Raw genomic sequence first — 72,089 nt, forward strand, 5'->3', positions numbered from 1 at the left:
AAACCCAATAAAAGAAAACAAGTCCAACAGTAAGGATTCACTTAGGCTGCATTAATAGCACAAACAATATGACTTAAACTCAGCAGAAGTTTATTTCTCTCTTGTGTAAGAGAAGCTTAGAAGTGAGAAGCCCAGGGCTGAGATAGGGACCTTCTCTGTGGCTCTCATTTTCATGGGCCAAGATGGCTGCTAGGATTAGGGCCATGATGTCCACAATGAAGACAGCTGGATGGAGAAAGCAGACAAAAAGCATGGATATCTTTCCCATTAAGAAGACTTTATTTGTATTTATATCCATTATACTATTAGGAGCCTGGAAAATGGAGTCTTTTGGTTATGCAAGAATATGTCCAGCTAAAAGCCAATATTCTGTTTCTAAGGAGGAAGAGCAGTCTACAAATATGCTAATCTACAAGGTAATTTAGGCCATCATCCCTTTTCTGGCTCACCTCCCAATAGGAAGGCCTTCAATGGCCTTTCTAACTCTAACTCTGTGGATCTCAGAAGCAACATAAATCATTATTTTTCCTTCTTCTTGTTCAACAGCTCATCCAGGGCCATTGCAGGACCATCTTCCTCTAAGAATGATCTTGGGAAGGAAATCACAATTCTCCTCCTTGTACTTCCTATTCTATAAGGTATCCCCAATTTTTAGTTTAACAGCGCATTTGTTTGGAGGCAGGCCTCATCTCTCCCATTTCTTTCCCATTTTTTGCTTCTTGTGTCTAGATGACCACCATTAGAATTGAGCTCGGCAAGATTTTAGTCTGAGTTAGATGTTAACACGCCAGTACCTTCGTCTTAAGCCATTATCACCGAATAAGTTGGAGCAGCAGCGTTGTTGAGTAGAGATCCTTGAGAAAGTGCCTTAATTATGTTCAGTTAAAATATCAATTGATGGAGCATCTTGCCTTTCCTTACCTTTCATATAAGGGAGTTGGGAGTTCAATTAAATAATCTATCAAGTCACTGTCAGTTCTGAGATCTACAATTCCTTAGCCCGGATGGGATGGGACCTGGGGGAGCCAGCAATTAGGATGCGGAGGCCAGAAATAGAGTAGGACTGAAAGGGAGGTTGGAAGATGCCAGATCTCTTAACAATTTTTGTCAGTGTTTAGCTTTTCCCAATCTAAACTTGAATCGATCACACTTAAGGGGAGGAAGAGGGAGCAGATATCTCTTCCTCTGAGAAGTGGCAAGTGCTTGGAGGGACAGTGTGTGTGAGCATCTCATTGGATGAATGGGATGAGGAACACACCTCAGAGCTGCCTTCTGGGTTCTTCCTCTACCTCTCTGCCTGCTTCCTCTGAATCTCCATCCTGACACTTCTTGTTCCATTCCCTATATTTCAGTATTCCCCAGGGTTCTAAAATCTCACTCAGTATACTCTCCCATCTTATCTATCTTATCCACACAAATCTGTACCTCTTTCTGTTGAGCTCCAGACCCACAAAGAAGACTTCATAAGCCTCTTCAAAGAATATTTCTACAAACAAATGCACCCTCTTCCCCACAAAATGTGCTCATTCTTCAATATCCCCAGTTTCAGATAGCTACACCACTGCCCTAGCTAACTGCTTGGTTCAGAACTGGGAGAGTCATTTAGAGTCTGCCCTTTCCTCCCCACCCCTCCTCCCTTGGCCACCAATTAGCAAAACCTCTCACTTCTGTCACCGTCTTCTCACCACCAAGGGCTCATCGCTTTTATCCACATCAATACCATAATTTCTGGTATTCTCTAATCCCTTTGCTATAAAAGAAACATCTTTTAAATTATAAGCCTATTAATAATAGTGACAGCAATAGCAAAAATAATCACAACCACTTATTTATTTCCATTGGGTGCAAGGGCTTTATACCTATTATCTTCAATTCTCATAACAACCCTTATTGTTTTATCCATTTAACAGATGTGAAAACTAAGGCTAATCAACAGCTCCAATGTCACCATGCTAGTAAGTAGTGGAGGAAGGATTTGAATTCCATTCTCTCCAGCTTCAGATTCTGTTCTGGTTTAAAATCCTTCTTGTCCTACCACTTGCCCCTCTCCTATTGCCTTCAAGGTGGAATTTCAATATTCTCAGCCTGGTGTACATAGGCTGTGATGATCCAGCTAACTACTATTTCCCAGCTTCATCTTCTGCCATGTCCATTCATTAAGAACTGCTTTCAACTTCAAGATAATTCCTTGCCCTTTTGTGTCTCTTGTTTTTATAAATGCTGTTCTTTACCTGCAAAGGTCTTCCTCCATGGATCACACTACTTTGGATCCAAATATTCTATTCAAATATTCCAGTGTCACCTCTCCTTCAAAGCCTGTCTGTACTTCTGAGTCTGTTACTTCCACTTCCACCTGAGCTAGCCATGATCATAGCCTTTATTATTCTAACTTTTCATTGTATCCCCTTTCCTTCTTAAAGCAGAAATTCCTTTTTCTTTTTCCTCTATTTCTCTTGTGCCTAGCACAAATGTACTGAGAACATTTTGTGCTCAATAATTGATGATGGAGATCATGATGATTTTCATGATGATGGTGGTGAAGAAAAGCTGATGGTAATATAGCCAAAAGGGAGGAGTTTTCCCCAGGACTCAATCTGGTCTTTCTTTAAGCTCTTCTTAAATCATCCTATCCAAGTCCATGGATTTTCATACTTACTTTTATATTGATGACTCCAAAATTTTTGTCTCTAGGCTGAACTTCTCCCTTGAGCTCCAGATGAATATATCCAACTGTTTCCTTAATGCCTTCAAGTGTAAATCTAATAGGCATCTGGGCCTTAACATAGCCAGAACAGAACTCTGGAGTATTTTCTTCCCAAACTGTTACTCTTCCAGTCCTTTCCATCGCATTTAATAGTCCCATCTTTGACTCATTTGCTTTGATCAACAACTGAAACCATAACCACTATGTCTCTCATGTCCTACATCCAATTCATTAGCTAATCCTCTTGGCTTTAGTGTCTCCCAAAATAATAATAAACCATGCTGTATCCTACCATTTCTCTCCTTGATCACTGCTACTATTCAGGTGTAAGTCAAAGTCATCTTTCAATAACAGGGTCCCAACTGGTCTCCCTGTTTCCATTCTTGTCCCTCTACCATTCATTCTCCACACAGCAGCCAGAGTGAACTTTTGTAACAGAAACATATCATGTCATTACCCTTGTTTAAAGCCCCCCAAAGGCATCCCATCACATTTGAAACTAAAATATGCTATGTCCCCTGCTGGGATCTATGGGATCCTGCTGCCTACTTCCCTGACCTGATCTCCTCCACCGTCTTCTTCCATCAGGATCTGGCCACACTGACTTTCTTTCTGTCCCTTGAACCAGATGAACCTGTTTCTGCCTTGGCCAAGTGCACTTGCTATGTCTTGGCCTAGATTACACCTGTCCCCAGATCTTTGCATAACCAGCTCTTCCTCCTTATTCTCTGCTTAGATATCCCCTCCTTGGAGTGGTCTCCTCTGAGCACCCACCTAAAATAGTCCCAACTCCACCACTACTCCTTTCCCCATTACCTTTCTTCATATGTTGCTTAGCACTGAGCACTATCTGATATGAATTCTATTCACTAATTTACTTACTTATTTACTTTTACATTTTTATTGTCTCTTCCCCCAACTAGAACGTAAGTTCCATGAGAAAAGGGACTCTCTCCCTCTCTTTCCTTCTCTCTCTCTCTCTATCTATATATCTATTTATATTTATAAAGAGATTTAGATTTAAATTTTAGATATGTACATGCATGCATGTAAAGTCTCCCTGAACCTCTTTATGATATTAGACCAACAACCCCCATAGACTGGAGTACAAGAAGTAAAGTCTTCTTCATTCTTTACTTGCCTTAAAAACACCTCTTCACAAACTATTATATATAGAATGGATAAACAACAACTCCCTGTTGTATAGTACAGTGAATTATAGTCAATATCCTGTAATAAACCATAATGGAAAAGAATATGAAAAAGAAATATATATATCTGAATCACTTTGCTGTGCAGCAGAAACTAACAAAACATTGTAAATAAACTATACTTCAACAAAATAAATTTTTAATAAACCTCTTCAGAAAATCTATTGCATTTCAACTATTATTCTCCAAAATAATAAGAGGTCTGAAAAGCTAATATTATGACACATGCAACAAACTGGATGAAAAAAAAAAACATTCTAAGTAAAAAAAAAAAGTCAATCAGAAAAAAGTATGTATTATATGATTTCGTTGACATGAAATTCAAAAATGGACAAAATTGATCCATGGTGATAGAAATTAAAATAGTGGTTACCCTTGAGTGCATTGACTGGGAGAGGACTGAGAAATCCTTTAGGATAGTGGAAATGTTCTGATCTAAACAGTATATACATGTATAAAAATTTTGTCAACCTATATACTTAAGTTTTTTGACATGTTCTCATTGCATATTATCCCTCAAGCAATCAATTAAGACCAGTAGTAGTAGCCATTTAGTCACAAGGAACTCAGAAGCCTGAAGGAATTTGGTTTAAAGTTTTAAGTAAGATTTTTTTTAGGATTCAATGCAGTCTTAACTTTAGGAAAAAAATCTCGTGAACATATAAGGAGATGATGGTTCCAGCACATCAAGCTGTACCTTTCCTGTTAAAAGGAAAAATCTCCTTAAGCCTTTACATTTACTTGCTCCGTTCCCCATAGCTCCCAAGTACAATAGTGAATGTAAGCTACAATAAAAAGGTCATTTTCTTCTTTCAGCAACAGTAACACAAGTGGCTACATTTCCTGATTCTGGATTAAGTTCAAGATTTCAAATACAACTGGACTCGTTTCTGATTAGAAAGTTTGATATTTATCATAGACTTCCCTGTCTTCCATAACCAGTATGAGAGAGATTGCAAAAAGGTAAACTGAAAGGGACCATTCTTTTATTCAACAATTAACCCCATCTGGGTAAATAATACGGCGTGGGGCACTTGAGCCATTGCTGTTAGGCTCTGAGTTCAGAACTCAACACGGCTTCAAAGCGGTGTCGATGAAACGATGACAAGATGCTACAGAAATGGCTTTTTATGTGGAATATAATGCGTGTCTAGTGTTACATAGTACAGTAACGAGGAGAAGAGGGTTGTAAAGACAGAGGATAGAGTGTCTGGAAGTACTTACCTGAGGGAAACACAATCTTGGTTTAGTTCAGGCCCTTAGGCCTAGAAACACAGTATATGGTCTAGAAACTTGAATATTCGAAAACAATTTCATCAAGGGTTGTAAGGTTTCCATCACAGGCAAATAAAAACAAAATTCCCTGGCAGTCACCAAGGCAGCCAAGAGCTGAGATGCTTCTGAAAACCTGAGCTTCATTCCCTCTTTTATCAGATAATTTCATTATACAAAGGGGCATATGTCTCTTAAAAGTATCAAACAGCACATTAGAACCGTGAAAGCCTGTCAGTCAACAAATCCTTTTGATAAAGATCGATCGCTCCCTGAATAAGGGGAAAACATAGTCCGGGTCAATCTGTCAGCAAACGCATTCAAAAATCTATACTCTGAATTGAGACAAGGAACACTAATAAACTGAGATTACTTTCCAAGAAAATATTTGGGTATCCCTACAAGCCCAGGCCTCACACCTGACTGCATTTGGCATCCCTGGGAAGAATAGGCTGAGTGATCCACAGAGGTGTGCAGGCATCTTTGGTTACTTCTGAGGCAGCCCTCGCCCGATTTCCACCCACCTGTATCACTTTTAGTAAATGGCACAGGGGTGGAAATTAGTGGGGGAACCTGCTCGAGATTCCAGCAGCTCCGATTTCTCAAGTGGCTTTTCTATTGTAATATGGGTATTCTGAGGCTCACATGAGAAACCCAGGGTCTGGGATCCACTTCAACAATAAACTGTTAGCACAGACCCTCTGGAACAAAAAGAGCTTGTGCATCTAATCTCTGTCCGTTGCAGACATCTCCGGGGAGACCCATGAGGAAAACAAAACATGAAGAAAATAGATTTGGATCATCTTTATGACCTAAGAAAAACAACTACCCTTGTTGGTTAATTGAGCTCTGCCTCCCAGGAGCACAAGGGGATGGAGTTAACACCTACTGAGTCCCTACTGTGCGTGCTTTGCAGTTTGCTACCATTATCTCTTTTAATCCCAGGACAGCACTGAAAGGCAGATATCATTATGCCCAGGTTACAGAGCTCATAGGAGGCATAGGTGGCCAGTGTTTTACCCAAGGCATTTAACTAATGTCAACAGTGGAATTTGGACCCACTGTGTCCTGTGTATCAGGCCTGTCTACCAGAGTGACTGTCTGCCTCTGGCTTCCCCCTCAAATTGGTCCAGGGCCACCCACCCACCATCTCCACTGCTCCCTTCTCAGTGGTTGGGCCGACTCCTGGGCAGCAGAGGACCCTCTGGGTTTTTTTCCACTTAGTAAAGAGACTAGCTCAAGGTCAGCCATGTAAGGAAGGACTGGATGAAGTGGAGGACAATCTGATCTACACAGTTGGAAAAACCATAGACCAAAGCCCAGATACACAGTTCAGAAACAGATGAGCAGAAACTCCTTTGTCTGGGTATTCATAGGGTCTATAATTTGGGTGGATGATCAGAAGCCAGGGACGAGGAGAAGGGTAGAAGCAGAGACTCTCTGCTAGGGTCAAATAGACCATGCCAGTTTGCTTACCCAATCTCTACTTATCTTTATTGTAAGGAAAAGAGATGATTTAGGTTTTAGAAGGACTGGATTCAAATAAGAGCTTTGCATCAAATGTAACTGTGGGACTTGGGACAAGGTAATTTACCCCACTGAGTACCAGTTTCCTCAACTGTATATTCAGGCTAATGGCACCACCTGATGGAAGAAAAGTGAAGATTAAAAGGAATAATGCACAGGAAACACCTAGCCCAGTGCCTGGAATACAGTGAGCCCTCAGAAATCTTAGGCCTCTCCATTTCTTTTTCTAACCTCTCTAGGAAGGGCCAATTCCACAGTGACATTGGCCCTATGACCTAGTATGAGAAAATAAGTAACGAGTGACTGGGCTGATGAATCCAGACCCAAGATGTGTTGCAGCCCACAATGGAAACATCATTTCTTGGGGGTATATTTGGGGCAACCAAGACTGATCATTTTGCTTCCCTGCCACACTTTGTGCAACAGCAGAGAGAAGTGCTCTGAGATTCATCTTGGGCAGGTGTCTGACATGGTACCTGTCTGGGCCCCAACCTTAAACACGGCATCCACATCCCATCAACTGTTGTCATGCTATCCTGAATGACAGACACTGTCCCCACTCTGTGCCCCACCAGTCTTCATCCTAGTGTTCCAAGCCATCATGCCTTGGTTTCAGCCTGAATTCCCATTTGGCTTTTCAGTGGCATGGCCTGAGCTCATGAGCCTAAGAATAAAGAATGAAGGGGCAGGGTGGGGAGTGTACACATGAAAGTGAAGGAGAAAACCTCATATTTAAATGAGAAATGAGTGCATTTTACCTCTTCTCTTTATTTTCCCTTAATAGTTTTGATGGAAAGTGATTGAACTTGGAGTTCTGGTCTATCCTCCTCCTTATGTGGCCTTGGAAAGTCACACAGATTTCTGTTTCCTATTAGCAAAATATGGACATATCAGATACTATCTCTGAGGTTCCTTCTATTCAAGCATTCCATGAGCCTGTTATTCTGTTTCAGCTTTATCATCCATCCTTTAAGAGGATGAGGGAGGCAAATTTAAAGGTTAGGAGGCTGGGCGGTTAACATTAAGAGGTGGTACTAGACTTGGAGTCCTGGGTTCAAGACCAAGGTCTGTCACTAACTCGACATGCTCTTAAGTGAGATACTTCCCCCTTTTGAGCCTCTCTCTCTCCATCTATAAAAGGAGAATTGTTACTAGAATTGTTAAGGATTCTTCAAACACTAATACTCCACAGTGGATTAATAAACCAGTAAATTCTAGGGCATAACTCATGTTTCAGACCCTGTGCCAGATGTGGAAAAACTTTTGTGGGCAAAGAACTAAAAACTCTAACAGGCATTAGTTTCCTGAAGCTCCCTATATTCCTGGTAGACAACAGAGGGCACTCTTGGCATGTGTGCATCTAAAGGGTCCCCAGAGACCCTGGTGTGAGCTACCATGGCATGTTACTTTTCTGAAGCTAAAGTTTTTATGGTATGTTACTATAGAGGTTCTATCTGTCCCACCGGCCTGCCTCTTGCTTACTGAACCATATTTAATCTACATTTGGCCCTGGGTTCTCCTTATATAAATTTACTAAATTCTGATATTTATCAGGAATTAATCTGGGGTCCAGTTCTTCTATATGTAAATTCTTATGCAAATACTCCATAGATCTGATCTCTCCTCTCCTCCCTCTGCCCTAAGCATATTTTTACCCACTCTCATACTTTTACCAGGTTCCACATTATTTTATCAAATTAAAAAGAGAAATTTTAAATCCACAAAAATGGTATGAAATTCCAAAGTTTGTGTTGTCACAGTTTTTCCCGATGTGTTCTTTTGGGCAATAAAATCGGACAATGTGTGTAAAAGAGTTTCAGGAAGAGACAAGTAAAGCCTTATAGACTCTTCATAAAGTCAAGTGGATTGCTACATAAATACCATATAAATCATAATCATCATGACCATATTTTAAAGGAGAATGTTACTACAGGCACATTCTTCCTTTTCAAAAGTTCAGTTCTTAACTAAGGAGTGTTGTGGAAATTCTCATTGACTGTTAGCTATAGATTTATATATGACACTTTAGAAATTTTGGCAGCAACAATATTCAGAAAAGTACAGTCAGTGACCACATTTGAGGTTGGCAGGACGTATTTCTTAAAACCAGCTTTGTTCTTAAATGGTACTATCTGCTCAGTTACTGTGGCAAGGTCAACTACATCTAGTCTTAAGTCTGCTAGCCTTAGATGGGTCACTGAAGCCTCAGACTCCTCAGGCCAAACACTGTGGGCTCTACCAGATGTTATCTAGGCCTCTTCCTTTGTGGCTGTCTATGGGTGCCATGAACTGGGAGGCTGCTAGGTTTAGGAGAAGGGTGTGTCTTTGAAGTGGGACAGAGCTGAATGTGAATCCCTGCTTTGCCACTAACAAATGGCCTGAAAAAATTTGCTTGCTTTCTCTAAGCTTGGATTTTGCATCTTCAAAATGGGGAATAAAAACACCTATCTTTTGAGTTTTTCCTGATAACGTAATGAGATAGCCCACAAAGGACCAAGCACACTTAGAAGATATTTGGTAAGCATTAGTTCGCTTCCCTTCCCCATCTAGGCTTGGATGTTCTAGAAGGGCTTATGCAGGCTTCACCTGTGTTTAGTCAAGGATGAGAAGAAAAGTATATAGAGATAAGTAAGTGTGAATTTTAATCTGAGTGCCCAAAACAATGTCCTGGGTTTCTTGAGAGCAGAATCACGTGACATTTTAAAGGTTTAGTTCAGAATTTTTAACGTTGGTGAAGCAGCTCGGAGACAGCTGTGGAAGTTAATCGCTCTACAAGCAGCTTTTGGTGTCCTGCTACCATCTCAGCCATGGCAACTCAGAGCTACCAGTCTGATCCATTTTGCTTGATTAATCCCTTTGGACTTGAAGGGGAACAGAGATTCGGGGAGTAAAATCTGAGGGTAGATTCTACCAGAGTTTTAGAGCATCCCAACTTGATAGGCAAATAGCCTTAAAGATCAATTCGCTTGGTCTTTAAAATAATACTGTGGGCATAAATAAGCAGAAGAAAACCTTTTTTGAGTCGAGCAGGTGAAAGTGCCTGACCTTTGGGGCCATTTGCTTTGATCTAGCAAAGAAGTTAAGAATGTATAGTGGAAAATAACCTACTAAGTTTTGAAATATTTGTCTCTGAAGCACCAGGCATGCCCCTTCTAAGTACAGATTATATAATATATACGACCATATACATAATGGTGCCTGCAATTGCCTTCAGAGAGTCTATTTTCTATTGAATCCTGATTTTTCCCTAGAACACAAGCCAATGGTCTCTTACAAGTTAGAATATACTTGACAAACAAAATATAATATTGCATTTTTGACAAATAATTTCAGCTGTGTTTCTGCTAAAGAGTGTTTCACTTTAAGAAAAAAAAAAAAAGTCTTGACAAATTCAACATTACTTTTAACAAAACAGTGGCAGATTCAATCAGGGTTACAATGATGTTAAAATATAGCAGCATTCAAAGGAAGTGTGGCTATAGGCCCCAACCAGGTGCCTTAAAATACCAGACAGAAATTCAGTGATACATTTTTTTTTTCCTGAGGTTGATATGTTCTTTGTATTTTTTTCTCTGTGATTCTAAGAGGAAATGCGTATAATCATTGGCTCTCCATGTAATGATTATCACATTTTTTATTTCAGAGCAAACACCCCTGGAAACACATTCCTTGTAGTAACCTGAAACCCCCCTTTTGGGCAAAATTCTGATTGATTTCAGCAGAACAAAGGGACAATTGCATCTCATTTGAAACCCAGATTAGGTGCTCTTTATTTCATTCTAAATTGGGAGTGATAATGGTTGGGTGGTCATTACTTCAAGCGGGGAAATGAAACAACACCAATATTGAAGACTGCTGGTGTACAGTGGCTATTTTCTGGGATGGAACTTGTTAACTAAGAATTGAAAAGTCATCCTCTGGTAGCCTGCACGGGAGCCTGCAGTCTGCAAACACTTATTCCCATCAACACTGCTCCAAGGAGGTGCCGAAATGCAGGGTCCCTCATTCTGATCTTGTGTCTGTCCTGGTATGAATTAACAGAGGGGAACAGGAAATGGATCGACACTGTTCATAAGTGAGGAGGCCAGGCAGGAGGGGAGGTCCTTCTGCTTTCAATCAAGAGAGAGAGTACAATCTGAGGCGTCATCAGTACATCTCAACCATCGGGAAACCCAGGCTTCTGCAGGGAGCTGGGCTTCCTTATGGATGGAATTACACACTTTGTGAGTAAGAATTATTTCTTGTATAGAATACCTGTTAGCTTACAGCAAAAATGTGGGTGGAAGGAAATACATGGGGCTGGTGAAGTAAGCAAAGCAAACACTTAAGAGTGTGTTTCTCCACTTGACACTGGACCAGACAGAGAAATCATTATCATCATTATTATCTGTGTTCTTATTAATACTATTTAATAGCAATACTTTTCCCCGTTCCCAATCTGGAATAATCAGAGAGAGAAAGATCAAAAATCATTTCCCTTCTTGGAGATCTTTAGAATCCAGGAGCTTAGAAGAAATTTTCTCTGTGCCACTGGATTATTCATGTTGTAGTGAGCACTGCTAGCCTTGCTTTAATATTATTGACACTGGTCCCTGCTTTGTTGATGTCTTGGGTAGCTACTATGAAGAGTTGGGAGCTAATTTGCTTAATTTCAACCTTACTAATCCAATCAACTCCCCTGTTTACTTTGCTTGCTTAGCAAGCCTTTGAAAAATGAGAGTTTTAAGTGACTTCCTACTCCAGGAAAGATTTGTACATGGGCACTTGGTCTTAATCAGAGAGGGGATGGACTTGTCTGGGGTGGATGTGGTCAGAGGTGCTGCCGAGCAGAGGCGGGAGCAGGAAACTGGAAAACTGCCAGCCTCTCTTGATCATCTTCACGGCGTGACTATCAGATTCCATTTGAAATGAGTTCCCCAACACTAAAATGTGCCCATATATAAATGCACACACAAAGGCAGAAAATATGGGATTTGTTGTTGTTATTTGACATGGTATTGGTCACATCTGAATTTTTCACCTCTTGTGCAAATTTGGGAGTTCTCTATATTTTGAAGAGCAGGTTGGAGATGAGATGTGCCTTGAAAACTCATTTTTATTCAGCAGTTTGGTATTTTAGCATCAGAGCCCACCAAGATACTAGCTACCTCTTTGCTATAAATCAGATGTATTAAACTACTATGGACATTTATGAAAAAGATCTAGTTTTTTTTTCTTCCTCTACAAAGCATAACACAGTAAGTTATTTAAAAGCACCATAGAAGTGCCCATCATAGTATAGAGTGGGTCCCTCTTCATCAAGATATTCCCCAGGGCTTAGCATAATATCCTTCTGATGCATAGTGAGAGTTCAGTAAATATTTGTTGAAGGAACCATTTGTGTAGCTTGCTGACAGTACTCTCAACTGGCTCTGAGTAAATGTTTCAAATATTCAGAAAAATATCACCAGAACTGTGCCTATAAAAAGCCAAAACCACGTTAAAGAATTATTCAAATCAATTCTTTGGCAATATCTTAAGCAAAACTGATAAACTATTTGTTCCCCAACCAACCCTCAGCCCCAATTTTCAGTGCCCGCTTTGTGTCCTATAAACACAAGTCTGGGGCAAGAGTCCCCATTATTTCCTTACATTTTGTTTGTTTTCATTATTATTATTATTATTTTTAAAACAGAATGTTTCTCTTGTAGTCCGAGTAAAGGGTGGTCCTTTCCATTTCAAACTAATCATAACAGTATGATTGGAGAAGAATAACCAGGCAAATTCTATTTTACTGGCCAAAAGATCAGTTCAACATAAAGAGGAGTTTTCTTGATTTGGGGACCACAGAGCAGTGGGGGAACTCTTGGATGAAAGTCATAATCCGGAGGAGGAGGATGAAAGGAATTTAAAGGTGAATTTGGGGACTTTGGAAATTTAATACCGTGATTTGGTATCAGATTTAAATTCTTTCCAAAGCCACTGTGAAATCAAGGTGGGGGAGGGGTGACTTACAGAAAGTTGAATGTTATTAAAACTATATATAAAAGTATTTACCAGTCCCTTTTCCTCCCCCAGTCAACACAGTTAAAAAAAAAAAAAAAAAAAAAAAACTCCATATAAGATGCTACATGTATTTTATTGTGCTACATGTTTTAACAAATTAAAGGATTGTTGTGTCCCGTACTGATGATAAAAATATATAAATGCGTAAGTAACAGGGTTAAACAGAGATATCATACTGCAATTTTGTAAATCTTCAGATCCAGTACAATTTGAGAAGATCAAATACCAAAGAGTCTGAGAATTGGCTCAATTCTTCCATGGCACCGAAAAGGTGGATTTAGCAGGAAATAAATTCCTAAATGAGTGGCTAAATGGATGGCTTCAGCATGAGCATTCTTCCATAGCCTGGAGAGTTCTGTGCCCCTGGGAGTTTTGAAGACGTTCTCTCGTACTCCCAATCAGTGAACCCAGAGACGGGGAAAATAAAGGAGTAGGGCTGCCTCGTACAGCAATACCTTCAACAAAGTTGCAGGTAAAGAGTGTTTATTTTTCCAAGAGCTACACAATAAGGTAATATGTACCCCCTACCCAGATTGGCCATGCTAATTTGTTAGTTCACTGGGGCAAAAGTGGTTGGTTTCAATGAGGAGAGATCTCAAGATGAAATAAGTTCTTAAAGGATAATCACCCCAGTTTTCCTGTGGTTCATGCCACCAGGGGTCATCCTTCTTAGCTTCAGGGACTCCAGTGGGAGAGATAGCATAATGTTATTGAGGTTAAAAATGCACAAGCTTCAAAATCAAACTGAAGTTTGAATCCTCTCTCTTACTCTTAGTTTCTCAAAGCCCGCATGCTTTATTTTAAAATACAGATTATAATACTAATCTTACTGGCTAGCTATAAAGCACAAATGAGATAAACGTGGGGAGTTGTTAGTATAGAAGTTGGTATAAGTAAGTACTCAATGCATGGCAGCCCAGTATCATCATTTTATTTTATTTTTATTTTGTATCATCATTTATATTTATATAAAATTTCAGGAACAGTAGATATTTCGACCTTAATAGTTCATTTGATAATACCCCAATCAAGTGGGTATCCAGCTTATGGTAAATTGTCAATAGGAAAGTTAATAATAAAACAAAAATAAAACATTTTAGAAAAAAATGTTTTCTAATTACTTTTTGCTTTTATTTGACATTTGCAATGAATTCTTTCTTTTTGTAAGATTGACTGATTGTTCGAGTGCTTTAATGATTCTGCCTTGACTGATTTATTTAATGAGATATTTGCTACCAGTTCACTGGCTCACCCATATGAAAATATAAAGAAGATCATGATTTTGTACCTAACCAACATTAAAATTGTTATTTTTTTCCCAAGGCAATATACTTTGACCTTGAGATTCAAATTTTCTCTTTTCTTTTTTCAACTTAAGAAATTTCTCTGTTGTGAAATGTTTTACTATGACTTCCCTCCAATTGTTCCAGTTTCTTCTCTGAAAATACCTGTAACTCTGAGCTGAGCTCTGTTTTCTGTCCCCTATATTGAGCATGTTCTTTTGAATTATTTCAATCTTAATTCTTTTCCATTTCAGGTTTCTCTCCAATGGATTAGCAGTTCACCTCCTCCTTTAGAGTAGCTGTCTTTTATTCCTGCTTTACCCCTTCTGTACATGTCTCAAATGTACTTATAAATGTACTTATATTTCTTTCTGAATTTAATTAATTCTAGATTACATCAGAACACAGATTCCAAAGTATTTTCTATTAAAGGGATAAATCTATGCAAAAACAAAAGGACCCCCACGCCCCCCAAAACACCCAAGACAATAAAACCTAACAAGAGTTTAGGATAAATAGATGCCTTTCTTTCATCTTAAGTATCACTAAAACTGAAAATGTCCCCAGGTTAGCAGAGTGTACACTAGGAATGACAACCCAGAACACTCGTACCAACATTCCCCATGACTATGCCCATGCAAGATGTTGCTAAATGGGTCCCAGCACTCTTTATCATGGATCCAGTGTGAAACCTCAGAGGCCTTCATCACAGCTCTCCCACAAGCTACTACCCATCAGTGGAACTGGCACATTAAGAAATCCATTTGCCATTGCAAATCTATTAAAGCATTTTTAGTTCAACAGTACCAAAATGTGTGATACAAAGCATTTTTTTAAACTTCCAGTGAAAATTTTGAGGACCTTTGTTCTTAAGTAACTCTATTTGCCAAAACCTAAGTCTTACATTTAATGTGTGTTGGGGCAGTTTTCCTCCTGCGGGTAGGCAATGATCACAGTGTTCCCCAAATTGCTGTTCCTGATTGGACCCCTGTAACTGAGATCAATTTGTACTTGGCTGCTAATTCCACACTTATAGTGGTTCCCCTAGTTTCATCTTGCATTTTTTTCCCTTAGTGATTATTCTGTGAGATGAGTTACAAGATAATTTGGGCACACGTAATGAGTTTATTGAGCAACTGATATTAAATAAACATGTGGAGAGATAAGAGACACAGAGGCACAGGAAAACCCTGCATTTGTGGATTTGGTATTTAATAACTCAGAGGAACCATATATTGAGTGTTAATTATGTATCAAATACTTCATCTACACCATCTTATTTGATATCTCTGACAACACCATGAGCCAGGTGTAATTATTATTTCCATTTTACAGATGAGGATATTGAAGATAAGAAAGTTTAAGTTAATTGTCCAAGATCACACAGCTGTTAAATTCCAGAGCCTAGATTCAAACTAGATCTGTATGGTTCCGGAATCCACTCTCTTAATTACTATACTTTCCTGCCTAGGACATCAATAAAAATACGTCCTTCAATAAAAACAAGCTGAAGATTTTCTTATAAGGCATCAAGCCAAGGATAATGTCCTTTCATATCATAGGTCAATTTCTTCCACTGTGAAAATGGAGCCTCAGAATGGTGTGCCTGAGAAGACTTTGAATAAACCTGCAGAGAAGGAAGCCCTATCATTCACTGAACAGAAACATAAAAGAGAACAAAGAAAGCCTAGAGCAGGGCGGTTTCATATTTTACACTGAAACAGACTCCAAATATGTGGGTGGTCAAGTAACCTGTGTGGCGCCCGCTCTCAACTCTTTTGCCTGTTCCACTGACCCAGGAGAGAATTTGGGGAATTCCCCCCACTAAATTGTTAGCTGCAGGAAGGTCAAGGCTATGCTTTTTCTAGGTGTCCTCAAGACCTAGCACAGTGACTGGTACCCAGTAGGCATTGAACAAATGTTTGCTGAAAGTAGAAATGCTTAATGCAAGGGATGGAAGAGGGGAGGGGAAAAGGGAGAGAAGGAACAGCAGAGTGGGGAAAGAAAAGCAAGAAACGGAAGGAGGAGAATGAAGGAGGAATAAACAAACAAATTAACATCCTTTAACCTCCTGTCCTAGTTCCATCCCATAGTGGAAATTACTTGCAAATTACCTGCATGGGCCTCTACCTGTCATGCACTGCCAAAGTCCTCAATGTTGCCTACTCTGGGCTTTTCTGCCCCTTTCATTCCACCTACTTGGCAGGAAGACCTAGTGCTCATTGCTGCTTTTCTGGGGAGAGAGCAATCAGGCACACCGGGGCCCGGGGATAAGGCAGATGGTAGGAGGCAGGACCTCCCGATTTTGGGGATTAGTTGGCCTGTCTCACCTCTGATCAAGCTGCTATTAGAACAGCATCTGGAACCCCAGATACTGAGGACCCTAACCAGAGGTCAACCTCTAGTCTTTGGGGTCTTTGGGGTCCAGTGGTCACTATTGGCTACATTGGCCAAAGGCAGTGATCAGCCTCATCCAAGACTGACTATCCAAGAGTCACTGCCTACATGTGGCTTCCTCCCTATAAAACAGGCCATTTCATCTCTGGCCCACATGAGACCATCCTTAACCCTTTATCCACTACGAATTACCTTCACCTTAAAAAGCAGGCACCCTACTTTTCAGACTGATTCCTGTAAGTCATACCTGAAATACAGTTTTGGATTTTCTCATTGGCCTCTGAATTCCCCGAGTTCACTGTTTTTTTCCCATGTTGCTCTTTCTCTGTAACGGCACCACCACCCACCTACCACTAAGCTATCACTCTCGACTTCTCTCCCTTGTATCCCACACCCAAACCATCATCAATCTTTTTACCTCGACATTAGAAATGCTTGCCAAATCAGACCACTTTTCACCACTTTTGGTATTAATATCCTAATCCACATCACTGTTATCATTCACCTGCCCCACTAAATTATACTCCTAATTAGTCCACAGCTTCCCCTCTTGACCCCTTCAGTCCATTCTCTACAGAGCAGGAGGTAGTCTTTTTTAAGACAAAGTCAGATCGATCATAACACTTTTGTGATCACAACAGTCAATTGGTTTCCCCCGTCTCACTCAAAATCCAATCCAAAGTGCTTCACTTTTCCCATAGACCCCCTACCAGCTGGCCCCTGTTTACCTCCCTAACCTCATCCACTTCCACTGTCCTCCTCACTCACTCTGCTCTTCTACAGACTATGACATTCCACACATTGCACGTTGAGACTGAAGACAGACCCCTTGCTGTCTGTGGCCGTTCCAAACACTTCCCACCTCAGGGTCTTTGTGCCTGTTCGTCCCTCTCCTGAAATGTTCCTACCCAGTGCTCTGCATGGCTTAGTCTTTTGCTTAATACAAGTCTCTACTTATTGTCACCAAAGGTGACATACTTTCCCATTTTCTTATCCTGCTAAGCTTTCTTTCACGTTGTATATATTCATCTATTGCACACGCATTATCTTCACTGGGTAGAATGTTCATGAGGGCAGGGATTTGGTGTGGGGCATTAGAGCACCTCTGTGCAATGCCTGAAGAAGAATTCTGGTCTGACAAGGGATTGTTGAGTGATTAAAGGAATAAATATCCAGACAGCTTTGCAGAGAGGTTAGATGGAAGGTTGGAGTGGTTTTAGAGCATCAAGGCCCACATCCAACCTAAAAGGAAGTGAGGCCAGTGGCTCTTCTTACTAAATGTGCATCCCCAGACTGCGGTTCTGCACCAGCCCTGAGCCCCTGCTGGTTAGAGTGAAGACTTCGCTAGGCAAAACTGAGGTTCAGAGAGTAGAAGCACGTGGGCCATTTATACTGCCTCACCCTCACCTCATCGTGGGCCCGTGATTCCTGCCTAAAAATCTAACAGCTCTCAATAATAGTGAACAAATGAGTTCAGTCTTCCAAAGAGTGAGGCAAGTAGGCTCTTTGAAAAGTTAAACTGAGTCACTGAAGCATAATGATGAGCCCAAGGTCATACAGGCAGTTGGACAAGAAATTAGGATTAAAATCTAGACTACTTCCCTTCTTCTTTTGGGTGTTAGTTATCATAAACGTTGTGCTTGGAGATGGTCCAAGTTTCATGAATGTTTCGTTCGAACAGAAATGAAAGAGAGCCCCTAAAAAATAGACTGGTTTGTTAATTTTCCAAAGTTGTGGTCATTGTGTGATATGACAGATGAGTTTAAGCGATCAGAGCATTAGCAAGCCTCCCTTAGGGTTTCTCTGACTGCTTCCCTCTGTTTGCAGACATAATATTCAGTTTCTCCAAAACATCTCTGGTTACCAAAAGTAAATTTTGTGGGAAAATGGTGATGATGGTCAAACAAAGAGTTAACACAACCAAAATAAAAAATCCAGTTTGAAATATTTTTACAACGTTCTTTACACTTGAGCGCGGTGGAGAAAAAACAGCATTTTAAGTGCTGCTCTTTTTCCCATTAGGTTGTCTGCTTTTACAGGTGGCAAGTTTCACCAAGATCTAAAGGCAAAAGGCTCATGCAGAGATGGTCTGGAGCAGAAAGACTTGACCCGCCTGACCCCTTGCCCATGCATACAACATAATCACTCACAAAATAGATACTAAAATAATGTTAGCAGCTGCCTGGCCTAAACTAATAAAAACCGAGCACATTGAGAGAGAAGGCAGAAAGCTTGTCCTTAGCTCACCCCCTTGGGCCTCAGCATTACTGCTTCCCTGGCCTGAGTTAATGGAGCTCAAACCAAATGGCTTTTTGCACCTCCCTTCTTTTCCTTGTGTCATTATGACACTTTTTTTTTTTTTTTTTTTTCCTAACAGGGCCTGACTTAGTGAGTTTAAATGCCCTTCTCTTTCTCACTCACCACATGCAAACTTTAATTAAGGCTGTCTCTACATAATACCAACATAACTTGTTGAGAAGTGAAACAGTCAAATTGCCAAGTTTGGGGACATAAGAGGAGGGAGGGGGAAGGTCAGAGAGGGTCATGAATGACAGCAAAAAATACCCCAAGCGTTTAGACAGGCTCTTTTTTTTTTTTTTTTTTTTATTGAAATATAGTTGATTCTCAATATTGTGTTAGTTTCAAGTATACAGCAAAGTTATACATTTATATATGCATATATGTATATTATTTATTTAAAATTCCTTTCCATTTTAGTTTATAACAAGATATTGAATATAGTTCCCTGTGCTATGCAGTAAATCTTTGTCGTTTATCTATTTTATATATGATAGTGTTCATCTGTTAATCCCACACTCCCATATATCCCTCCCACCCTTTCCCCTTTGGTAACCATAAGTTTGTTTTCTATGCCTGTGAGTCTGTTTCTGTTTTATAAATATGTTCATTTTTACTATTTTTTAAATTTCGCATATAAGTGATATCATATAATATTTGTCTTTCTCTGTCTGACTTACTTCACTTAGAATGATAATCTCTAGGTCCAGCCATGTTGCTGCAAATGGCATTATTTCATTCTTTCTTATGGCTGAGCAATATTCCATTGTATATCTATATCACATCTTTTTTATCCATTCATCTGTTGATGGTCACTTAGGTTGCTTCTATGTCTTGGCTACTGTAAATGGGTAGACAGTCTCCTTTTCATGACACTCTCCCCTTTTGGCTGTAAACTCCCTACCTTTCCGTTTAATTGTAGGGGACAAGCATTTTCTCACTAAGGTAGATCTACCTTCCTCTAAAGCCATTCTCTTTACCTTGATGCCCGTATGCTTCCTACACTTTATCATCTCTGTGTTATGCATGTTAGCAGGGGAACTGTTGATCTCTCATAAAATGTTCTCTTTCATGAAAGAAAAATCTGAAGCTCAAAGGGTTAATACCAAGTCCACAGCTTCAATAAAATATTAATTTTTAAAATTTAAATAAATTACACATTTTGAAAAAATTTTAAAGATTCATTTAAAAAATTCAAGACCAAGCACGGAACTTAACTTACTTTTCTCAGCTTAAGAGTTTCAAAAGAATGAATACTGATTAAGATGCCTTACAGGTGCTAATAATAAATTAGGTTTTATACATGTGGTAAAAGAATTTCCAGACCCTATCTCTCCTTCTCGTAGTTTATGTGGTTTATACAATAACGATTATGGAATCAGTAAGCAGGTGGTAGTTCCTTAGCTTTGCTTTAAGAGATGTTTATTAGCTTTACATGGGAAGTTTCACTATTGTCATCCAATGACTCATTGCTCCCCTTCAGGTTTTAATAAGAAAAGGACCAAACCCAGAGGCTGTAGTCAGAGAGAATACAAAGAGAGCAGAAAGCATCACAGCTTTGAGAAGAGCAAGATAAGCCACTCCCAGTTAATCCGAATGTGGCCCAATCATTCTGCTGAATGTATTGGAGCAAGCAACCCTCCTTAGGAATGTGGTTCACGAATCCTCCTGTTAAAAATCTGAACTTTTGAAATATTTCAAATATGAAGATTGACAATGGACAATAGAACTGACCCTAACTGTTATCACCGAAACTTTTTGAGCTTTGGCTGCAACATGTCCAGTCCCTGGAGTATAATGAATATAATGAGAACAAGAGCTTTTGATTCGTTGTGATGATGATGATAGGTAACATTTATTAAGTGCTTTCGTGCATTTTACATTTATTGTCTAATTAATCCTAATGGTTACATTCTAAATAAAACTATATTGATTAAAATTGAATTAGAAATTCTCAAAAATATTTGCTTTAAAGAGTAATTTGGCTATTTGAACTCTCAGGACTGTTACTTTGAGAAGGATGATTTGACAATATGTGTAAAAATTGCATATATTCTTTTAAACCAAAAATACAAATTCAACTCAAAAATTTTAATTCCAATTCAATTCAAAAATTCCAATACAAGTTTACATGATAATTTGTCCATAGATATTCATTGCTGCATTATTTACAAATGGGAAGACTGGAAATAGCTTATTTATTAAAAAGCATTTTTATAACTAAATTATGAAGCATTCACAGCAGAGAAGTTAGAAGGCTCTGAAGTCAGAAGACCCAGTTTAGATTTTAGTTCTATCTAGCTGTGAGAACTTGATCAAGATCCTTCACTTGAATAAACCTGTTTTTTCACCCATAAAATAGGGAAAATAATGTAACCTACCTATTGGTGGCTATGAGTGAAACTTTAGTAAGATAAACCACATAAATCACTCAGCACAGTGTCAGGGATGCAGTGAGCACTCAAAAAGTGTTATTATTTGTTTTATTATAATTATTATAACCATCTTATGGACAATGATGCAGCTATGAAAAATGATGAACTAACTCAACTTATGTTGGCATAGAAAGATGCCCATCTCCATAAAACACATCACAAACCAATGTTAACCTTCTCACTCAATGCTCTCCATCACCTCCAAACCCACTAGATCACAAAACCATAAGGATATGGACCATGCATGCCTTGTTCTCCACAGAATCCTTGGGACCTAGAAAAATGCCCAGCACCTAGTGGCCAATCCATAGTACTTTATTAAATGAAGAAATGAATTTAAGAGAAAGCAAAACATTAAGTGTTTACATTTTACTGTAAGAATATTCACTACTGGTTTTATAATAACTTTATTATTAAAGTTATAGAAGTTTCTCATAAACATTTTGGAAAACACAGAAAATTAATGAAAAGATAAAAAGTAGAAAATATGTTAAATTTAGAAAAAAATCTTAGTATTTAAAGATAATCTACCTCTAAGTCACAATTCTAATTTAGTCTTCTTTAGACAAAGTTCAAATTGAAATTCAGAGAGGATGAGATTTCTACAGTTAAACTGTAGAAATCTCATAGAGTTAACTAAAATCATGTCAAATGTACCACAGAGAAATATAGAGCATCAAACTCCTTTCAAATTGACATTGTTATTAATTGGCTTGTTACTACCCTAGGCTAAATTGGAAGCTTCCTGAAGGCAGGAACTCTGTTTATTTTGCTTCTTTTGCTCTGTGTTTATGTTTTTTTGTGTGTTGTTGTGTTTTGAACCCAGTACTAATTACAGAGCTTGGTGCATTGTGAACATTCAACTTATTTTTAAATGAATAAATTCTCCTTTGAAATGTGATAAAAAAATTTTTTTAAGGGGGAATAGAAGAGATTGGAGCAAAAGGTAAGAAAAGAGAGAGAAAGAGAATGAGAAAATGGGGGAAATGGGAGGAAGGAAGGAAGGATGGAAGGAAAGTAGGAAACATACATTAGTTAGAGAGAAAAAGAGATGGAATGAGTCAGAAATTGCCCTTTCTGTCCTCATTTTATTTCTCTTCTCTATGATTACAGTAGTCAAACGAGAAGTCAGGCACACCAAATCTTTTTTCAGAGACTGACTTCAGTAGCGTCTATGGTAACACTTTCAGAATTTATTAGCTTCTGGAAAAAAAGGATGAGACTTGAAGAGGGAGCCTATACCAACATTTATTCTGGACCTCAGTTTAATCTGAAGCTACACATCTGGGAAGGTAGAGAAGTCAAAAGGCGCAGTTCAGTTTTTCAGTTGTGGCAAAGGGCAGATGGCTTTACAAATAGCACGAAGACAAAAGACAATAGGTAGTTGAAATTGACACCCTATTTGTTAACAGAAATAAACATTAAATAAAACACAGAGATAAATTATGCCCAGATTGAATAAGCATGAGCCACAGATTATTTGGCATAAACCCAATCATGCGTTCTAAAAAGATTCTTCCCTTTTTTTCTGTTAGGAAGATGGGAGCAGGAAGGTAAAAGAGAAGGGGAAAGGAAAATAATGAATAATATTTCCCTAAGCCTTTTAGTTTTTTGTCCACTTTGATCTCTCCCTGAGATCCTTGGCAAATCCATTTTGGATGGGTGATAGTAAAACTATGAAGTATTTTTGAACTAAACTTCATGATTAAATCCAGCAGGACTAAACAAATACATACTCTCCTGTCAAGTTGTACACTCATCCTAGAGGGAAGGAGAGGACTGAAAGAAGTGTGGTGTCCGTGTTTGTGTGTGTGTGTGGGTGTGGGTGTGGGTGTGAGATGTGAAGTGTAGGTGGGGTTTGGTCAAGGGATTGGGATGAAATAAAGCTATAGATTACAGATAATTGTAGCACTGTTTCCTTTATGATAAAACTCAAACTCCTTCACAGTCTGTCTCCTGCTTGCTAACACAAGCAAGCCTCATCCTCTACTTTCCTTCTCATGCATTTATGCTGTCTTTCTCACTGTTCTCTCAGGAAGACATGCTCATTTCTGCCTTATACCTTTGAACATGCTGTTCCCTCTGTGTCAAAAGCTCTTCCAAACCTTATCTACCTAGCCTATTTCTATGCATGCTCCAAGACTTGGTTTATGAAACACTTATGTAGAACCTTCCCCAAACTTCCCAAACAGAATGAGTTGCAGATTTAATTGATTCCTCTTCTGTGACTGCACAACTCTTTGCTCATGTGTCTACCACAGAATTTTATCATCTGTTCATGTATATTTACATATATTTCTTTCCCTCTAGATCCTGAGATTCTAAAGGTCAGCAGCAATCTTATTCTATCCTCAATACCTAGGAAATGCCTGAAATGGAGAAGACAATAGAGATATGTTAGATACACTACATTAAGAGGCATTCAGATTCTGGTCATTCCAAGGAAGATGGATTCATGCCACCTTAGCTCTTAAGATGAAGAGAATGATCCTGAAAGAAACACTCAGGCATGACTGAAGTTTGGCTGAATGACCACACAAACACTGAGGAAGAAAGTGTAAAATCAAAGAGGTGGTAAGTCTTGGCACTAGCCATATGTGCCCTCTACAGATTACAAATGGGAAAGGGCATTAACAGGATCTGAGTAGTAGCAGAATCCAGTCAATAAGAAGGAAAACAGACCATGGGTTCAAGTCACAGCTTGGCCCCTTGATCTTGAATGAAATAACACATTTGGGTATGATCACACTTGGGTGTAATCTTGCAGAAATAAATAAATCTCTGGGTCCACTTTCTCAACTGTAAAATGTGTCTGTTGTGAGGATGAAATACATTGACAGGTATAAATACTTAAAATAGTTCCTAGCTTGGAGATATACAAATTCATAACTTACAGCACCAGTGAAATTCTAAAATCCAAAGTGACCAGGGTGGGAGGCAGAATTCAGCTGCGGCACAAAGTTCAACAAGCTGGATGTCTTCTGCTTGTTCTCTTTAGATGACATGAACTTAAGCTGTGGGACAACTAAACTTCAAAAGGTAAGGGGTTTTTTTTGGCTTTTAAAAAAAGCTATGCAGAAAATGGAATTTTCTGGAAAAGAACAGTTAACCTACTGGTGCTTTGTGGAAATTTTAATGAGTGCTGTAAGTACATAATAAACTGTGGGCATGTGTATGTGCCTAAGAGGTTTCCATGAGCTACATGATATAGCTGAGGAATACGGTGGTTGGAGACTTCCCAGTCAATGGAAGAATTGCTCTTGTTTCCCCTGAAACATAAACTGAACTCAGGGCAGCCAAGGCTGACATATTGAATGAGGTTCTGCACTACTTCAAAACGGGTTTATGTTTACACTTCATTGTGAGATTTTTTCAATGGTTTAAAATGACTCAGAGGAAGTTATGTAATGTTTATGAAGACATGTGCTAGAAAATAAACCAGGAACCACAATTGTAGTGTTAGAGGTAACTCCTGAATAAGCCTTCTCATTCATCTATTTACAAAGTGTGTCTGAAATAACAACCAGGTAATTAGAGGAGTTCCAGTTCTGGTAATGACAGAGCAGTTTGCATTGAACTGACCTTCACACCAATGACAACTATAAATTCTAGACTTAAAAAAAAGTCTCTTGGAAAGCACTGGAGATAGAACAAAAGCAAGTGGACGCTGAAGGAGATATGATCTTTGAAAGATGGGATGCAAATCAGGTGAGATTCACATTTATCCAACTTTTGCCCTAAGGGCACTCCCTAGTTTGCATGAGAATAAGGGACAGAAAGAATTGACCTTAGTGGATCAGATTTTGGTTGCTAGCACAGCTGGAAATTAAGCGGGGATATATCCTGGAAGGGAGGCAGTTAGGGAGAAAGGAGCACATATCTGCATAAAAATTCCTCTCAAATTCTTGGCTGACACTAAAACTATGAATGTGCTGGGTGTGACTCCAAGCAGAAGTCAGTAGAATGCACAGCTGGAAGCAAAAGAGCTGAGCAGAGATGTCAGTAGGCAAAGTGTTGGGAAGACAGAGTTTGGAGTTCAAGTCTTGCCAAGTTAGAAGGAATTAGTAAACACTTCAGGCTTCCCATTAAAACCCTAGAAGGATCATACCTTAGAACTATGGACCATACCTCAAGACTGAGGGATGTATGTTTGCAACTAAAGGCAGAATCAAAGCAAGCACTTCCTTAATAAAGCACTAAAGCCAAGCCTCTATAGACACAAGATAATCTGTCAGTAGTTTAGTGTTTGCTAAAATTAAATTCAATACTCTTTAAACAGAAATGACAAAATCCAGAATCTCTATGGTGCATCTTCATCAATACAACATATTGTCAAATTTAAAATACGAAATTATTGCTTCCAGTTATAAGATATATAAGTACTAGTGATGTAATGTACAACATGATAAATATAATTAATACTGCTGTATTTTATATACAAAAGTTGTTAAAAAAGTAAACCCTAAAAGTTCTCATCACAAGGAAAAACTTTCTATTTCTTTAATTTTGTATCTATATGAGATGATGGATGTTCACTAAACTTGTGATAATCATTTCATCGTGTATGTAAATCAAATCATTATGCTGTACACTTTAAACTTATAAAATGCTGTGAATCAATTATATATCAGTAAAACAAAGGAAAATATCAGAAATTATTAGACAGGCAAAGCTGATGGGAAAAATGACCTACAATTCAAAAGAAAATATTTTCTACAGAAGGAGACCTATAGATGAGACAGATGCTGAAATTAACAGATAAAAACTTTAAAATATTTATGATAAATATGTTAAGGGATTTATAGGAAAAGATGGTTATAATGGATTAAAAGATAGGGAATTTCAGGAGAGATATGAAACTTCTGAAAAAATAATTAGAAATTTTAGAACTGCTAGAACCACATTAATAGTTTTCTCGGGTCAATGAAAAAAAAAAAAAAAAAGAAATTTTAGAACTGACAAATAGAATATCAGAAAATAAAACTTTGTTAATGGGCTTAGTAGCAGATCAGAAACTGCACTAGAAAAGAGCAGTGAACTTGAAGTCAGGTAAATAGATATTTAAACCAAAGCACAGAGAGTAAGAATGATTGAAAAATAAAGGAGAAGAGCATCAATCACTTGTGAGACAAAATCAAACAAACCTTTGTGTAATTAGAATCTCAGAAGGAAGGCAGAGAGAAAATGGGGCAAAGACATATTTGAATTTCCTCAAATTTGATGAAAAACAAAAATCCACTGATCCAGTAAGTTGAGTGAATGCCAAGCAGGGTAAACACAGAGAAAAAACAAAACTAGGCATATCATGATAAAATGGCTAAAAATCCAAGATATAAAAAAAAAATCTTAAAAGCTGCCAAAGGAAAAAAAAATGATAATATAAAGGAACAATTGTAAGAATAATAGCCAAATTCTCATCAGAAGTCACAGAGGCCAGAAGACAAAAGACAATATATGAATAATCATTAGTTATTAGGAAAATTCAAATTAAACCACAATAAGATTTTACTTCACTAGAATTGATAAAAATTTTAAAAGATGAATAATGTCAAATGTTGGTGAGGATGTGAAACACCTGGGATGATCATACACTGCTGATGGAAATGTAAAGTGGTAAAACCATCATGGAAAACTGTTTTATAAACCTCAACACACATCTACCTACTACCCAGAAATTGCACTCTTAGGTAATTCCCCCCCTCACAATCCCAAATGAAAACATATGTCCACAAAAATATTTATAGAAGAGTGTTCTTTTTAGCTTTCATCAAGATTGCTCCAAACTGGAAATAACCCAAATGTTCATAAACAGGAAAATGGATAAACAAATTGGGATAGAATACTACTCAGTAATAAAAGGGGATGAACTGGGAGTAAGGTCAGCATCATGGTAAGGACCATTAGTTGTTCCTTTTTACTCTCCTTTTTGATTTATAACTAATCAGACATTCATAACAAAGAAAAAAAAGCACTTCTGCACAGCATACCAGGATGCCCCAAAGATTCCTTCATCTGTGCACCTGAAAGTGGGTGGATTGGATTGAAGAGGAGGCTGCAGAGAGGAGTGGTGGTGGAGCTGGCAGAGGCAGAGCTGGCAGAGGCAGGTCCAACAGTTGGTCAGCATGACCTTTCTGGCAGAGGAAATGAGGGTGAACGTGGTGGTGAGTGGGGGTCTGTTCAGCCATCCATTCTACAATTGGAGGGATCCATTGCTCTCTCTGAGAAGAGACCACAATGACAAGGCAAGGAAAGAAAAGGGAAATAGGTGGACAAAGAGGACTAAAGGAAAATGTCTCCTGCTGTCTGCCCTGGGTTCCAGAAAAAGGATTACCCACTGGCCTCTGGGACCCCCCCCCCCACTAGGGGATTCCCTCCTGGGCTATGGGCACAACCAAAATCACAAGTGCTAAGTACACACCTCCCTCCACCCTGCCACAACCTATTTTTTTTTCCCCTTTTGTCAGCTTTTTTTTTTTTTAAGTACACATGTTCCCAACCTTATCTGGTAAGCCAGCTCTGGTAAAAAAAAAACAAAAACTAGTGCTATAGCTCCATCTTCTGGAAAATAAAAAAGGGTCCCTAATTACCAACGTATTGAATTGTTAGAATCAAAGTAAACAAAGCTATGCCTAAATGAGAAATATGTTCACTACTTCGAATGCACTTTTCAACAAACACCGTAAAAAATCATAGTAATATGGCATCATGGAAAGAAAATGACAATTTTCCAGCATCTGAATCCAAGAACAAGGAATATTGCCATCTGAGAAAGAATTCAAAATAGCTATTATGAAGAAATTCAAAAGCTACAAGAAAAAAAAAGGCAATGCAATGATCTCAGGAATAAAATTGATAAATGGAAGGAGTGCTTTACCAAAGAGATTGAAATGTTAAAAAAAAAAAAAAAAGAGCCAAACAGGAATTCTGGAGATGAAGAACTCAATAAATGAGATGAAGACTGCATTAGAATACATTGGAAATAGAACAGATAAAATGGAAGAGAGAATTAGTGAGCTGGAAAATAGGAACCTAGAAATGATTTATGTGGATGAGGAGAAAGAACTAAGATTTTTTAAAAATGAAGAAACCCTATGAGAGTTATCAGACTTCATTAGAAAAGCCAACATAAGAATAATGGGTATTCCAGGAGGAGAAGAGTGGGAGAAGGAAGCAGAGAGTTTATGTAAAGAAATATTAGCTGAGAACTTCCCAAACCTAGGAGAGGAACTTGATGTACAAATCTGCAAAGCTAATAGAACACCTTATTATGTCAGTACAAAAAGACCTTCTCCAAGATACATTATATTAAAATTGTCAAAAGTCAATGATAAAGAATTTTAAAAGCAGTCAGGGAAAAAAGACAGTAACCTACAAAGGAAGACTTATTAGATTATTTCTCAGTAGAAACTCTATAGACCAGGAGAGAGTGTAACAACAATTTCAGAATACTGAAAGATAAAAAGTGCGAGCCAAGAATACTCTATGTTGCAAGGTTATCCATCTAATATGAAGGAGAAATAAAATCTTTCCCAGACAAACAAAACCTGAGGGAGTTCTCCACTACTAGACCTGCCTTACAAGAAATTTAAAAGGAGCTCTTCAAGCTGGAACAAAAAGACAAAAGTACAAAAATCTCTGATTAGGCAATAAATATCCAGAATTTGAAAACTGTACTTTTTTAGAATAGCATATTAAACTCTTAATTATAAAATAAATGTTACAGGAAAAGAGTATTAAAAATAACTGTAACTCAACAACTTGGTAACAAAAACATGGCACAAAAAGAGATAATTTTTGATATCAAAAATATAAAAGGAGAAGAGTAAAAAAATGGAATTGTTAGAGGCAAATGAAGATAAATTGCTATCAGCATGAAAGGATTATTTTAACTATGGAATTTTTACTGTAAACCTCATGGCAACCACAAAGCAAAAATCTAGAGACTTTTATATGAGATGTAAAAAAAGGGGGAGACTGGGAAAAATCACCATGGAAAACCACCAACTTACAAAGATAGACAGAAACAGAAGGAAAAAGAAACAATGGAGAAACAAAATAACGAGAAGGCAAAAGATAAAATGGCAGTAGTAAATCCTTACATATCAATAATCACCCTAAATGTAACTGGATTGAACTCACCAATCAAAAAGCACAGAGTGGATAGATGGATTAAAAAAAAAGAAGAAGAAAGAGAAAAAGAAGGACCCAACTATATGCTGCCTACAGGAGACTCATCTCAGCTCTAAAAATGCACATAAGCTTGAAGTGAAAGGATGGAGGATGATATTACAAGCAAATGGAAACCAAAAGAAGGTGGATGTAGCCATATTTATATCAGACAAAACAGACTTCAAGCCAAAAAGAATAACAAGAGACAAAGAAGGTCATTATAATGATAAAGGGATTAGTACATCAAGAAGACATAATGATTGTAAATGATTGCAATATATATATATATATATATATATATATATATATATATATATACACACACACACACACACATAACCAACACCCAAGCACAAATCACGTTAAGTACATAATAAAAGACCTTAAGAGAGAAATAGACAACAATACGATAATTGTAGGGTACTTTAATACCTCACTATCAGCAATAGTTGGATCATCCAACTATTGGATTGCAGTAGTTGCACCACACTTTAGAACAAATGAACTTAGTAGACATATACAGAACACTCCATCCAACAGCAGCCAATTACACGTTCTTTTCATGCGCACATGGAACATTCTCCAAGATACATCATATGATAGGCCAAAAAAAAAAAGCAAATTTAAGAAGAATGAAATCATACCAACTATCTTCTCTTACCACAATGTTATGAATCTAGAAATCAACAAGCAGAAAATGAGAAGATTTACAAATATGTGGAAACTGAACAGCACACTTCTAAACATCTATTGGGTTTAAAGAGAAAATCAAACGAAAAATAAAAATTATCTCAAAACGAATGAAAACAAAAATACAACATACCAAATATTTTGGATGCAACAAAAGCAGTTCTGAGAGGAAAGTTTATAGCAATAAAGGCATATATTAAGAAATTAGAAAGATCTCAAATAAACAACCTAACTTTACATGTCAAAGAACTAGGAAAAGAACAAATTAAGCTCAATGTTAGCAGAAGGAAGGAAATAATAAAGGTCAGAACAGAAATAAATAAGAGACCAGGAAAAAAATGGAAAGGATCAACAAAACTAAGAGGTGGTTCTTATAAATGATAAACAAAATTGACAAACCTATAGCTAGACTAACTAAGAAAAAAAGAGAGAAGACTCAAATGAAATTAGAAATGAAAGAAGAGACATTACAACTGGTACTACAGAAATACATAGTATCATAAGAGACTACTATGAAAATTATATGCCAGAAAATTACATATCCTAGGAGAACTAGATAAATTTCTAGAAACATACAACCTACAAAGATTGACCCAAGGAGAAATAGAAAATCTGAACAGACAAATGCCATGTAAAGAGATTGAATCAGTAATCAAAACACTTCCAACACAGAAAACTCCAGAACCAGATGGCTTTACTGGAGAATTCTACCAAACATTTGAAAATAATTAACACCAATCATTCACAAACTCTTCCAAAATATTGAGGAATAAGAACACTTTCAAAATCATTCTACATAGCAAGTATTACTTTGATACCAAAACCAGATAAGCATGCCACAAGAAAAGAAAATTATAAATTAATATCCCTGATGAATATAGATGAAAAATTCTCAACAAAATATTAGCAAACCAAATTCAAGAACACACTAAAAGAATTATATACCATGACCAAGTGGGATTTATCCCTGGGATGCAAGGGTGCCTCAACAAATGCAAATCAATAAATGTAATATATCACATCAATAAAATGAAAGATTAAAAATTATATGATTAATTTGATGCAGAAAAAGCATTTGGCAAAATACAACATTCTTTCATGATAAAAACCCTTAACAAATTAGGTATAGAAGGAACATACCTTGACATAATAAAGGCCATATGAAACATACCCACAGATAATATTATACTCAGTGCTGAAAAACTGAAAGCGTTTCCTCTAAGAACATGAACAAGACAAGGATGCCCACTCTCACCACTCTTATTCAGTGTAGTACTGGAAGTCTTAGCAAGAGCAATTAGGCAAGACAGGAAAAAACAGTCATCTAAATTGGAAAGGAAGAAGTGGAATTGTCACTATTTGCTGATGATATGATCTTACATAGAGAAAATACCAAAGAGTCAGTCAAAAAACTGTTGGAATTAATCAACAATTTTAGTAATGTGGCAAGATACAAAATCAACATAAGGAAATTAATTGTATTCCTTTGCACTAATGATGAAGCATCTGAAAAATTTTAAAATAATCAAACCTGCCAAAAACTATCTCATTAACAATAGCATCAAAGATAATAAAGTACTTAAGAATAAATTTAACCAAGGAACTAAAAGATTTCTAAAATGAAAACTACAAGACTTTAATGAAAGAAATTGAGGAAGACTCAAATATAAAGACATCCTCTGTTCATGGATTGGAAAAATAAATATTGTTAAAATGGTCATACTACCCAAAGCCATTTATAGATTTAACACAATCCCCATCAAAATATCAAAGGCATTTTTCACAGAAATAGAAGAAACAATCCTAAAATTTGTGTGGAACCACAAAAGCTAAAGCATAGCTAAAGGATAAAGGATAGCTAAAACAATCCTAAGAAAAAAGAACAGAGGTTGAGATATAATACTTCCTGATTTCAAACTATGACTCAAAGCCATAATAAAAAGAACAGTATGGTACTGGCACAATAATAGACACATCAACAAAGGGAACAGAATAGAGACCCTAAAACTAAATGCAGTCAACTAATATTTGACAAGGGAGCCAAGAATACTCAATGGGGAAAGGATAGTGTCTTCAAAAAATGGTGCTGGGAAAACTGCAGAAACAAATGCAAAACAATGAAATTGGACCCCTACCTCACACTACTCACAAAAATTAACTCAAAATGTATCAAAGACTTAAACATAAGACATAATACCGTAAAACTCATAGAAGAAGATGTAGGAAGAAGTTCATTGGTATTGGTCTTGGCAATGACTTTTTGAACATGACTCTAAAAACACAAACAACAAAAGCAAAAATCAACAAATGGGACTACATCAAGCTCAAAAGATTCTGCACAGCAAAAGAAACAATTAACAAAATGAAAACAGTATGGGAGAAAGTTTTTGCAAACCATATACTGAATAAAGCATTGATATATAAAGAACTCCATCAACATAATAACAATAAAACAAACAATCTAATTTTTAAATGGGCAGAATAACTAAAAAGAAATTTTTCCAAAGAGGATATTGAAATGGCCAATAAATACGTGAAAAGATGCTCAACATCACTAATCATCAAGGAAATGCAAATCCAAACCATAATGAGATGTCACTTTACATCTCTTAGAGTGGCTATCACCAAGAAGACAAAAGACAACAGGTGTTGGTGAGCATGTAGTGAAAAATGGAACACTTACACACTGTTGGTAGGAATGTAAATTGGTCCAACCACTATGAAAAACAATATGGAGATTCCACAAAAAATTAAAAATAGATCTGTCATACCTTCCAACAATTCCACTCTGGGTATATACCCAAATTAAATGAAAATAGGATTTAGATGAGATATATGCACTACCATGTTTATTGCAGCAATATTCACAGTAGCCAAGACATGGAAACAATGCAAACTCCCATCAATAAATAAATGGATAAAAAAGAGGTGGTACATATACACAATAGAATATTACTCAGAGACAAGAAAGGAGTATATCCTTCGATTTGTAAGAACATGGATGGACCTTGAGCATATTATTCTTTTCTTATTTTTTTTTGAGAACATAATTCTTTTTTTTTTTTTTTTTGAGCACATTATTCTAAGCAATATGACAGAGAAAGACAAGTGCTGTCTGATATCACTTATATGTGGAATCTAAAAAAGTTAAACCGGGAGGGACTTTCAAGATGACAGAGGAGTAAGACGTGGAGATCAACTTGCTACCCAGAAATACATCAAAAATACATCTACATGTGGAACAACTCCTACAGAACACCTACTGAACGCTGGCAGAAGACCTCAGACCTCCCAAAAGGCAAGAAACTCCCCACATACCTGGGTAGGGCAAAAGAGAAAAGGAAAAACAGAGACCAAAGAATAGGGATGGGACCTGCACCAGTGGGAGGGAGCTGTGAAGTAGGAAAAGTTTCCACACACTAAGAAGCCCCTTCATTGGTGGGGACAGGGGGTGGAGGGGGGGAAGCTTCAGAGCCATGCAGGAGAGCACAGCAACAGGAGTGCAGAGGGCAAAGCGGAGAGATTTCCACACAGAGGATTGGTGCCGACCAGAACTCACCAGCCTGAGAGGCTTCTCTGCTCACACGTCAGGGCGGGTGGGGGCGGGGAGCTGAGGCTCCGGCTTCAGAGGTCAGACCCCAGGGAGAGGACTGAGGTTGGCTGCATGAACACAGACTGAAGGGGGCTAGTGCACCACAGCTAGCTGGGAGGAAGTCTGGGGAAAAGTCTGGATCTGCCTAAATGGCAAGGGACTATTGTTTCAGCGTGTGTGAGGAGAGGGGATTCAGAGCACCACGTAAATGAACTCTAGAGATGGGCACGAGCCACAGCTATCAGCATGGACACCAGAGACGAGCATGAAACACTAAGGCTGCTGCTACAGCCACCAAGAAGCCTATGGGCAAGCACAGGTCACCATCCACATTTGCCCTCCCAGGAGCCTGTGCAGCCTGCCACTGACAGGGTCCCGTGATCCAGGGACAACTTCCCCAGGATAACACACACCACACCTCAGGCTAGTGCAACATCATGCTGACCTCTGCTGTCACAGGCTGACCCCGCATTCAGTTCCCCTCCCTCCCACTGGCCTGAGTGAGCCAGAGCCACCTAATCAGCTTCTCCTTTAACCCCATCCTATCTGGGTGGGGAACAGATGCCCTCAGGTGACCTACACATAGAGGCGGGCCAAATCCAAAGCTGAACTCGAGGAGCTGTGTGAGCAAAGAAGAGAAAGGGAAATTTCTCCCAGCAAACTCAGGAGCAGGGGACTGAATCTCCACAATCAACCTGATGTACCCTGCATCTGTGGAATACCTGAATAGACAACAAATCACCCCAAAATTGAGGTGGTAGACTTTAGGAGAAACTGTAGATTGGGATTTGCTTTCTGCAACTAATTTATTTCTGGTTTTGTGTTTATTTTAGAATAGTATTTAGAGCTTATCATCATTGGTAGATTTGTTTATTGATTTGGTTGCTCTCTTCCTTTCTTCCTTTAATATATATATATTTTTCCTTTTTCTCTTTTTGAGAGTGTGTATGTGTATGCTTCTTTGTGTGATTTTGTCTGTATAGCTGTGCTTTTACCATTTGTCCTAGGGGTCTGTCTGGGTTATTTTGCTTTTGTTTTTCTTTTTTGGCTATAGTTTTTAGCACTTGTTATCACTGGTGGATTTGTTTTTTGGCTTGGTTGCTCTCTTCTTTCATTCTTTTTTTTATTACTTTAAAAAAATTTTTAATAATATTTAAAAATTTTTTTATTTTAATAACTTTATTCTTTCTTTCTTTCTTTCCCTTTCTTTCTTTCTTTCTTTCTTTCCCTTTCTTTCTTTCTTTCTTTCTTTCTTTCCTTCCTACCTTCTTTCTTTCTTTCTTTCTTTCTTTCTTTCTTTCTTTCTTTCTTCCTTTTTCTCCCTTTTCTTCTGAGACGTGTGGCTGACAGGGATTTCATGCTCTGGCTCAGTGTTAGGCCTGAGCCTCTGAGGTGGGAGACCTAGTTCAGGACATTGGTCCACCAGAGAACCTCCCAGCCCCACATAATAACAAATGGCGGAAGCTCTCGCTGAGATCTCTGTCTCAACATAAACACCCAGCTCCACTCAACGACCAACAAGCTACAGTGCTGGACACCCTATACCAAAAACTAGCAAGTCAGGAACACAAACATACCCATTAGCAGAGAGGCAGCTTAAAATCATAACAAGTTCACAGACACCTCAAAACACACCACCAGACACGGTCCTGCCCACCAGAAAGACAAGATCCAGCATCATCCACCAGAACATAGGCACCAGTCCCCTTGATGAAGAAGCCTACACAACATACTGAACCAACCTTAACCACTGGGGGAGACACCAAAAACAATGGGAACTACAGCCTGTGAAAAGGAGACCCCAAACACTGTAAGTTAAGCAAAATGAGAAGACAGAGAAACACACAGCAGATGAAGGAGCAAGATAAAAACCCACCAGACCAAACAAATGAAGAAGAAATAGGCAGTCTACCTGAAAAAGAATTCAGAGTAATGAGAGTAAAGATGATCTAAATTTTGGAAATAGAATGGAGAAAATACAAGAAACGTTTAACAAGGACCTAGGAGAACTAAAGCACAAACAAACAATGATGAACAAAACAATTAATGAAATTAAAAATTCTTTAGAAGGAATCAGTAGCAGAATAACTGAGGCAGAAGAACAGACAAGTGACCTGGAAGATAAAATAGTGGAAATAACTACCACAGAGCAGCATAAAGAAAAAAGAATGAAAGGAATTGAGGACAGTCTCAGAGACTTATGGGACAACTTTAAACACACCAACATTCTAATTATAGGGGTCCCGGAAGAAGAAGAGGAAAAAAAAGGGCCTGAGAAAATATTTGAAAAGATTATAGATGAAAACTTCCCTAACATGGGAAAGGAAATAGTCAATCAAGTCCAGGAAGAGCAGAGAGTCCCATACAGGATAAATCCAAGGAGAAACACACCAAGACACATATTAATCAAACTATCAAAAATTAAATACAAAGAAAAAACATTGAAAGCAGCAAGGGAAAAACAATAAATAACACACAAGGGAATCCCGATAAGGTTAACAGCTGATCTTTCAGCAGAAACTCTGTAACACAGAAGGGAGTGGCAAAACATATTTAAAGTGATGAAAGAGAAAAACCTATAACCAAGATTAAACTACCCAGCAAAGATCACATTCAGATTCGATGGACAAAAGTTAAGAGAATGCAGCACCACCAAACGAGCTTTACAGAAAATGCTAAAGGAACTTCTCTAGGAAGGAAACACAAGAGAAGGAAAAGACGTACAATAACAAACCCAAAACAATTAAGAAAATGGTAATAGGAACATACATATCGATAATTACCTTAAATGTAAATGGATAAAATGCTCAAACCAAAAGACATAGACTGGCTCAATGGACACAAAAACAAGACCCATATATATGCTGTCTACAAGAGACCCACTTCAGACCTAGGGACACATACAGACTGAAAGTGAGGGGATGGAAAAAGATATTCCATGCAAGTGGAAATCCAAAGAAAGCTGGGGTAGCAATTCTCATATCAGACAATATAGGCTTTAAAATAAAGACTATTACAAGAGACAAAGAAAGACACTACATAATGATCAAGGGATCAATCCAAGAAGATATTATAATTGTAAATATTTACGCACCCAACATAGGAGCACCTCAATACATAAGGCAAATGCTAACAGCCATAAAAGGGGAAATTGACAGTAACACAATCATAGTAGGGGATTTTAACACCCCACTTTCACCAATGGACAGATCATCCAAAATGAAAATAAATAAGGAAACACAAGCTTTAAATGATACATTAAACAAGATGGACTTAATTGATATTTATAGGACATTCCATCCAAAAACAACAGAATACACTTTCTTCTCAAGTGCTCATGGAACATTCTCCAGGATAGATCATATCTTGGGTCACAAATCAAACCTTGGTAAATTTAAGAAAATTGAAATTGTATCAAGTATCTTTTCTGACCCCAACGCTATGAGACTAGATATCAATTACAGGAAAATATCTGTAAAAAATACAAACACATGGAGGCTAAACAATACGCTACTAAATAACCAAGAGATCACTGAAAAAGTCAAAGAGGAAATCAAAAAAGGTCTAGAAACAAATGACAAGGAAAACACGAGGACCTAAAATCTGTGGGATGCGGCAAAAATAGTTCTGAGAGGGAAGTTTACAGCAGTACAATCTTACCTCAAGAAACAAGAAACATCTCAAATAAACAACCTAAACTTACATTTAAAGCAATTAGAGAAAGAAGAACAAAAAACCCCAAAGTTAGCAGAAGGATAGAAATCATAAAGGTAAGATCAGAAATAAATGAAAAAGAAATGAAGGAACTGAAAGCAAAGATCAATAAAACGAAAATCTTCTTCTTTTAGAAGATAAACAAAATTGATAAACCATTAGCCAGACTCATCAAGACAAAAAGGGAGAAGACTCAAATCAACAGAATTAGAAATGAAAAAGGAGAAGTAACAACTGACACAGCAGAAATACAAAGGATCGTGAGAGATTACTACAAGCAACTATATACCAATAAAATGGACAACCGGGAAGAAATGGACAAATTCTTAGAAAAGCACAACCTTCCGAGACTGAACCAGGAAGAAATAGAAAATGTAAACAGACCAATCACAAGCACTGAAATTGAGACTGTAATTAAAAAACTTCCAACAAACAAAAGCCTAGGACTAGATGGCTTCACAGGTGAATTCTATCAAACATTTAGAGAAGAGCTACACCTATCCTTTTCAAACTCTTCCAAAATATAGCAGAGGGAGGAACACTCCCAAACTCATTCTACGAGGCCACCATCACCCTGACACCAAAACCAGACAAAGATGTAACAAAGAAAGAAAACTACAGGCCAATATCACTGATGAACATAGATGCAAAAATCCTCAACAAAATACTAGCAAACAGAATCCAAGAGCACATTCAAAGGATCATACACCATGATCAAGTGGGGTTTATCCCAGGAATGCAAGGATTCTTCAATATATGCAAATCAATCAATGTGATACACCATATTAACAAATTGAAGGAGAAAACCATATGATCATCTCAATAGATGCAGAAAAAGCTTTCAACAAAATTAAACACCTATTTATGATAAAAACTCTCCAGAAAGTAGGCATAGACAGAACTTACCTCAACATAATAAAGGCCATATATGACAAACGCACAGACAATATCGTTCTCAATGGTGAAAAACTGAAAACATTTCCTCTAAGATCAGGAACAAGACAAGGTTGTCCACTCTCACCACTATTATTCAACATAGTTATGGAAGTGTTAGCCACAGCAATCAGAGAAGAAAAAGAAATAAAAGGAATCCAAACTGGAAAAGAAAAAGTAAAATTGTCACTGTTTGCAGATGACACGATACTATACATACAGAATCCTAAAGACACTACCATAAAACTACTAGAGCTAATCAATGAATTTGTAAAGTAGAAGGATACAAAATTAATGCACAGAAATCTCTTGCATTCCTAAACACTAATGATGAAAAATCTGAAAGAGAAATTAAGGAAACACTCCCATGTACCACAGCAACAAAAAGAATAAAATACCTAGGAATAAACCTACCTAAGGAGACAAAAGACCTGTAGGTAGAAAAGTGTAAGACACTGATGAAAGCAATTAAGGATGACACAAACAGATGGAGAGATATACCATGTTCTTGAATTGGAAGAATCAACATTGTGAAAATGACTCTACTGCCCAAAGCAATCTACAGATTCAGTGCACTCCCTATCAAACTACCAATGGCATTTTTCACAGAACTAGAACAAAAATTTTCACAATTTGTATGGAAACACAAAAGACCCTGATTAGCCAAAGCAATCTTGAGAAAGAAAAACAGAGCTGAAGAAATCAGGCTTCTGGACTTCAGACTATACTACAGTGCTCCAGTAATCAAGACAGTATGGTACTGGCACAAAAACAGAAATATAGATCAATGGAACAGGATAGAAAGCCCAGAGATAAGCCCACACACATATGGTCACCTCATTTTTGATAAAACAGACAAGAATATACAATGGAAAAAAGACAGCATCTTCAATAAGTGGTGCTGGGAAAGCTGGACAGCTACATGTAAAAGAATGAAATTAGAACACTCCCTAACACCATACACAAAAATAAACTCAAAATGGATTAAACACCTAAATGTAAGGCCAGACACTATAAAACTCTTAGAGGAAAACATAGGAAGAACACTCTATGACATAAATCACAGCAAGGTCCTTTTTGACCCACCTCCTAGAGAAATGGAAACAAAAACAAAAATAAACAAATGAGACTTAATGAAATTTAAAACCTTTTGCACAGCAAAGGAAACCATAAACAAGATGAAAAAACAACCCTCAGAATGGGAAAAAATATTTGCAAATGAAGCAACTGACAAAGGATTAATCTCCAAAATATGTAAGCAGCCCATGCAGCTCAATATCAAAAAAACAAACAATCCAATTCAAAAATGGGCAGAAGACCTAAAAAGACATTTCTCCATAGAAAATACACAGATTGGCAACAAACACATGAAAGTATGCTCAACATCACTGATCATTAGAGAAATGCAAATCAAAACTACAAATGAGGTATCATCTCACACCAGTCAGAATGGCCATCATCAAAAAATCTACAAACAATAAATGCTGGAGAAGGTGTGGAGAAAAGGGAACCCTCTTGCACTGTTGGTGGGAATTTAAATTGATATAGCCGCCATGGAGAACAGTATGGAGGTTCCTTAAACAACTAAAAATATAATTACCATATGACCCAGAAATCCCACTACTGGGCAAATACCCTGAGAAAACCATAACTCATAAAGCGTCATGTACCTCAATGTTCATTGCAGCTCTATTTACAGTAGCCAGGACATGGAAGCAACCTAAGTGTCCATCAACAGATGAATGGATAAAGAAGATGTGGCACATATATACAATGGAATATTACTCAGCCATAAAAAGAAACGAAATTGAGTTATTTGTAGTGAGGTGGATGGACCTAGAGTCTGTCCTACAGAGTGAAGTAAGTCAGAAAGAGAAAAACAAATACCATATGCTAACACATATATTTGGAATCTAAAAAAAAACCCAATAGTTCTGAAGAACCTAGGGGCAGGACTGGAATAAAGACGCAGAAGTAAAGAATGGACTTGAGGACATGGGGAGGGGTAGGGTAAGCTGGGACAAAGTGAGAGAGTGGCATGGACATATATACACTACCAAATGTAAAATAGCTAGCTAGTGGGAAGCAGCTGCATAGCACAGGGAGATCAGCTCGGTGCTTTGTGACCACCTAGGGGGTGGGATAGCGAGGGTGGGAGGGAGACGCAAGAGGGAGGAGAAATGGGGATATATGTATATGTATAGCTGATTCTCTTTGTTATATAGCATAAACTAACACGCCATTGTAAAGTAATTATACTCCAATAAACATGTTAAAATAAATAAATAATTAATTAATTTAAAAAAAATTCAAACCAACTAAATACAGAGTAAAATGGTGCTTTCCATAGGATGGTGTGGGATGGGATTAGAGTGATAATGTTTAGGGTATAAACTTGCAATGAGCAGAAAATAACTCATAGAGATCTAATGCACAGTATATTAAATATTGATAATAATATTATACCATAATTATATAATGTGATAATTATCGCTACATCGGCAATCATATTACAATATATAAATGTATCAAAGTAACATACTATACACCTTAAACTTACACAATGTTATGTCTAATATTTACTAAAGAAAAATAAATAAATAAGTACAAATGGATAAACAACTGACACACTAAACAATATGGATGAATCTCAAAAACATCATGTTGAGTAAAAGAAGTGAGATACAAAAGAATATTATATCTACCTCCAGTTATATAAAGAGCAAGAAGAGGCATAGCTGAGCTATGGTAATAGAAATTAGAATAATGGTGGCTTAGGCAGGTGAGGGGATAGGGGTGGGCAGGGAGAATTGACTGGAAAGATGCACAAGGGAGCTTTCTGGAAAAATTGGAATGTTCTATATCTTTACTGGAGCGATTACATGGGTGTATATAATTGTCAGAACTCATCAAATTGTGTACTTACAATCTGTCCATTTTATTGTATGTAAGCAAAAACAAAAATATCCATAAGGGAGAAAACAAAAATATGAAAAATAATAACCAGGTAATTAATTAAAGGCAAAACATTTTTATTGGTTGAGTTTGAAAAGGATTTTTACATAGGAAAATGAAATTTTATCAATTCTCTACCATCTCTTCCAGAAAATAGAAGCAGAAGGAACACTTTCTAATTTATTTTATGAGGCCAGCATTACCCTAATACAAAAACCATAGAAAATCATTGCTAAGAAGGAAAACTACAGACCAATATTTCTCATGAACATAGGTAAAAAAATCCCCAACAAAATTTTATTAGCAAATTGAATCCAATAATGTATAAAAAGACTTGTATACCATGACCAACTGAGATTTATTCCAGGTATTCAAGGTTGATTCAATATTTGAAACTTAATTAATGTTTCATCACATCAATAGACTAAAGATAAAAAATCATGTGATCTTATCAAAAGATGCAGAAAAAGCATGTGGTAAAACCTGACAGCCATTCATGATAAAAACTCTCAGCAAACTGGGAATAGAAGGACACTTCCTCAACTTGATAAAGAACACCTGCAAAAATTCTACAGCTAACTTCATACTTAATAGTGAAAAACTAGATGTTTTCCCCCTAAACTGGGGAAAAGGAAAAGGATATCCCCCTCTTACCAATTGTAACAAATGTACCACAATAATGTAATATGTTAATAATAGGAGAAGGGAGGGAGGCTTATATGGGAACTTTGTACTTTCTATACAATCTTTCTGTAAATCCAAAACTGCTCTAAAAAGTGCAGTTTATTTTTCTAAATGGAGAGGATTGTCTCTTGAATAAATCATGTTTGGGAGATCTGGCTCAAACAAAATTAAACCAGTTTCTTTACTGAAGGATGTTTCAGACCATTTAATATGCTGACATGCCCTGGGTTCTCTATGCAAGAGACAGTCTATACATCTTTTCACAAACTTACTTGACTAAAAAACTTTTCTTTTTAGAGTATGTCAAAGGACTACTGTTTTTCAGAACACATATTGGAAAGCATTGTACCTAGCAGTGAATTAATAACTTAAAAAAATTTTTCTGTATATGCCAGAGTATAAAATGATACTACACATAAGGTAATCTCTCATTTTCCCAATGACATCTGAAAAATAATTATTTGACCAACTCTAAAGTATCAATTTTTAGAAAATGAAATTTTAAATTTATGATTTTTAATGTCTTAATTTACATATATATGTGAAAATTGAGAAGTGCATTGCTTTATTCCACTCTCATATTTAATAAAACAGTTTAATTCAAAGTTTTCATGGGCATCTTCAACATTCACCTTTCTGACAGTGGGATTTCAATATGCAAAGTGACAGAGCCTATATCAATCTAAATCCCTGAATGATGCTATGGAGAAGAACCCCCATCAACACACAAACGCCTATCATGGTTCTTATGGATACGAGTCTCATCCCTTGTTACAACATCATCTCAAAGTCCAGATTCCCATAACCTAAACCAGGTCCAGAGGCAGTTGCATCTCTGTGGGTATACTTCCTTAAATACAGCTCCTCAAACAGTTTCTCTCAATTTGAATAACTGTAAACTAAAAAGAAAGGCTTTATCCTTACATACAGGATAACTGCTATAGACACATCTGGTCAAAAACTGAGAATAAAGGAAGCACACAGGGTCCACCAATCCACTAAATTCTGAAATACAGCTTGGCAAATCTTGGAATTTTGTCCTACTTCTGTCTAGGAATGATTCTTCATGAATCCTGGCTCTATCTTTTGAGCTTTTGGTTCCATCTTTTGAATCATTTTTCCATGAAAGGAAGTCTATGTTTCCAGTTGAACAACAGTTTCAACTTGTTTGCTGCCTGTAGAAATCTGGTGGTCCAAATACTTCTTTTTATTTTGCACTATTTCCATCCCTTTCAATGTAAGCTTGTGGTGTTTTCGTCAATGCACCTTTTTAAAAATCTTTGTGGGTCTTCTTTGAATCTTATTTTAGTTCACTCATTAAACAAAAAACACTTCCACAGATATCTTGGAGATAAGCTTTTCTATACTTTGGTGTCTTATGAAATTGCTGATCTTCATAGAACACATCGTTTGACTGAACAGTTCTGTAAAGTACCATCTTAAATCCTTCTGAAGCCTTAACAGTTCTTACAGTTATATCCCAAGCTTTATTATTAAAACATGTTTTCATTTGATATCACTTATATGTGAAATCTAAAATATGACACAAATGAACATATCTACGAATCAGAAACAGACTCACAGACATAGAGAACAGACTTGTGGTTGCCAAGTGGGAGAGAGTGTGGAGGAGGGAAGGTTTGTGAGTTTGGGATTAGTAGATGCAAACTCCTACATATAGGATGGATAAACATTAAGGTCCTACTGTATAGCATAGGAACTATATTCAATATCCTGTGATAAACCATAATGGGAAAGAATATGAGAAAGAATATATTTATGTATAACTGAGTCACTCTGCTGTTCAGCAGAAATTAACAAAACATTGTAAATCAACTATACTTTAATAAAAAAAAAAACAAAAACATGTTTTCCTAGAAGTGTCCTGGATTTTACCTTTTCCTAGAAGCTACTTCTTAATAACATTGTTGTTCATCTGAAAGACTGGAAAATTTCATAACCAGCAAGTCATGGCTTCTTTTTGTTTAACAGTCTTTCCTTTATCTTATCACTCTTCTCTTGCATTTTGCTTTTATCAACAGGAGAAACTAGGTAGCAGCTTTATCATTCTATGTGGAAGTCTCCTTATCCAGATCATCTAGTTCTTCAGTTACACTCTCTTCTTTCATATTACGACTGGGGACAGTGTGGCTAAACTCTTTCTGCCAGCACACAAGAATCCCCATTTTTTTAAAATAGTTTTTAAATGTTTCCAATAACATTTACCTTGCATTCCTTTAAACTTTAACCAGCAGCCTCCTCAAAGGTCATGAAGCTTCTAATAAAAGTGTTTTCAAGAAACTTTAGGCTTTCATTAACGGTATTCTTAAAGTCCTTGAAAAGTTTACACCCACTGCCTGGTTCCAAAGCTACTCTTTTATTCCTAGTGTCTGTTTTTCTTTTTGTTTGCTTGTTCATGGTAACATCCCACTTCTAGGTATCAAAATCCATATTAGCTATCTGCTATGAGCTGAATGTTTGTGTCCCCCTGCTCCAACACAAATCATATATTAAAACCCTAATTCCCAATGTGATGGTATTAAGAAGTGGACTTTTGGAGGTAATTACATCATAAAGGTGGAGTTCTCATGATGAGATTAGGGCACTTATAAGAAGAGACAGGAGAGAACTCTTTTCTCCTCTCTCCACCATGTGAGGAAACAGCAAGAAAATGGCAAATCAGATAGTTTAGCTCTCACCAGAACCCAACAGTGCTCACCAGAATTGTAATGACTAAATTTCTAAGACATGCTCTATTGTTACATAACCATTTACTACAAACTTAGTAGCTTAAAACAATAAAATATTTTTCACACAGTTTCTGTGGGCCAGGGATCTAGAACCTGCTTAACTAGGTAGTTCTAGCTTCTATTTTCTCATGAAATTGCAGGCAAGATGTCAGCTGGGATTGCAGTCATCTGAAGCCTTGTCTGAGGCTGCAGGATCTACTTCCAACTTGATTCATTCACATGCCTGGCATGTGGTTGTGGAATGTTGTCAAGAGACTTCATCTCTTCATCACATGGACCTCTCTATTGGGTTAATTGAGTGTTCTCATGACATAGAAGATGGCTTTCTCCAGAAGGAGTGATATAAGAGAGAGCAGAGTGAAAGCTGTAATTTCCTCATGCCCTAGCCTTAGGAGTCACTCTCTCATTCCCACAATATTTTATCAGTTACCCAAGTCAGTTCTATTCAATGTAAAAGAAAACTGCACCAAAATGCCAGAAGGCATGAATCACTGGGGGCCATCTTAGAAGCTGGTCACTACAGTACATTATAGCACTTGGGATTACACCATAAAGTACAATACAGTAATCAACACAGCCACGTTGGAGATCATCTAACAGTTTTATAAAGCAGAATTTTCTCCTTCACTTCCATATAGGTCATTTGAGATAGAGCACTAGCACTAGTTAGATTTTTATAATATAGTCACTGGAAATTTTATCCCAAACTACAAGACTCTCAACTCATTCATGTAATAGTATAATAGATATACATCCTATTTATTCCTCTCTCTAGAACATAACCATCTAATGTATTGGGTTTTAAAGTATTCTTCAAAAATCTTGTTTAAAATAACATTTAACATTTGCAATTGTGATATCATCCACTAAGATGTAATGGTGAAATAATTCATTTCCTTTTGTTATTATGATTCTTTTTACCAATTTTGTTAGGTGACTTTCATAAAACATTCCAAACTAGTCCTAATTATAGTTATTTCAAGCTAATGTTTTTTTCCCCAAACTACACCTCATTATCTAATATAAAATACTTGACAGAATGCCCTGTAATACTCTCTTGACTTTAAGGCCAGTTCTCCCTTTCTGAGTACTAATTTTAAGAGAAAACTTATAGTTAGGCATTGTATTCATTTACTAGGGCTGCCATAGCAAATACTTCAGACTGGGTGACTCAAACAACAGAAATTTATGTTCTCACCCTTTTGGAGGATGGAAGTCCAAGCTCAAAGTGTCAGCAGGTTTGGTTTCTTCTGAGGCCTTTCTCCTCTGCTTGCTGATGACCACCTTCTCACTGTATCCTCACATGGTTGCCCTTCTGTCTGTGTCCTGATCCCTACTTCTTATAAGGACACCAGTCATACTGGATTAGCGCCCACCCTAACAATCCCATTTTAACTTAATTATCTCTTTAAAGGCCTTATCTCCAAATATGTTTACCTTTTGAGGTACTGAGGATTAGGACTGCAAAATATAAATTTTGGGGGGGACACACTTCAGCGTATAATAGGCATATATGATCTTCATACTCTTCCTTTTTCTAGAAAGGTATGAAGATGGCTCCCAAGAATCCAGCAAAGTTCGCATAAATTTAAAACATGGGAAAGAGAAGAAGATAAACAAAACCAGGGTCACAAAATGAAAACAAGAGTGAGGTCAATAAAAGCATTCTATCAGACCTTCTATAGTAACATCAGATGCCCTCTGAATTATCTAAAAACTCCCAGATAGTCAACATAAAAAGGGAAATCAGGCCAATAATACAGCTTTGTTTTATTTGTGACACTCATCTAGAATATAATGCTGAGAGAGTGACATAATGGGTTTATTCCAAAATCACTCAGTATAGTGGGTTGAACTGTGAACTATCAAAAGTTATGTTCACTCAGAACCTCAGAATGTGATGATATTTGGATTAAAAGGTCTTTGCAGGTGTGATTAAGTTAACGATCTTGGGATGAGATCAATGTGGATTAGGATGAAACTTAAGTCCAATGGCATTGCCCATATAACAGAAGATAAAGGAAGGATACACAGAGGAGAATTTTATGTGAAGATAGAGGCAGAGATTATGGTGATGCATTTACAAGACAAGGAGCAAAAAGGCTTGCCAGCAGCCACTAGAATCTAGGGGAGAAGAATGGGACAGATTCTCTCTCAAGGTCTCCAGAAGCAATTAACTATGCTGACACCTTGATTTTGAGCTTCTGGCCTCCAGACATACGAGAAAAAACATTTCTGTGGTTTTAAGCCTTGCTGTTTATGGTAATTTATTACAGTAGCCACAAAAACTAATATATGGGGGCATCATACTCTCGGATCACCATACTTTATTCCCTTTTTTTCCCACTTTCCATATTAATGCAGATGTACAAGATGTTAACTGTGCATCCCAACATAATCCTAAATTATCTTAAAGTCATCTCAAAGAGATGTCACTGTATTCTGTTTACTGAGGCAGAAAATTGGGCCAATGCATTTTATCATTTTATATTATTTCAACTGTAAAACAATGTAGTAAAAATGTAGTAAAGTAGGGATATGGGCAATTGAATCTGCTATAATGTCACAACTAATCGTAACTAGGCTACTTTGCATATTTCCTTCTAGTTATACACAAACATGTGCACATGCATATATGATGCATATATGTACTCATAGCTGCAATCATATCATGATGGATTGCTCTTAAAGAATACTCTGAGAAAAAGGTTTATCTGGGTTTGCTGCATACTTATTGCATCTTTTGGATTATGATTAGGGGAAGATAACTAATTTTACATATTTAGTATAAAGAACAGAACCTGGTTTTGGTCTAATCTTTCTAAAACTTCAGATATTCAGTGCTGTATTGATTCAGTATGTATTTATGGGATGGTTGAGGCATAGAATACACTTATTAACAAACAGCACATCTCCAAGTTATCATGTTTTTTTAAGTTGCCAATTCAAAATAAAATTAGGAGGCAGAATTGATAATTAAGAATAACTGATTATGTAAAAGATTTGAGATTTTCTCAACTTAGATAGTACCCAGTTAACATCTTACTTCTGTTGTTGTCAGCTAATTGTGGTATACATAAAGGAAGTATTTACCATAAATTTTCCTCATGGATGAGGGTAAACAAGTTTGCTGCATGAAATTTGTATTTTGTGATTCTTCTAGCACTACCAAACCCAGAGCTTCATGGGCTGCCAGTCAGCTATAAACCTTGTCACTTGTGGATTATGTTTTCTTGGCTACATGGAAGTAGATTAATAAATCCTCATGTATAGTCTTTCAGTCTGTACAACGAAAGAAGTCAGCTGTCTGGCAAGGGTATGGAATCCTATGTGGTCTGTTGTGATTATTCTGTGGCTCACCCCAGAGCTCTCATTTGTCTTGCCATCACCATGGTCCTGTCCTTCATACAGTAGTCATCACCCATAGCAATGAATCAAAGAATCAGCATAAACTATTAGGTAAGTCAAATTCACAGCCTTCCCTGTTGGCAGGTCTTGACCTTATTAGCCCTTTCTCCTACTTTATAGCTGGGAAGTCTGGTGTCTGGGTTCTTCTGGCTCTCCTATTAGGCTTGAAAACATTGACACCAGTCCCTGATAAGACTTGTCAACGTGATTAGAAAAATCAGGTTTCACTCAATGAACTTAATGAAATAGAAAGTGACCTTTTCCTCTGGTCACTGATTCCATAGTACAATAATTAAATATTTTGGAATAATGTTTGAATGCCAGGAAACATGCCAAAGATTTAATTGTCATGATCTCATTTAATCCTCACAATGACCCTGTGGATTGTCCCCATTTTACAGAAGAGGAAAATGGAACCTAGAGAAGGTAAGTTAAGCAAGGCAGAATCAATAAGGAGCACAAAAAGGCTTGAGTCTTTTCTGCTTTAAAGTCTATGCCTTAGCTATAATTCCACGCTGCTTCCCCAACGACCCAATTAAAGGACCACTGGAAACCAAATATCTGTTTTTTTCCTTCCATTTTTGTCAGCTACCTGTGCTTACGATCATGTAGATCTTGCTCTGTGAATGAATAGCTGATCAGAAGACTTGCCATAATATACTTTGGCCTGGAGGGAATAAAAATGTTACTCTACCGAGTCTAATACTGGCAACCATCTTGAAATCATCAATGAATAAATGTTTTCACACAGCTTATAATTAATGTTTATACATTCTAAAAGGCTTCTTAGTGTTCTATTTGAGTAGATGATGCATTTTTCTTCAGATTTCTTGGCCTGGCTTTGCTTATTTATCTGGGATATTTTCCCTTTCATTGTGGAAATCCTTTAGGCAACCATGCTTTATCATTATAGGTTGGCATTTGACATCATGTAAGAATCTGCCAACAGGGCTATTGGTTTCTGGATTTTTCTCATGTACAAGGGTATCTTAATCCTGAGTATTAGTCTTTCTTTGTACATTTGTGAAAGCTGTCTGATAGTGAAAGCAAAAATGAAGCTTTCACTTCCTCTATAAATATTTGTGCGCTGACCTATGACTGTTGGCCATTCTGCCTGCCAACACCCCATTAGGAGTTATCCCTTTTACAATAATCTACTATCATTTGATAACCTCTTGGGGTTAAGAGTACAGATGTAAGATCTCGAAGATTTCTGATGGGAATACTTCATATCCCAAGTATGTTTTCCCTTCAAAATGACATCACCACAGGGAAACATTTTTCAAATAACTTGGCCATCATGTTATGAAAGCTTCCTTAGAAATATAAAGAAAGAAGCACTCTGCACCTCAGACAAAAATTTTCAGAATCCAGAGTTGAAAGAAAAAAAAAAAAAAAACTTACCAGTTAGTTAGTCTTAGAAGGTCTTGGTGTGGTGAGGTAACAAGGGCCAGCAAGGAATAGTGCCATTACAAAGACTGAACTATATGACTTTTCTATCAAATTCTAGTGTTATGAAAGCTCATAGTTACTAGGTTTTGCTTGAAAGACAGTATTTATACTTCAGGTGGGAGCACAGAAATAATTTAGTGTATGTTGTATGAAAACTTACTGCTAAGGAGAGCATTCAAATGACTGCCCATGGGTTAAGATTTTCATCTCGAAGTTTCCTCCTACTTGCTATTATTTTATGAATAAATGTCACTTAGGGACCTTTGTAGCCACCTCTTTAGCTTAAAGCACTGAATTTCTCCAGAAATGCTCTGTGCAGGGCAAGAAGAAGATTGTAGAACTAAGACATTAGACTGTGAGGAAAAATTTCCTTTTGGAGGGCCAGAAATGGACCACCATAATAAAAGTAATACCTGTGATGTGTAAATTTCTCAGACTCTAGTTCTCAGGGAAGTGTGTGTGTGTATGTGTGTTCCAAAGTTAAGTTTTCTTGCAATGTGTAGAGTTGGGAAAATACATTAAATATTTATTAAGGATCTATTATAAACCATCTTCTGAGTTATACACCTCCCATGCAGAGATAGTAGTAATAATAATAATAGATCACATTTACTAAGGAATTACAACATGCCAGGCTCTGTTCCAAGCACTTTACTGGTAATATCTCATTTGATTTTTGCAACAACCCTATAAAGTAGGTACCATTATCTCCATTGTGCAGATGAAGAAACTGAAGCTCAAAGATGAAGAAACCAAAAATATGCAGCTAAGAAGAAATGGAGCTGGAATTTAAGCCAAAGCAGCCTGACTCCCGAGTCTACCATGTTATACAACCTTGCTGATGCTCCTCAGGACTCATAGCTTGACAAGAAGAGAGGCAAATCCATATCATCTTATAGACCTGTAGAAAGAAAGTAGATGCACAAAGGACGAAGATATTCATCTCAAGTGTGGGGCTCTGGGAGGACTTCATAGAATTGATGTTAAAGGTGACACATGGAGGGTGAGTAGCATTTCCAGATGGATGAGCTGAGGAAATGTGTTTCAGATAAAAGGAACATGGTCAACACAGATGTGGATATGTGCAACAGTGTGGGGTGACAGGATCACTACAGTGAGTCAGGGACTACTGGAATGTAGGGCACATACAAATGGGAAACTGCTCTGAGATGAGCTGGTTGGGTGGGCAGCAGCCCCAGAGGAAAGGGCCTCTCATCCTATGCCAGAGTGATGGCTTTTCTACATGCCAAGAGCCTATGATGGACTTTGCACAGGACATTTGCATGACTCAATTTTTATTTCAGAAAAAAGGACCTTAAGGTCTGTGTGATGTCGCGTTTGAAGGGGCGAGGGCTGGAGACAGGACAACAGTTAGGATGATATAAAACTATTCAGGCAGGGGATATGGGAGCCTAAAGTCAACTGTTGACAAGAATGAAGAGATCTTTTTGAGAAATGTTTGGTTCTAGGATTGATAAGATTGAGAGGCTGACTGGGTTTGGGTGTGAGGGTGAGGGAGAAGATGAGGTCGTGGTGGGCTCTTAGGCCCTCAACTTGAGTAACTGAGTGGATGGTGGTGCTGTTCATTTCCCTGAAGTGTAGGGATGGAGAGCAGGGGATAAGAAGACTGAGTTCTGCTTTGCAACTCACCTCCTTACTTCCCTCTCCTCACCCACCCCTCTCTTCTCTGAGTCCCAATATCACCTTGAGATATCATGATTTGGAGCTTCAGTTTGTTTCATAGTTGTATATAGCTGTCTTCAGCACTAGGCTGTGAGCTCTTGGCAGCAGAGCCTGTAATGTATTTATCATTCAATAAATGTTTGTTAACTGAGTTCATGAAGAACAGAACCAATTTTTATGTGAATGGATAATTGAGCATTCAAAAGAAATTTGCTTCCCATAAGCGTCTACACTTTGTCCTGTTCTGCCTTCAAAATACTTAGAATAAAATGGATTCTTCTTCCTCAAAATAGGTTATGGGTTTGAAAGCAGGAATCGCACTACCCCTCTGAATCAAGTCTGTTATTTTTCACCTTGAAAATCCGCAATCCCTTCAAATGTTTCACACACAACATAATTTCCATACACTTCATCATCCTCCTTGCCCTCCTCTGCACATGTTTCAGTCTCTCTGTGTTCTTCTTTAAATGTGACACTCTGCTAATCTGACCCATACAGGATGCAATGTGGCCATTACTTCTGAAGAGGGGTGAAGTCAAACCATTTCATAGTTAATGTCAGAATTATTTTTAAGGAAGAAATTGTATTTAGGAAATTAAATCAGTAAGCAGCTTGAAGTAGATGGCGAGACCATGAAGGCATAAGTTAGTGGCAGTCAAGTAAGCCACAGACTAAACTATTCTATCTTGGAAACTAATAGAAATTGTAGATTGGGGAAGAGTTGAAGATGGTTAGCTTAAGAATTTAATTTTTTGGAAAATTTAACTGAAATAAAACATACATAACACTAAAGTAATGAATCCAATGTATATAATTCAATTAAATTTTAGAAAATGAACACCCCCAGACCACGAAATAGAAACATCATCAATAACTACCCCCTGTTTAGTCCCTTCTGGTCATTCACACCTATCAAAGGAGGTACTGACTATGGAAGGTCTTGTTTCTCTGTCCCCGAGCAAAGACCTATCCAAGCCTGGATTCTTCACTCCTGATGTCCCTGATGAGCAAGTTTCCCTGGCCTGGGGTAAAAGGGTCGTGGATCATCAGTGTCAATGGACCAGAAATCTAGGGCTTCAGAATCTCACCAGTTGTTAGCAGGTTCCCTCCATCAGTGGCATATTGCCTCCCATGCAATGGGAAACTGCTTGGCCAAGGTTTGGGCTTAGTCTTTAGCCTTCTTCCCCATACAGCTTTGGAACTCAGGAAAGAGGGTCCTCAAGTCTCCAGTTGTGTTTCTTCTGTGTCAAGTGGCCACAGAAATCTCTGTTGCTTTCTCTGTCCCCCATCATGTCCCTCTGCTCGGGCCAAACCTTGATTCTCAGTCTTCCACCTTCATCAAGAATCAGCATGTGCCCCCAGTGACAGCTGAGGTTCTTTAAATTTTCTCTGAATATTTCTCCTCTGTCTGAATTTGTACTGCCCTCTGGTGCTTTTAAGTATACCAGGATTCAGCAAACTTTCCTGTTAAGACCAGATAGTAAATATGTTTGGCTTTGCAGACCATATGGTCTTTGTCACAACTACTTAATTATGTTGTTATAACATAAAACAATACCAAAAAAAAGAGGCATAGCTGATTTGGCCTGTGGTCTATAGTTTGCCAACACCTCATATATATAATTATTGCAATTTACTTAATATTCCTAGTTCTTCAATGAGATAAGTGGCTCACACAACCTATCCCATCCTAGCTTGAAGCAGAACCCTACCAGAGAGCTTTTAAGAACAAGCATGGCTGATTTGTAATTTGAAGTTCTTGGGTGGCTAAGATGTAAAACCTTCTCTTAATTTTTCCAAACTTTCAGCAAACTCTTACTGTACAGAGGCTTCTGTGAGTAGGATTTGTGTGCATGTTTTTGTGAGCATGTGTGTGAGTGTGAAAATAAAGGGATACAGTTCAATTTGGAGGTTGATAAGCTTTGATGACTTAGGAATTCAGTTAACAATACTTCTTTTTTCCTTACCAAGCGTCAGAAATTATTGAGAGATAGAGATAAGAGACATGGAAATGAAGCTCAAAAGATCACTTTCATCAGTGATAAGCTGGTTGTGTTTTGTAATATTTTGTTTTGTTTTGGGTCATGTGTTTTTTCTTTTTCTGCCTTCTTTTAGATGAATTGAGGATTCTTTACATCTCTACCATTGGCTTATTAATTTTTTTGTGTTTTTTCTTTTTTTATTTGGGCTAAGTTGCCTTCGGAGAAAGAAAAAACAGCAAGCTACAGCCTGTAGCCCAAATCTATCCCACTGTCTGTTTTTATAAATAAAGTTTTATTGGTATACAGTAATACTCATTCATTTATGTCAATGACTGCTTTTACACTACAACAGCAGAACTGAGTAGTTGTGACAGAAACCATCCCTTGACAGAAAAATTTTGCCAAACGCTGCTCTAGGGCTGACAATATATACCTGCATTCACCATAATTCCACTATGACTGTGGATTTGTCCCTGGATGCTTTTATCTCTATCATGTATTGCTTTATGTATGTTGAATCTGTGTAACTAGGTACACGCAGATTTTAAATTGTGATTATTTCCTTTTATATTGATTTCTTTATCATTATGAAATGTCTCTGTTTATCTTCAATAATGCTTCTTTCCTTAAGGTTTATGTTTTCTGATATAAGTTTAGCTACTCACAATTTCATTTGGTTAGTTCTTGCATTTTTTTACTCTTAAATTTTCTGCTTTTCATGTTCAAAATTCACCTCTTGTTAACACAGCATATTTTAAAGTTTTGTTTTTTATGAAGTCTGACAATCTTATTATTTTACTCAGAGTATTTCATCTATTTATATTTCATGTAATTACAGATATAGTAGGGTTTGTTACCTACCATCTTACTAAGGTTTTATTTTGTTTTTTTTTTTTCTATTTAGGCCATCTGTTTTATATTACTTCAATTTTTTTCTTGTCTCCTTGTTGGTTAATCAGATATGTTATTATTATTCCAGTTTACCTTTTATAATTTGTTAGTTATACACTTTTTTTGCTTTCTTTGGGTGGTTATCATAGAGGTTATAGTGTGACATTAGGTTCTAATGCAAATTTATATGTTTACCCTTTCCTGGATATACTTAGACCTTTTAAACTTCATTGTCCCTTTCCCTCCTTTTCCATTATTTTTGTCATTTATTTTAATTGTATACATATTTGAAACTTCAAAGGACATCATAATAACAATTTCTTACAGACAATATTTACCCATATAACCACATATATATTTACATATACTATCTACTTATTTACCCATATATATATACACACCCTTTCAGGTACTTTTTTTTTTAACTTCTGCTCTTCTATTTATCTACCTAGAGTCATTTCATTTTGCCTGAAGAGGTCGCTTGAGTATTTCTTATAAGGAAGGCCTCACTGGTGAGTAACTTCTTTTGTAGTTATTTTTCTGAAAATATTTTTATTTTACCTTCATCTTTAAAAATATTTCACTTTTTTCCCCCATGTGGTCCTTTAAATAAATTATTCCATGTTCTGACTTCCATCATTTCCTCTGAGAAATCAGATGTTAAGTCATTTCTGTTTCTTTGAATTTAATTTGTTTTCCTTTATTTTTTTTAATGCTTCTAAAATTTTCTTTATGTGTTTAATTTTAAAAGTTTGACACTCATGTGCCTAAATATGGTTGTCTATATGTTTACACTGCTTGAGGTTTGATGAGCTTCTTGAATCTGTAGATTGATGTCTTTTAGAAAATGCTTAACATTCTGTCTTCTCTTCTCTGGAATACCATTTATACATACCGTTTGAGCATTTTCCACATGTTTCTTATGCAATATGTTTTCTATTCTTTTTTCTCCTTTTGTTTTATTTTGGGTATGTTTTATTTGGTCTATTTTTTTGTATATTTTATATTCTAGTCCATTTACACTTTTTGTCTACTGTGGCCAATCTATTGCTAAACCTAACCCATCAGTTTTTAATATCAGATACTGTAGTTTTTTCAATTTTATAGTGTTCATTTAATTTTTTATAGTATAAATTCAATTCTTGATTACATTTTAATTCTTTCATCTATTTCATCATTTTTAAATTTTTTATTAAACATATTTATCATAATTATTTTAAAGTCATTGCATGTTAACTGTAAATCTGCTTATATCGTTCCTTTTATTATTTAATTATTAATCATATTTTCTTGCCTCTTCCCCTGACTTGTAATTTTTATTTCATTCTAGACATTGTAAAATTCTGAAGGATACAGATAATTTTATATCTCACCAGAGATGAGTGGCCCTTTCCTCTATTAGGCAGATAGGGTAAAAGAGTGAGCTAAATGTGGCTGAGATTCTACTTTGGTAAGATTCTATCTTCCTTCAACTTGCCCCTGTTTTTATGGAGTGGCCTTCCAGGCTTTTGATTGAGAGCCTAGCAGATTTCCATTTCTTCAAATCTAAATGATTACAGGAGATTCAGCTCTTGCTTTCAGAGGCTTCTGTCCTACCTGTCCAACCTCTTACACTAAACAGACTCAAAATCTTGCAAGCATCTTAAAGGGAAGACCAGCAGTGTACTTAAAGGAGGTCCCATCTGATGGAGAATCTTTATTTACTAGTCTGAAAGACTGCAAGAGATTTTATTCTGTGTTTTAGAAGCTTTGGGCCTAGTTTACAGCTTTTTCCTCAGCCCTGGAGCTCAAGAATGGCCCATGAGAAAAACCTCCAAATTCCAACCTGTTACTGACTGAACAAAAAAACTTTGTGAGCTTTTTCTCCAAGAAGAGGTTCTGATCCTCAGTCTTCACCCAATATCCACAAATGTCCTCTGGGGGAAATAATAGCTTGTGATTGTCATCTCATCTCTGAACAGTTTCTCCACTCCCTGAAATTTTAGCTCATCTATTCTTCATAGTTTTCACAGCTCTGTGATGCCTTTAAAATATAATGCTTGCAATTTATCTGACTTTTTTTCCATTGTTACAATGGACCTTTCACAACCTACTTTGTCTTACTTGAAAGTGGAAATTTCTTGATAGACTATTCTTTATTAGTGAGCAAAATTGATGGATTGTGGTTAATCCAGTGCTCAATAAATATTTACTGAATACCTTCATGTCAATAAGGAATACATTTGACTGTGAGGAATAGAAAATCTGACTATAGTAGCTTAAAGAAACAAGTGTTTCTCCTGCTCACTTAATAAGAACCCAAGACTTAGGCAATAACTAATATTGTTTCAGCAGCTCAGTGATGTCAGTGTTGATGATGTCTCTGAAATTCTCTTGGCATTTCCCAAGTGCATCTCATCTCAGAGTCACCAGATGGCTACAGCTTCAAATAGTATTTCCACATTCAAGGCAAAAAGAACACAGAAGGAAGGGCCATGACAGTCAACTATGCTTTCTACTGGGAAAACCATTGCTGTCCAAAATCTCTCAACTAATTCTAGATTTATTTGATTGACCAGGCTGTGTCATATAGCCACCACCAACAATAAGGGAGGGTGAGGAATTCAGTACTTACCTAATTAGGAGTTGAACAGGTAAAGGGTAAATGTGACACATCACAGTTGATCTAGGCAAAGAAAAATTCAGTGCCAAGGACAATCAATAGGTGAGAGAATATCATAGCAGACTTTCAGGAGCAAGAAACAGAAAATCAAGTATACTTTGAGCAATAAGGTCACTTTATTATCTCATATAATAAGATGTCTGGAGGAAGGATGGAGTAGGTTAATTTAAAGGTTCCACAAAATCAATAAGGATCCATATTATTTTATCTTTCTGTTTTGCCATTCTCAACAGCTAGCAGCTCCACTCATGATCACATATCGGCTATAGCAGCTCCAGGCACCGTATCTTTACATATCAAATTCCAGAGGTAAGAATAGGAATTATTCCTGTATTGGATCCCACGAACCCCCAATAGACTTTCTCTCAGAATAGTGTCACATGATTAGTGTCAATGAATGGCCTAAACCAACCATTTTGAAAAGGTAATGAGCTGACCACTATTTCTTTTTCTTAAATTGTTTTATACTTTATTAATTGAAGACATATTTGTCAATTACTATTTCCGAACATTTTAGGCCTTGCTTGAAGAATATACAGTATAGAGTACAAAAAAAATCATCTATCAAGGTTGGTTCAACAGCCTTTGGCTGTGAGAGTCTCAAGGAGTCACTGATAGTTTTCTTTTTTTCCTTTTTTAAAATTGAAGTATAGTTGATTTACAATGTTGGGTTAGTTTCAGGTGTATAGCAAAGTGATTCAGTTATACATACATATATATCTACTTTTTTCAGATTCTTTTCCCTTATAGGTTATTACAAAATATTAAGTATAGCTCCCTGTGCTATACAGTAGGTCCCTGTTGGTTATCTATTTTATATATAGTAGTATTTATATGTTAATCCCGCTATTTCTTAGAACAATTAAGATTTATCCCTAAGATCTCAGGAAAGGCCCAGGTTTCTCAAAATATATCTCCTCTGTAGGACTAGTAAATACATTACGGGTTTTGTTTTGTTTCGTTTTGGTTTTTTAGCGAGGAAGAATGGGAGAATGGCTACTATACTCTGCAGTGTTTGCTACTGGGAGCATGAGATGCTAAGGAAATTCAAATAATTTTATGTTTGGAATACAAAGGACAAGGTCAGGAGTGAGGTGAGTGAAAAAACAGGGACAGGCCAGATCATGATAGACTTTTAAAGTCACATTCTGAATTTAGATTTCCTCCTGAAGGCAATGGGGAGCTGTTGAACCATGGAACCGTTTTAAGCAGGGAAAAGACACAATCAGATTTTTAGTTTGGAAATAACAATCTGGCTTTGTTATGAAGAATAGACAGATGGGACAAGACTGATAACAGTAGAGTATAAAGAAGCACAAGGCATGGCTATAAAGTAATGAGATGTTTTTCAGGTGACTTTTAAAATGATATGAGCTAACATTTACCTGAATTAACTCACGAGATCTTCACAACAGCCTGATAAGATATTTAATGCTTGAGGGAATTGAGACTTACAAAGGTTAAGTAACCTGTCCAGAGTTATACAGTTAGTGCCACGGCTGGGATTTGAGCTCAGGTAGTCTATCGCCAGAGACTGTATGCTTAACCACTATACTGTAATGCTTATTATGTTAGCCTAGAAGTAAGTCTCTCGTAAGTCCTGCATAGTACCTGACCTTAGGTGCAAATAATTTGCTCAAGGAGATAAATGTGGCGGAGGCATGACTTGGTTGAGCTCTGTGTTCAAATCCTGATTTTGAGGTTCACCAGCTGCATACTCAGCTAAGGTACCCCAGCCCTCTAAGGTTCAGTTTCCTCATCTATATAACAAGGGAGGCCATCTCTACTCAGAAAAGTTGTGAAGATTGAATACAATGAAAGAATGTTTGTAAAGCTTGTGGCACACAAAAGACCTTTAAAATTGTTTGACCTCTTTCCTGTCTTTTGTCAAATAGCAATGCCTTGGTGAAGTAGACATTCCAGACTGTGAGACTAAAGAAGTCAGGAAGTGAGTTGTCCCTTTTTGCTAAGCAAGTAGAGAACCAGCTCTAACGCGGGGGTTCCAAACAGGAGGTTCCATGAGCTTGAGAGAAAAAAACCACATCTTGGTCTTTGCTACCCTCTAACTGAAATTTAGCAGGTGCTTTTGTTTCAAACATAGGCAGCAAACCTGCATGACAGTAAGAGTACCTGTGCCTCTGGCCACCTGTAGAAATCAAATATTTTCATATTTGTATTATCATATTTCAGTTATTACCGATATCTTGAAATGTTTTTTACCTTCAACACTACTTTGAAATGACATTCATTATTAGATAACATCACAAAACCTTGTTCTTTAATGAACTGATAGAAAAGTGTGCACATATATTTCTAATCTCTTAAGTTTTCTGTATGTTTTCCTTTCTCATAAATGTAAAAAAATTTTTGATAACAATTTCAACAAAATTGGTTTCTTTTGTAATCCTATGTATTTTATTTGCTGTGTCTAAGAACATTATTTAGAGAAGTCCCTGGACTTTTTCACCAGCAGCAAGGGGTAATGGCGCAAAATGAACTCCTGCACCAAAGGGACTCAGGCAGGGGTGGGATGGGCCGCAGTGTGAATCCGATCAGTCAAGTGCACTAGGTGTTTTGGGGCAAGAAGCCCAGAGCTCTCCTGCCTGTGACCCTCAGCCGAGTCAGGGCAGGAAGCAGATGACCCAGGCCTGGCAGCTTCTGAGATTTTTCCTGAGCATTCTTGTAAAAAAGCAACCACATTGCCACATGTGCCTGGAATTTGATTTCCAGGCCAAGTGTCAGCTTTTCCATGCTAAGACTCCCTCGGGTTTTGGCCCAGGTTCCCCTGCTGTCAAGGCCCAGCCCTTCCAATACCCCAACCACCTGCCAGAGAGAACAGCTTCATGGAATTTTGGCCGCCACTTCTGAGTCACGTCGTCAGCCACAGGCTTCCACCTGCAGCCTTGGGAGGCCCGGGCTGCAAGGTGCCTGAGCAGACAACTGTGCTGACCCAGCCCAGCAGGGGAGCCGTGTTCTTCCCTGCAGGCCAGGAGCCTTTACAAACTGATCCAGTTTCCTCCTCTCTGCTCTAAAGAGGCATTTCCTTCTCAGAGTCTGAGTTTTTCCAATCTTATCTAGTAATCTTAGTTTCTCTCAAGTTATTCTTTTTTCTGGAATCCAACAACAAATTTACTTCAGAAAATGGTAGGGAGAAAGGCTTATGCAATGCGAGGGTATTGTTATAAATAGGAGCCCTTGCTGTGACTTTCTTAAATAAACAGGTCGCTAAGGTTTCCAGGCAGTGGTGGAGCTAGTGTTCAGAGGCTGGGGAGACGGTTTTCCAGTTAAAAAGAGTCAGTCTCCTTCCAAAATACTCGTTCTCCAGAAGTGAAGTGAATCCCGTTACAACCTTGGTTTGGGGAAATAGTCCCACTCTCCCCTGCAAGATGAGGGAAGAGGGTTAAGCTTCTAGAGATGATGGCCTAAGTGGTGTGCACTGCCGGGGCAGGGAAAGCCCCCTGCTGCAGAAAATCCTCTTCCCTCAGCCACATAGTCATAATATATATGTGTGTATATATATATATATATATATATATATATATATATATATATATATATATACACATACTCATTACATATATTTATCTATCATTAAAACTTCTAATGCTTTCAAGAGAGAAATACATAAAATTATTCCAGTTAGTTACCTCTTTATATTAATTATTTATCTGACCTTTTTCAACTCTGGACTGACAGATTATACATAGCAAGAGAGGACAGTATCATTAGATCCAGTACAGAGGCTTAGAGAGTCCACATGTAATGAGAAAAAGAGGAACGAAAGCAGAACTCTAGAGGAAATCATCCTTTTTTTTTAAGGGCTGGATTGAGGAGGAAGAGCTGGTGGAGATGATCCCCTGGATCCGAGAATGGTCTTGGGCACATACTAGACAGTCAAATATTTATTGAATGAACTAGTGGAAAGTGGAAGAATAAAACTATTTCTTTGTATTACCATTTTTAATGACCCTAACCTCATCCAATGCCCAACTAAGTGGTGCTGGGTCTTGGGTAAAACCTTATAGAATCCCTAGAATTGGTCATTTCAAAGCTTTTCTGATCTTCGGGTAACTAGGGATTATCTATTAATAGGTAACTGACTCACAAGGGGTCTATTTTTATAACTGTCATACCCAAAGGAGTATAACTGAAAAGTAAGAGTGACTAGGAATGAAATTTAAAACTCGGGGGTGGGAATGAAGGAGGTGAAATAGCATCGCTGTGCATAATAACGTGAAGCATTATTTCCTTTGCAGACAGACAGACCTGTAAATTGTAAGGCAGTTAGGAAACTATTTCTCTTCCTATTTGTTTAGAGTCTATTGTCTCTAAGAATTAAAATCGGTCCATCAGAGGTGAACTTGAGCAAGTTGCAACATTGCAAGTATAGATCTTTCAAATACTATGTGGAATAGATGGATAGATGGCTGAATGGAGGAAAAAATAAGGCAGAGCATAAATTAATTGAATTTCTACTGAGAACACTGTACAGTATTAGAGTTGGTGGGTTTTTATTCATCCTAGATTAATGCAGAATATAAATGTGAAGGATTATCTTTGTATTTTTTATATTAGTAAACATTAATGAAGTTTCCATTTTTCCTCTCTAGACCAATCTTATCTTTGGCTTTTATTATCCCAATGTGTTTTGGTGGAACGTATGACTTGATACAATATCAAGTGGATTCAATCAAACCTGACTTTATATACTAGATATGAATACCAAATGCAAATACTCATACTGCAAGCAAATAGAGACAAAATTTTCACATGGTATCTATGTCTTATACCATAAAGAATGCCAAAAAGAAAAAAAACATTTAAGTTAACTTAATCATATTTTAATGAGTTCCACATTCTCACCTAGATAAATTTAACAATATCATGTCTCTAAAGCAAAAAAGGAAGTGTAGTTTTAGTTCATATGTGTCAATAAAACGAGATAATTACTTTGACAACTGAATGAATTATCCACTTGGCCTAAATTGATTGAGCTAACCTCTGTAATTGCTAACTCTAAATTTCTTTGCTAATGCAAATTTAAATAAACAATGGAAAGGTCCAAAGGTCCAAAATGTGCAGTAGAAATGTCATTTCATTTGCGGTTCTTAGATACCTTTAGATGAGAGCTAGACAGAAATAGTTCCTGTCAAACTTTTCGTGGGTTGCTCACGATTAGGAGCCTAGGGCTTTCATTTTCCATGTCCTGATAGTTTTGCAAATTGAAAATACTTTGTAATTTCTCTTTCCATGGATAAATTCTGTTTTTGAAAAGAAAAAAGCAATCAAAAATGGAGAACAAGGGCATTCTGACTGTGGTGTTCAATGTCCTGCCAATTCTATTGCACATTATTTTTCAAAATGCATTTCACAGTGATGAACGCTAACTTAAAGTGATTTCATATGGTGTTTTACTTGATCCTATGATTTTCCAAGATTTATGGATAATCTAATATATTCTTATTGAACAACTTAAATTTAAAGGGGGAACTGTTTTTTATAAATTCCTGTAGACCAATAATACCATTTACAACATTTCATCTCTTAACTCTTTGGGACTTTGAGAACAGGGGACTGTGTACAAGGATCTTTACAACTTTACCTTCTAATATTGTATCAGTTGTACCAAAGTGACAACGTGATTCAATTCAGGGGAAGCTTCAGCATTCCATTTACATGACTTAATGGAATTCGAATTTAATAAACTAAAGAGTGGTTCACACCTCAATTTATCGTAATATTTAGCATGTTATTTTAATGTGGACAGAGATGTTTAGAGCAGTGAATTTGTCATTCATTGCTCCAACATCCAAGTGAGGTAAAGTCATATCCATCCTATGGATGAGGAAACTGAGTCCTATAGTGCTGAAACGTTTTGCTATGAGTCCTACAACTGTTCAGTATCAAATTTAAAAATATATTCCTCAGCTAACTGGAAGTGGTCTCACTGAAAAATGCCATTTTTGATTATGAGTTCTGAGTGTTATAATCAGAGAATGTTTGCAGTTTGATCAAAAAGTATTTGGCTGCAGAATATGTTTGAGGCCAGGTTGACCCGTGAGTCTCTGCTATTTGACGGTCACTCCTCATTTTTCCTGGTGGTGGCCTAGATGTAAGTTATTGTTACCAGTCCCAGGGAAGAGGGGAAGGAGAAATCAGTGGTTTTATTATAATGACACATTCATTGTCCTCATCCAATTCTTTAGAATTTGAAAGGCCTTAGCAAAAATTAAAATTCTACTTTTTTATTTTGGCATAGGAAGGAATTAGGAGAAATTCTATTGGGTTGGCCAAAAAGTTCACTTAGGTTTTTCCATAACCTCTTACAGAAAAACCCGAACGAAATTTTTGGCCAACCCAATAGTTATTACTAACCATTTAAAGGGAACCTGTATCCAAATGTTATTAATATCTTTAAGGCAGAGGTTTTAGGAAAAGCAAGTATAACTTTGTCATCCCCTAGGCACCTGGCTCAGTTATTCAGGGGATCTTTAGAATGTGGAATGCAGTGGAAAACTCTATGGAGGTAACTGCATGCCATTGTTTTATTATATTTGTAGAGGCAAGAAAATAGGAATAGGAGTTCTGCAGCATCATTTACTTTTATGACCCTTGAATAAGTCATTTCAGTGTTTGGGATCTGATATTTTCACCCATAAAGTAAGTGTATTGTGCCGTAACAACATTAAGGACCATCATCTCTAAAACACTACTATTGTTTGCTTGTTTTTCAGTCTCCTTGATGTGTTTGGGAGACTTTAAGGACAAAAAGACATTTCTATAACAGCCTGAACACCTTTACACTGACTCCCATGTATGATTCCACATAGCTTAAAGCAGTCTGTGAGACAGAATGAACTAAAAACTGAAGGTCAGGATGAGGAATTTGTGATGGCTCAAATCAGGCCCTCAAAGTATGTCTTTGAGAAGAGACAAATATAAAAAGATAATAGTACTGCTGTCATTAAAACAATAGCAGCAAAACCCACGTGTAGGTAGAAAAGTCTTTAGCAACATACATTTGAAAAAGCCAAATCTTGGGGCAATTACTTCATGAGAGTGTCTCTTTAGACCTGCATTAATGAGTCTTTTTTGGTGATTGTTTTTAAAAATCTTCAACTTTTATTCCTTGTATTCTCTTTATCTCTCTCTTCCTATCACCGTTTTTCCCCCTCAAATGAAGAACTAGGCCATTTATTATTATTATTATTATTATTATTATTATTATTATTATAGTACTTTTAGATTTGCATGTTCCCTCATCTTAATTAAAAAATAGAATAGTCTAAATTTTCTCTTTTTAAAAATTGAAACTGCATTTCTCTTTACACATGTGGCCCTTGATTGCCCATGGGTGTGTTCTCTACTCTGGTACTTGGCTCCTCCAGATAAGTTCCTTTGCACTATCACGTCTCCTGAAACACATCAAATTTCACTATGGAAGCACATGGGTAGTAATAAAGGTTCTTTTTCAGCTCCAAAAGTGCTCCAAACAATCAGGCAGTGGCATCTTGTTTCTCTCAGAATTTAAGGAAAATGAATAAAATTACATTACTGTTACACTAAGCATCTTGAGCTTTACACAGGTCGTGATTCCGTTATGCCTGACAAAAAGCTAATACCTAACCGACTTCACTGGAAAATTCAGTATTTTAGCAAAATAGATTCATGTCAATGTGGCCTGAAACTACAAAGGAACTGAAAAACCAAGAAACAGCCCCTTTTAGTTGAGAAGTATAGATGCCTTTGCTTTTTCATTGGCAAGGGCAATAGTTTTTGCCATTAGACATTTTATTTTCAAGAAACAGCTGTCCAGTTTGGACCTGTCACTTCAGTGACTATGATTAGTAAGAGATGTTAGAAACAGTGAAGTGACTCAAAGAAGTGGAGCCTACCAAGGCAGGAAGCCCATAACCCACCTGTAAGTATTTTGGGGGGAAAATTGCTTAATGGAAACTAAGATAATAATTTTTCTTCTGTGAGTGATTGTCTTTATATTATTCTTTTCTGAATAAAAGCCTGTTATAATTAGTAACTATTTTTAGACATACATTAATTGCCATGTGGCCAGGGAGTGCTTGTTAACTCTTTGCAGGTCCTGGAATTTAGAACAAATGTGAAGCAAGCAATGGCCTTTGTGGCTTTTAGATAATAGTGATAATCCCTTCATATTTATGTTTTATTTTGCATTTATAAAACTATTCTAAGCCTTGTATAATTTTTAATTTTCTCCTGTTGGGTAGCGGGTGAGAGTGTCTTTATTCCAACATCACAGGAGTGGCACAAGTCACACATTCCCAACTATCCTGCCTGCACTGAGTGCCCCATTTTCACAACTGCTCTAAGAGTTATCATCTGTACACACAGATAAATGCAATTTACTGCATTAAATTGTTTTATCTGTTAGTCCTTGTTCCTTGAGGAAAAGGACCATGTATTTTATTTCTTATTTACATCCAGCTCTTAACTGAAAGCATAGTAAATCCTCAGTTAACTTCGCATTGGTCATTTGATTCAACTGAGTCCAAGAAAAGTTGATGTAGAAGCAACCAACAGACTGAGTTCTCCGTGAAATAATAACCTGGTCCATAGCAATATCCTTCCTAATCCATAAGCCACATGCTTTGCCCCATTGCTTACCTGTATTTGGTATCAAAACTCTTACTTTAGGTATAATTGATAAACTCCTGCACACCGTTTATCAGAAACTCGGTGTCTCAGATAAGAAAACCCAGCCTCTGCATTCCAAAAAGGCAGAAATATATAGACAGACTTGGTCAAATGCTGGGGGTAAAAAAAACAAATTGGGAATTCAGTTATTGGAAATATGCCCAAGATCGAGTTTGTTCCAAAGTTAACATATTAATAATGCACACACACACATACATACACAGATATACACAAACATTCATTCAGGCTGCTAACTGTCTTTCAATATCCATTCTCTCCTTCTCCCTTAGTAAGAAAACTCTTAGTTGTTAGCTGGGCATAGAAGTCACTGAGAATAAAGACCACATATCCAAGTTTTCTTTGCAGCTAGGTATGGCCATGTGAATAGCCAATGGGATGTAAGTGATAATGTCACATGCTTCCAGGATGCGCTCTTAAAGGGAGTACCTTTTTTTTTTTTTTAACCTGTTCTTGCTCTCTGCTGGTTTGAATGCAGGTATAATGGCTGGAGGTTAGCACTGTTTTGGACCATTATGTGGATTCCACTTGCGAAGGTTAGTGGACCAAAAAGTGGGAGGAGTCTGGATCCCTGACCCATTGACACCAGGCCTTCTGTGGATGACCTTTTCTTGAAATAGAAATAAACTTTTATCTGTCCAGCCACTGTTATTTTGGGTTTTGTGTCACCTGCAGCTGGACCTAAACTCAATGGAATCACTAAAATTAGATAAAAAACGGAACTAGAAACAAACGTGTGTGGAGATTTCCAGTTTAAGTTCAGATTTAGAAAAGGCTTTATAAGTTATCATTCTTATCCTTATAACATGAAAAGCCTGGGAAAATGAAAACAAATTACTTTTCTTAGACCCATCAGAGAACTGAGGTCACAGAGCAAACTACCTCCCAAAATCTGGAGAGGTACCTCCAGGGAGACAGAGGACCTGAGCATTTGCTTACCTGAAGCAATGCTTCTGGAACATTAAACTAGAAATTTGATGAATTTCTGGAGGCCAAGTTTGGGGTAGCATCAGAGTAAGAAGCTCCCAGGAATCTCCATACATAAGCAGACTTTTCTTCCAAGAACACCGCCGGGCTCTCATAGAGTGGATAAGGGAGAATCCAGAGAAATTTCCCCTTGGGGTCATGGCATGAGGAGTGAAAGAGTAGTCATGGTGAAATCCACTAAGACTCTTCTTCCTTAAGCTCAGTCTCCAAGGAGGACATTTCCATAGAATAACAGTGAAATCTTATCTCAACGGAGATTGGAAACTCTATTAAACTCTAGTACACTGAAGAAAACAAATCCATAATTCACAGGGAAGAAGGCTTCAAGGACATAGACTGGGAAGACTGAGATACTACTGCAGTCAGAGAAGGGATTAGGGGCAAAAGGAAGAAATCTCTATCCCTAGAGGAGGGACAGAAACACTTGCAATGACCACACCCCTAAGACACAGGTCCGAGAGGAGCTTCAGGATGGCAGAAGAGTAAGACGTGGAGATTACCCTCCTCCCCACAAATACATCAGAAATACATCTACATGTGGAACAGCTCCTACAGAATACCTACTGAATGCTGGCAGAAGATATCAGACCTCCCAAAAGGCAAGAAACTCCCCCATGTACCTGGGTAGGGCAAAAGAAAAAAGAAAAAACAGAGACAAAAGAATAGGGACGGGACCTGCACCAGTGGGAGGGAGCTGTGCAGGAGGAAAGGTTTCCACACACTAGGAAACCCCTTCGTGTGCGGAGACTGCAGGGGGCAGAGGGGGGAGCTTCACAGCCACGGAGGAGAGCACAGCCACAGGGGTGCGGAGGGCAAAGCGGAGAGATTCCCGCACAGAGGATCAGTGCCGACCAGCACTCACCAGCCCGAGAGGCTTGTCTGCTCACCTGCCGGGGCGGGCAGGGGCTGGGAGCTGAGGCTCGGGCTTCGGTCGGATCTCAGGGAGATGACTGGGGTTGGCGGCGTGAACACAGCCTGAAGGGGATAGTGCACCACAGCTAGCCGGGAGGGAGTCCGGGAAAAGGTCTGCAGCTGCCGAACAGGCAAGAGACTTTTTCTTACCTCTTTGTTTCCTGGTGCACGAGGAGAGGGGATTAAGAGCGTCGCTTAAAGGAGCTCCAGAGACGGGCGCGAGCCACGGCTATCAGCGTGGACCCCAGAGATGGGCATGAGACGCTAAGGCTGCTGCTGCCACCACCAAGAAGCCTGTGTGCGAGCACAGGTCACTCTCCACACCGCCCCTCCCGGGAGCCGGTGCAGCCCGCCACTGCCAGGCTCCCGTGATCCGGGGACAACTTCCCCGGGAGAACGCACGGCGCGCCTCAGGCTGGTGCAACGTCACGCCGGCCTCTGCCGCCGCAGGCTCGCCCCGCATCCGTACCCCTCCCTCCCCCGGGCCTGAGTGAGCCAGAGCCCCCTAGTCAGCTGCTCCTTTAACCCCGTCCTGTCTGAGTGAAGAACAGATGCCCTCAGGCGACCTACACACAGAGGCGGGGCCAAATCCAAAACTGAACCCCGGGAGCTGTGCGAACAAAGAAGAGAAAGGGAAATCTCTCCCAGCAGCCTCAGGAGCAGCGGATTAAATCTCCACAATCAACTTGATGTACCCTGCATCTGTGGAATACCTGAATAGACAACAAATCATCCCAAATTGAGGCGGTGGACTTTGGGAGCAATGAAATATATATTTTTTCCCCTTTTTCTCTTTTTGTGAGTGTGTATGTGTATGCTTCTTTGTGTGATTTTGTCTGTATAGCTTTGCTTTTACCATTTGTCCTAAGGTTTTGTCTGTCCTTTTTTTTTTTTTAATTTTTGACTGCCTTGGGTCTTCGTTGCTGTGTGCGGGCTTTCTCTAGTTGTGGCGAGCAGGGGCTACTCTTCATTGTGGTGCACGGGCTTCTCATTGTGGTGGCTTCTCTTGTTGTGGAGCACGGGCTCTAGGCATGCAGGCTTCAGTAATTGTGGCTCGCGGGCTCTAGAGCCCAGGCTCAGTAGTTGTGGCACATGGGCTTAGTTGCTCCGTGGCATGTGGGATCTTTCCAGCCCAGGGCTCAAACCTGTGTCACCTGCATTGGCAGGCGGATTCTTAACCACTGCACCACGAAGGAAGTCCCCATTTTTTTTTCTTTTTTTTTTTTTAGTACAGTTTTTAGTGCTTGTTATCATTGGCAGATTTGTTTCTTGGTTTGGTTGCTCTCTTCTTTCTTTCTTTCTTTCTTTTTTTTTATTACTTTAAAAAAAATTTGTATTTTTAACAATTATTTTTTATTTTTTAATATAACAATTTTATTTATTTATTTATTTATTTATTTATTTATTCTCCCTTTTATTCTGAGCCGTGTGGATGACAGGGTCTTGGTGCTCTGGCCGGGCGTCAGGCCTGTGCCTCTGAGATGGGAGAGATGAGTTCAGGACATTGATCCGCAGAGAGCTCCCAGCTCCACATAATATCAAATGGTGAAAATCTCCCAGAGATCTCCAACTAAACGCCAAGACCCAGCTCCACTCAACGACCAGCAAGTTACAGTGCTGGACACCCTATGCCAAAAAACTAGCAAGACAGGAACACAATCCCACCCATTAAGAGAAAGGCTGCCTAAAATCATAATAAGGTCACAGACACCCCAAAACACACCACCGGATGCAGTCCTGCCCACCAGAAAGACAATATCCAGCCTCATCCACCAGAACACAGGCACTAGTCCCCCCCACCAGGAAGCCTACACAACCCACTGAACAAATCTTACCACTGGGGGTAGACACCAAAAACAACGGGAACTGCAAACCTGCAGCCTGTGAAAAGGAGACCCCAAACACAGTAAATTAAGCAAAATGAGAAGACAGAGAAACACACAGCAGATGAAGGAGCAACGTAAAAACCCACCAGACCAAGCAAAGGAGGAGGAAATAGGTGGCCTACCAGGAAAAGAATTCAGAATACTGATAGTAAAGATGATCCATAATCTTGGAAATGGAATGGAGAAAATACAAGAAACATTTAACAAGGACTTGGAAGAACTAAAGAGCAAACCAACAATGATGAACAACACAAGAAATGAAATTAAAAATTTTCTAGAAGGAATCAATAGCAGAATAACTGAGGCAGAAGAACAGATAAGTGACCTGGAAGATAAAATAGTGGAGATAACTACTGCAGAGCAGCATACTGAAAAAAGTACAAAAACAATTGAGGATGGTCTCAGAGACCTCTGGGACAACATTAAATGCACCAACATTAGAATTATAGGGGTCCCAGAAGAAGAAGAGAAAAAGAAAGGGACTGAGAAAATATTTGAAGAGATTATAGTTGAAAACTTCCCTAATATGGGAAACAAAATAGTCAATCCAGTCCAGGAAGCACAGAGAGTCCCATACAGGATATATCCAAGGAGAAACATGCCAAGACACATATTAATCAAACTATCGAAATTTAACTACAAAGAAAAAATATTAAAAGTAGCAAAGGAAAAATAATAAATAACATACAAGGAAATCCCCATGAGGTTAACAGCTGATCTTTCAGCAAAAACTCTGCAAGCGAGAAGGGAGTAACAGGACATGTTTAAAGTGATAAAAGGGAAAAACCTACAACAAAGACTACTCTACTGAGCAAGGATCTCATTCAGATTTGATGGAGAAATTAAAACCTTTACAGAGCAGCAAAAGCTAAGAGATTTCAGCACCACCAAACCAGCTTTACAACAAATGCTAAAGGAACTTCTCTAGGCAGGAAACACAAGAGAAGGGAAAAACTTTCAATAACAAACCCATAACAATTAAGAAAATGGTAATAGGAACATACATATCAATAATTACCTTAAATGTAAATGGATTAAATACTCCAACCAAAAGACATAGACTGGCTGAGTGGATACAAAAACAAGACCCGTATATATGCTGTCTACAAGAGACCCACTTCAGACCTAGGGACACATACAGACTGAAAGTGAGGGGATGGAAAAAGATATTCCATGCAAATGGAAATCAAAAGAAAGCTGGAGTAGCAATTCTCATATCAGACAAAATAGACTTTAAAATAAAGACTATTACAAGAGACAAAGAAAGACACTACATAATGATCAAGGGATCAGTCCAAGAAGAAGATATAACAATTATAAATATTTATGCACCCAACATAGGAGCACCTCAATACATAAGGCAAATGCTAACAGCCATAAAAGAGGAAGTTGACAGTAACACAATCAGAGTAGGTGATTTTAACACCCCACTTTCACCAAGGGGCAGATCATCCAAAATGAAAATAAATAAGGAAACACAAGCTTTAAATGATACATTAAACAAGGTGGACTTAAATGATATTTATAGGACATTCCATCCAAAAACTACAGAATACACTTTCTTCTCAAGTGCTCATGGAACATTCTCCAGGATAGAGCATATCTTGGGTCACAAATCAAGCCTTCGTAAATTTAAGAAAATTGAAATTGTATCAAGTATCTTTTCCGACCACAACGTTATAAGATTAGATATCAATTACAGGGAAAAATCTGTTAAAAATACAAACACATGTAGGATAAACAGTACACTACTTAATAACAAAGAGATCACTGAAGAAATCAAACAGGAAATCAAAAAATACCTAGAAACAAATGAAAATGAAAACACGATAATGCAAAACCTATGGGATGCAGCAAAAGCAGTTCTGAGAGGGAAGATTATAGCAATACAATCCTACATTAAGAAAGAAGAAACAACTCAAATAAACAACCGACTTTACACCTAAAGCAATAAGAGGAAGAAAAACAAAAAAACCGCAAAGTTAGCTGAAGGAAAGAAATCATAAAGATCAGATCAGAAATAAATGAAAAAGAAATGAAGGAAGTGATAGCAAAGATCGGTAAAACTAAAAGCTGGTTCTTTGAGAAGATAAACAAAATTGATAAACCATTAGCTAGATTTATCAAGAAAAAAAAGGGAGAAGACTCAAGTCAATAGAATTAGAAATGAAAAAGGAGAAGTAACAACTGACACTGCAGAAATACAAAGGATCATGAGAGACTACTATGAACAACTATATGCCAATAAAATGGACAACCTGGAAGAAATGGACAAATTCTTAGAAAAGCACAACTTTCTGAGACTGAACCAGGAAGAAATAGAAAACATAAACAGACCAATCACAAGCACCAAAATTGAAACTGTGATTAAAAATCTTCCAACAAACAAAACCCCAGGACCAGATGGATTCACAGGCGAATTCTATCAAACATTTAGAGAAGAGCTAACACCTATCCTTCTCAAACTCTTCCAAAATACAGCAGAGGGAGGAACACTCTCAAACTCATTCTACGAGGCCACCATCACCCTGATACCAAAACCAGACAAAGATGTCACAAAGAAAGAAAACTATGGGCCAATATCACTGATGAACATAGATGCTAATAACCTCAGCAAAATACTAGCAAACAGAATCCAACAGCACGTTAAAAGAATCATACACCATGATCAAGCAGGGTTTATCCCAGGAATGCAAGGATTCTTCAATATATGCAAATCAATCAATGTGATACACCATATTAAAAAATTGGAGGATAAAAACCATATGATCATCTCAATAGATGCAGAAAAAGCTTTCAACAAAATTCAACACCAATTTATGATAAAAACTCTCCAGAGAGTAGGCATAGAGGGAAGTTTCCTAAACATAATAAAGGCC

This window comes from Balaenoptera ricei, chromosome 17, assembly GCF_028023285.1.
Source record: "Balaenoptera ricei isolate mBalRic1 chromosome 17, mBalRic1.hap2, whole genome shotgun sequence".
Classification (NCBI taxonomy): domain Eukaryota; kingdom Metazoa; phylum Chordata; class Mammalia; order Artiodactyla; family Balaenopteridae; genus Balaenoptera; species Balaenoptera ricei.